Raw genomic sequence first — 71,094 nt, 5'->3', positions numbered from 1 at the left:
TTAGAGGCACGTGCCTTTGTTCCCACACTGTTTAGAAGCACCTGCTTTTGTTGCAACACTGTTTAGAGGCACTTGCCGTTGTTGCCACACTGTTAAGAGGCACCTGCTTTTGTTGCCACACTGTTTAGAGGCACCTGCTTTTGTTGCCACACTCTTTAGAAGCAATGCTTTTGTTGCCACACAGGTAAGAGGCACCTCCTTTTGTTGCCTCACTTTTTTAGAGGCAGCTGCTTTTGTTGCCACACTGTTTAGAGGAAACAGCTGTTTTGTTGCCACACAGTTTAGAGGCAGCTGCTTTTGTTGCGACACTGTTTAGAGGCACCTGCCTTTGTTCCCACACTGTTTCGAGGCACCTGCTTTTGTTGCCACACTGTTTAGAGGCACCTGTCTTTGTTCCAACACTATTTAGAGGCAGCTGCTTTTGTTGCGACACTATTTAGAGGCACCTGCCTTTGTTCCCACACTGTGTAGAGGCACGTGCCTTTGTTCCCACACTGTTTAGAGGCAGCTGCTTTTGTTGCCACACTGTTTAGAGGCACTTGCTTTTGTTCCTAAACTATTTAGAGGCAGCTGCTTTTGTTGCCACACTGTTTAGAGGAGGCAGCTGTTTTGTTGCCACACTGTTTAGAGGCAGCTGCTTTTGTTGCCACACTTTTTAGGGGCACCTGCCTTTGTTCCCACTCTGTTTCGAGGCACCTGCTTTTGTTGCCACACTGTTTAGAGGCACCTGCCTTTGTTCCCACACTGTTTAGAGGCACGTGCCTTTGTTCCCACACTGTTTAGAGGCAGCTGCTTATGTTGCCACACTGTTTAGAGGCACCTGCTTTTGTTGCCACACTGTTTAGAAGCACCTGCTTTTGTTGCCACACAGTTTAGAGGCAGCTGCTTTAGTTGCCTCACTTTTTTAGAGGCAGCTGCTTTTGTTGCCACACTGTTTAGAGGAGGCAGCTGTTTTGTTGCAACACTGTTTAGAGGCAGCTGCTTTTGTTGTCACTCTTTTTAGGGGCACCTGCCTTTGTTCCAACTCTGTTTCGAGGCACCTGCCTTTGTTCCCACACTGTTTAGAGGCAGGTGCCTTTGTTCCCACACTGTTAAGAGGCAGCTGCTTATGTTGCCACACTGTTTAAAGGCACCTGCTTTTGTTGCCACACTGTTTAGAAGCACCTGCTTTTGTTGCAACACTGTTTAGAGGCACCTGCCCTTGTTGCCACACTGTTTAGAGGCACCTGCTTTTGTTGCCACACTGTTTCGAGGCACCTGCTTTTGTTGCCACACTCTTTAGAAGCAATGCTTTTGTTGCCACACAGTTAAGAGGCACCTCCTTTTGTTCCCTTACTTTTTTAGAGGCAGCTGTTTTGTTGCCACACAGTTTAGAGGCAGCTGCTTTTGTTGCGACACTGTTTAGAGGCATCTGCCTTTGTTCCCACACTGTTTAGAGGCACGTTTCTACATTTCAGTTTTTTTTCTGTCAAGATGGGGTGCTGAAATTGCTGCAATGAAACAAAGAGTGAAATAATTAAAGGGGTCTGAATACTTTCCATACCCACTGTACATCTTGCATACAACACTGAGCTATTAAAGTAATTCACAGATTCATGTTTTTATTTTGAACATACATGTAGAAGAGACAGTGAATCCTCAAGCTATCTGTGGATGGCACACATACTCCCACATTAGTGAGATGTCGGACCCTGATGGGTAGCACACAACTTATCTAATCTTGGATGGATGGAGGTTGTCAGGCAGAGGGTCACATCAGCCTCACAATATGTTGGATGCATGTTAATGTGTATTGAAAGACATTTAAATTTGTGTAAAAAAAAAAAAAAAGAAATTATAAAAAATTAAAAAAATTGTCTAATCAACCAAAGATTTCGCGACCCCCCTGCAGTACCTCCGCGGACCCCCTGTTGAAGACCTCTGGTTTAGAGGCACCTGCTTTTGTTCCCACACTATTAAGAGGCAGCTGCTTTTGTTGCCTCACTTTTTTAGAGGCAGCTGCTTTTGTTGCCACACTGTTTAGAGGAGGCAGCTGTTTTGTTGCCACACTGTTTAGAGGCAGCTGCTTTTGTTTCCACACTTTTTAGGGGCACCTGCCTTTGTTCCCATTCTGTTTCGAGGCACCTGCTTTTGTTGCCACACTGTTTAGAGGAGGCAGCTGTTTTGTTGCCACACAGTTTAGAGGCAGCTGCTTTTGTTGCGATACTGTTTAGAGGCACCTGCCTTTGTTCCCACACTGTTTCGAGGCAACTGTCTTTGTTCCAACACTATTGAGAGGCAGCTGCTTTTGTTGCCACACTGTTTAGAGGCACCTGCCTTTGTTCCCACACTGTTTAGAGGCACGTGCCTTTGTTCCCACACTGTTTAGAGGCAGCTGCTTATGTTGCCACACTGTTTAGAGGCACTTGCTTTTGTTCCCACACTATTTAGAGGCAGCTGCTTTTGTTGCCACACTGTTTAGAGGAGGCAGCTGTTTTGTTGCCACACTGTTTAGAGGCTGCTGCTTTTGTTGCCACACTTTTTAGGGGCACCTGCCTTTGTTCCCACTCTGTTTCGAGGCACCTGCTTTTGTTGCCACACTGTTTAGAGGCACCTGCCTTTGTTCCCACACTGTTTCGAGGCACCTGCTTTTGTTGCCACACTGTTTTGAGGCAGCTGCCTTTGTTCCCACACTGTTTAGAGGCACGTGCCTTTGTTCCCACACTGTTTAGAAGCACCTGCTTTTGTTGCAACACTGTTTAGAGGCACTTGCCGTTGTAGCCACACTGTTTAGAGGCACCTGCTTTTGTTGCCACACTGTTTAGAGGCACCTGCTTTTGTTGCCACACTGTAAAGAGGCACGTGCCTTTGTTCCAACATTGTTTTGAGGCACGTGCCTTTGTTCCAACACTGTTTCGAGGCAGCTGCTTTTGTTGTCACACTGTTTAGAGGCACGTGCTTTTGTTCCCACACTGTTTCGAGGCACCTGCTTTTGTTGCCACACTGTTTTGAGGCAGCTGCCTTTGTTCCCACACTGTTTAGAGGCACGTGCTTTTGTTCCCACACTGTTTAGAAGCACCTGCTTTTGTTGCAACACTGTTTAGAGGCACCTGCCGTTGTTGCCACACTGTTTAGAGGCACCTGCTTTTGTTGCCACACTGTTTCGAGGCACCTGCTTTTGTTGCCACACTCTTTAGAAGCAATGCTTTTGTTGCCACACAGTTAAGAGGCACCTCCTTTTGTTCCCTTACTTTTTTAGAGGCAGCTGTTTTGTTGCCACACAGTTTAGAGGCAGCTGCTTTTGTTGCGACACTGTTTAGAGGCATCTGCCTTTGTTCCCACACTGTTTAGAGGCACGTTTCTACATTTCTGTTTTTTTTCTGTCAAGATGGGGTGCTGAAATTGTTGCAATGAAACAAAGAGTGAAATAATTAAAGGGGTCTGAATACTTTCCATACCCACTGTACATCTTGCATACAACACTGAGCTATTAAAGTAATTCACAGATTCATGTTTTTATTTTGAACATACATGTAGAAGAGACAGTGAATCCTCAAGCTATCTGTGGATGGCACACATACTCCCACATTAGTGAGATGTCGGACCCTGATGGGTAGCACACAACTTATCTAATCTTGGATGGATGGAGGTTGTCAGGCAGAGGGTCACATCAGCCTCACAATATGTTGGATGCATGTTAATATGTATTGAAAGACATTTAAATTTGTGTAAAAAAAAAAAAAAAAGAAATTATAAAAAATTAAAAAAATTGTCTAATCAACCAAAGATTTCGCGACCCCCCTGCAGTACCTCCGCGGACCCCCTGTTGAAGACCTCTGGTTTAGAGGCACCTGCTTTTGTTCCCACACTATTAAGAGGCAGCTGCTTTTGTTGCCACACTGTTTAGAGGCAGCTGCCTTTGTTCCCACACTGTTTCGAGGCACCTGCTTTTGTTGCCACACTGTTTAGGACTAATAGTTTTGTTGCCACACAGTTTAGAGGCAGCTGCTTTTGTTGCCTCACTTTTTTAGAGGCAGCTGCTTTTGTTGCCACACTGTTTAGAGGAGGCAGCTGTTTTGTTGCCACACTGTTTAGAGGCACCTGCCTTTGTTCCCACACTGTTTCGAGGCAACTGTCTTTGTTCCAACACTATTGAGAGGCAGCTGCTTTTGTTGCCACACTGTTTAGAGGCACCTGCCTTTGTTCCCACACTGTTTAGAGGCACGTGCCTTTGTTCCCACACTGTTTAGAGGCAGCTGCTTATGTTGCCACACTGTTTAGAGGCACTTGCTTTTGTTCCCACACTATTTAGAGGCAGCTGCTTTTGTTGCCACACTGTTTAGAGGAGGCAGCTGTTTTGTTGCCACACTGTTTAGAGGCTGCTGTTTTTGTTGCCACACTTTTTAGGGGCACCTGCCTTTGTTCCAACTCTGTTTCGAGGCACCTGCTTTTGTTGCCACACTGTTTAGAGGCACCTGCCTTTGTTCCCACACTGTTTCGAGGCACCTGCTTTTGTTGCCACACTGTTTTGAGGCAGCTGCCTTTGTTCCCACACTGTTTAGAGGCACGTGCCTTTGTTCCCACACTGTTTAGAAGCACCTGCTTTTGTTGCAACACTGTTTAGAGGCACTTGCCGTTGTAGCCACACTGTTTAGAGGCACCTGCTTTTGTTGCCACACTGTTTAGAGGCACCTGCTTTTGTTGCCACACTGTAAAGAGGCACGTGCCTTTGTTCCAACACTGTTTTGAGGCACGTGCCTTTGTTCCAACACTGTTTCGAGGCAGCTGCTTTTGTTGTCACACTGTTTAGAGGCACCTACTTTTGTTCCCACACTGTTTCGAGGCACCTGCTTTTGTTGCCACACTGTTTTGAGGCAGCTGCCTTTGTTCCCACACTGTTTAGAGGCACGTGCTTTTGTTCCCACACTGTTTAGAAGCACCTGCTTTTGTTGCAACACTGTTTAGAGGCACCTGCCGTTGTTGCCACACTGTTTAGAGGCACCTGCTTTTGTTGCCACACTGTTTAGAGGCACCTGCTTTTGTTGCCACACTCTTTAGAAGCAATGCTTTTGTTGCCACACAGTTAAGAGGCACCTCCTTTTGTTGCCTCACTTTTTTAGAGGCAGCTGCTTTTGTTGCCACACTGTTTAGAGGCACCTGTCTTTGTTCCAACACTATTTAGAGGAAGCTGCCTTTGTTCCCACACTGTTTAGAGGCACGTGCCTTTGTTCCCACACTGTTTAGAGGCAGCTGCTTATGTGACCACACTGTTTAGAGGCACCTGCCTTTGTTCCCACACTGTTAAGAGGCACGTGCCTTTGTTCTCACACAGGCAGCTGCTTTTGTTGCCACACTGTTTAGAGGCAGCTGCCTTTGTTGCCACACTGTTTAGAGGCACCTGCCTTTGTTCCCACACTGTTAAAGAGGCAACCGCCTTTGTTCCAACACTGTTTAGAGGCAGCTGCTTTTGTTGCCACACAGTTTAGAGGCAGCTGCTTTTGTTGCCTCACTTTTTTAGAGGCAGCTGCTTTTGTTGCCACACTGTTTAGAGGAGGCAGCTGCTTTTGTTGCCACACAGTTTAGAGGCAACTGCCTTTGTTCCCACACTGTTTAGAGGCAGCTGCCTTTGTTCCCTAACTGTTTAGAGGCAGCTGCTTTTGTTACCACACTGTTTAGAGGCAGCTGCCTTTGTTCCAACACTGTTTCGAGGCACCTGCCTTTGTTCCCACACTTTTAGAGGCAGCTGCTTTTGTTGCCACACTGTTTAGAGTCGGCTGCCTTTGTTCCCACACTGTTTAGAGGCAGCTGCCTTTGTTGCCACACTGTTTAGAGGGAGCTGCTTTTGTTGCCACACTGTTTAACGGCAGCTGCCTTTGTTCCAACACTGTTTCGAGGCAACTGCCTTTGTTCCCACACTGTTTAGAGGCAGCTGCCTTTGTTCCCTAACTGTTTAGAGGGAGCTGCTTTTGTTACCACACTGTTTAGAGGCAGCTGCCTTTGTTCCAACACTGTTTCGAGGCACCTGCCTTTGTTCCCACACTTTTAGAGGCAGCTGCTTTTGTTGCCACACTGTTTAGAGTCGGCTGCCTTTGTTCCCACACTGTTTAGAGGCAGCTGCCTTTGTTGCCACACTGTTTAGAGGGAGCTGCTTTTGTTGCCACACTGTTTAACGGCAGCTGCCTTTGTTCCAACACTGTTTCGAGGCACCTGCCTTTGTTCCCACACTGTTTAGAGGCAGCTGCTTTTGTTGCCACACTGTTTAGAGTCGGCTGCCTTTGTTCCAACACTGTTTCGAGCCACCTGCCTTTGTTCCCAAACTGTTTCGAGGCACCTGCTTTTGTTGCCACACTGTTAAGAAGCAATGCTTTTGTTGCCACACTGTTTAGAGGAGGCAGCTGTTTTGTTGCCACACTGTGTAGAGGCAGCTGCCTTTTTGCAGAGGCAGAAGTCTGTGACGGACTGCCTAAACACGTGTAGCAGCTGTGACAACTGCCCCCCAAACACGTGGGGCAACTCCAAGCAGTGTGGCCCTACTTTTAACCAAGTTCAATAGCATGTCTTCAATATTTATATGACTTCAGTTAACTGACGGCAATATTGATACAGGCTAGCTTATCCTGTTACAATAGAGTGAAATGTACTGATATTGAAGCAAACTGTTATTTATACTTTCCTGGCTAAACAGTCATTTCAAGAACATCTCCCCCAAGAACAAGAACAACTTGAAAAATGAAAAATAATTTATAAAAGAATTAGCTTTTTATGACAGATAGACATTCATAATGTGTAAATAATCTCCTTTAAATTTTTTTATTTTTGAATAATTTGTGCAAATGCAGATCAAAGTGACTAAATTAAAGCATTAAATTATAGCATTGTCTATTGTAATGACAGTGATGGTAAATGTTAATAATGGACCCTTAAAAAGGGCTACAGGGCTGCAATAACAGACACAGCAGGTTTTACTTGAGTCACTGATAGCAAAGGTACAACAGCACTTTAATATAAAAAAATCTTTAAAGTTCACAAGGCACTAACATTAATTGGCTAATGATACATTAATAACAGCTTCTCACCATTATCATTTAGACTAAAGGACTAAAGTCATAGAAAATTTGATTCCTTTTATCTAACTCTTTGAAAAGAAAGCAGTGTTCCAGTTTCAGTCGTTAAGCATCATGTTCCATTGACATCACTGTCCTACCTCATTGGTGTATACCAGATTGTTTCACATCGTTTTATCAACAGCATGAAGCAGGAATGTACAGATGGTAATGCAGTGACGTGTCCACGTGTCACTTGTTGCACATTGTTACAGTGCAAAGTAATAATATAGATTGCAGAGGGGACATGAAAACACTTATATAAAAACTCAGGAGAAAATGGTTTATATTCCCAAATAAACTCTCACCAAAACTGTCCAACAAACAAACAAGCCTTTATGATTCTTACTAACTACACTATTTCACGAAATGTATGGTCAAACCATTATCGTTTTGTATTTTGTTTGATCATTTCAAACATTTCTACCTATTTTATTGGTATGATTTTACCCTTTCAACTTGTTTTCCTAATTTTAACACAGATTTGGACCTTTTAAGGGTTTTTACTTCTTCTATTATAGTCTTTTTAATCTCTTTTAATTTTCTTACTTTTTTTAACGGTTGCTTGTCCCCATACAGCCACTTGAATCTACCTCTGTGTATGAAATGTGGCTATTAATACAACTGCCATGACTTTAATGAATTATAATAGAATAAAACCTTAATTTGATTGCATGGGATATAATAGTCATATAGGAATATATTTGTATGTGTATTTAAACTCATATGTTTTCTGGAACATGCCTGTGACTGACATCCTGCACATTCCTGCACAACAAACTCACCGAAGTCTGAAATTACCCTGAGCATGTTTTCTGCGCACGGTCTCATCCCTGCGCCTCTATACAGTATATTGACCTCTGTACATTTGAGCGGAGCGCACTCTGGGGTTTGGAGGCTTCAGGCCCAAATGACCTTTAGGATTTCACCAAACGCAGCCGCCGACACTCCCCTCGCAATTTACTGAGAGTCATCAATTATGCAGGCAAACTGAAGGGGGGAGATAGCGGCAACAATATGGCGACAACCGCAGTTTCTCCCCAATCGCTCCCACATCTGCAGTCCTGCCACAGCTCTCCGGATTCATTGTAACGCTGGCAAAGTGAGTATCCATCTTTTGTAACCGTTTGACAAAGGGCTGCATGTGATGTTGGGCGAGGATGGATTTTCTCTTCGTCGGTAGCCGTGCGTAAATGTCGCAGAGCTGCACACTTCTCTTTTTTGGGGGGGGCACCGGGATGGAAGGAGAGGAGGTGTCTTCGTGTGCCGAGCATCCATCCTGCCGGACTGTAACGCAGGAGGGGGAAACCAATCTATCTGTGTTTTGATATCGATGATAAGGATTTTTTTTTAATCGGAATAACGGTGTCGTCGAGCAGCCGATGCATTAATTAGAGCTTCAGGGGGGAACATGCCTCGCAGGTTCTAGGCTTCAGGTAGAGCGCATTCTGACAGCTCCGGCGCAAAAAACAGCCCTAAAACCCCCAACTTGCTCTTTCTCTTGCAGCTTCATCCGCACATTTGGTTTCTTTTAAACCACCGGATGACATGATGCTGCACCTGATTCACCACCAGGCTTCACAAAAGGGGCTGATGCTATGTGAGTACCTCCTTCCATCATGTGTGGCTGTGGAAATCTTTCCTGTCCAGGTGATATTTTTTTTTTGGTGGTCATGGTGGTCGTGTTTGTCCTGAGGACCGTGTCATGTTGGAGACGTGTGTGTAAGCTGCCGTGTAGCTTCGTCCATCGAGGCTCGATCGGTGCACGGATGGAGCTCTTATTGATTTGGCAGCTCACGGCTTCACGGGTGTGGTGCGGATCCTTCAAGGCGACGCGCAAAAAACTCACAGGGGAAAAAAAACGGGTTTTCCTCCACGTTTCGTGTTGAATAAAAATAGAGGGCGATCACACATGTTTATTATGACACTCGTGACTCTGACTAAGCACACGGTCGCATTTCTAGTCCAGTGTGACATTTTCCAACATACAAACCACCATCTGCAGCAATGTTGCTTCTACCGATTTGTGTAGCGGGCTCAGCGCAGTGTAGCCTCCAGCTTCTCTCTCTATCTGTGTGTGTGTGGGGCTGAGCAGGACTTGTCTATGCAATGATAGATATATTCGCAAAGCACATAATGGCGTCCACGGGGCCCTCCCTTCTTTAATTAACAGCTTTTAGCAAACAAGTCTCCATTTGTGCCTCTCAGGGGAAAAAAAACAAAACCGAGAAGGTGTCAGAAGGTTCTGGAGGCTTCTTTTCTGTAGGGAAAAAAAAAATAGACTGCATGGCCAAACCTGGATGTAGAAAGGAATGTGTGGCCCCATGATACACAACAGGATGCTTGTTGTCACTAGATATCATTGGAGAGGGATGAAGGATAAACGGCTGCAGGCCTGAAGGCGTCGAGAGCCGAGCTCCAGCACGAAGGGGCCTGCTGCTGCTTCATCCACTCACATCGGGCAGGATTTTCTTCTCTGTATGAACCCTGCATGTATTCAATCGAGCGTGTCCGAGCGTGTGCATGTGTGCATGACTGTCTATATGTATGTGTGTGTGTGTGTCGGTGTTTGTGTGTGTGCGCGCTCCGTGTGGTGCTGAAGCGGACAGCGCCAGCAGAGCAGCAGAAGGCTCAGTGACTGTGAGGTTCCGGGGTCCATTTTAAATCAGACGTCTTGGTTCACAGGCTGCATGTTGCACACACACTCACTCACTCACACTCATACGCTCTCTCTCTCTCTCTCTCTCAAACACACAGATAGATTGGAGTCTTATCCTGTGTGATATCAGCTTCTGCACGTTGGGCATGTTTAATTAGATTGTGTTATGCAAGAAGGGAGCAGGCAAGTGACAGGCCTTGTGATTATGGCTGATTGTGCTGTTAAAGGCTGGATCCACCTTCCTCTCTTCCCCCGGGAAAAACAAAGGCTTGTGTACAATGGGGGCAATATAATGCAAAGGAAGGGGATAGGGTCTTGTGTGGAGAATGTGCCAAAAGATCTGATTATCCGAGTAGATTTATCATCCTTCAAAATAGCCAGTGTGTGTGGGTTTCAGGTGGGGCTTGGTTTCCCCGGAACACCCCCTCTCCTCTCACCCTCAGCTCTGCCTCACATTAGTACATTGACCCTGAAATGTCCTGCAGCTTGAACAGTTGTCATGTAACCATCATACCCCTTTTACATCTGAGTGTGTTGGAGAGCGGCTTCACTGAGTCATGCAGGCATTAAGCGTGCTGTGCTCTCCGTCAGCCTTTCTGCAGCTATTTAAAAAATCATAAGCAGTCAAAAAAAACCTCAAACGCTCTGTTGTCTTCATCATCATGTGACTCAGAATTTGCTTCCAGCACTGGGTAAAAAAAGTTGGACCATAATTAAACATATCACTAAACTGTTGGTGCCTAAACCCAACCCGAGGCATGAGTGGTGGGAAATGTCTCATATACATAATGTTATTTTTAAGTTTTTCATACTATTCTATTTGAATTACACGTATGAAAGTTAATGTGACTTGTCAGTCTCTGTTCACAAAAAAATAGCATAGATAAAATAAAGCTGTTTCATGAACCATAAAATGTATCAAATGAGATATTCCTTTCTAAATATATCAAGGGAAACCAACAAATTGTAAAATGTACATTTTGTAAATATATGATGTGGCCGGGATGCAACCTTCAGGCTATGTTGTCCTATGTTGTCTACTTTATATTTGTTATGTTTAGTCAAATTGATATACTGTATTTATATATGAAGAAGAGGACTTCATATCTTAATATGTTTCTAGATGTCTGTGTTCTTTCACTCTCTCTTTTGTCACATTTCCAAACTTCTTCTTCATGGAGAAATATTTTGTAGGATTATTGATGAAAAAGTAATATAGCTAATTTAAAGAAACATTGACTAAGATGCTTAGCATATCAGATGTGAGCTCCTTTTTATTCAGAGAATGATTTGGGCAGTCCATGCAGATCGGCCTGTTGTTTGACTTTTCTTCTCTGTCTTCACTTCCTGCAGAGCTGTTACTGTGGATGGTACAAACCTAAAGACCTAGTAGCTGCAGGATGAAAACATGGCTTTACCCCTTATTGCACCGCCAGGACCTAATAGCTACAAGAAGTTTACTGTGGAATCTTTGGCAATCATTGAGCAGCGCATCGCTGAGGAGAAAAACAAGAAGCCACCCAAGCAGGACAGCAGCTACCGTGACGACGATGACGAGAACAAGCCAAGGCCCAACACCGACCTGGAGGCTGGGAGGAGCCTGCCCTACATCTACGGGGACATCCCTAAAGGAATGGTGGCTATACCATTGGAGGACCTGGACCCATTCTACCTGACCTCTCAAAAAGTGAGTTTGCAGAGACCTGAAACACATACACATGACGAGGTCATAAAAAAAAAAGAATGTTTATGAGTGGGGCTGGGTATTAAACCTCAGCCCTGACCTAAATGAAGGAGGTGATTTCATTGATATGATATAATATTCATTGAATATTGAAATATTAAAAAGAATCCCCAGTACAGTATATGATCGGTATTTGTCCCTGTCCCTCAGGCTTCCAAGACCTCAAATTACAAATATACACTGTGGAAAAAAGCAATCATATATCCTGTAATATTGCCATTGGTTGTTGTGTTGTTTTACCTTAAATAAATAAAGGAAGCAATGATTGATAGGTACAAAGCACATTATCTAAAGCATTTTAGGCCCATGTGATTGTAATTTAAATCCAATACCAACAGAAAAAAATCTACATATATTGAACTATGAATGAGCAAGTGTCTCAGGTGATACTTAAATGGATCAGCATTCATTAAGACTTATGACGTCCCGGTGAGTCATACATGATGGCAGGAGGTCACGCAGACAGATTAGAAGTGCTGTGTGTCATGTGATGGTCGGCCTCCAGGTGGATTGTGGATTATTTTACTTTGTGATTAGGTTGCAGATCGTAATTACGTTTTGCTCCTTGAAGACCTTTGGGGAGTGTGAGAGTTGAGCACTCGAGCTGTCGAGAGTGGGACGTTGGCGTATATCTCTCGTGTGCTCGCAGGGCTTTGGGGAAAAGGTCAAATGCGGTAACTGTTGAGAGGCTTGTTCCACATGACTGTCTTTTCTAATTGTTCAAAAATGAATCTATGGCAGCGTGGAAAAGCAGCAGCAGCAGCTGTGTGAGGAGTCTGTTTTTTCTTAGAGTAGACTAGTGTCTCTCTGGGGTTTCTGTCATGTCTGACGCCCAGTGGGAGGGCGACTGGGTGACCTTGAGAGTCTCTGAATCATTATCATCATCATATGTACCTGTCGATCACAACTATTTACTTCATCTTACCCTCGTTGGACAAACGTGTCTCTGGATAAAATATTTAGAAATATATACCCACAGTTATTAAGAGAGTGAATTGAAGGATCAGGAAAGTACTTTTTTGTTTTTTATTGCAGCCATTTAATAGACATTCATGCTCTTGGATGCCCCTGTGTTCTCAAAGTGAGAACCTGTTTGTTACTTTAAGAAGAGGCAAGAATAGTTTATCATAAATCTATGTTTTACTGTAAAGTAAAGTGAGGTCCGTTTAATGCTGGTGTGTTTCCAACGGGACTGAGCAGAATCTTCCACCATGGCAACAATTGTTTGTGGTCTATTTTTATCAAAGAATTATGTAACAAAATTGACATTTTTATTCAAAATGGTTTCCTCCAATAACATTTGCTTTTAAATATGGCTGCACTTTTGACAACGGTGTTGTATAACTCCACACAGTGTACCTTAAAATATATAAAGAGAAAAACAAGCTCGGAATCCGTTTAGTCATCATCATTAGAACAGGTTGTTTTAGGGAATGTGTGTGTGTGTGTGTGTGTGTGTGTGAGATCTACGTTCTCTCTCTGTGTGTCTCATACATGACACTGGGCATACTGAGTGTTATGGAACAAACGGTCCAGTACATAACGAGGAGACACGACTCAAATGATTCGAACATGTCCAGCGTTACGTGAGACTGTTGATGAACTCACTCACCAACACACAGTTCTGTCTCTCATTCCACACATGTCCGTACGTTACTGACACCGATGCGTGCGAGTCATGCAGGCTCATGTTTAGCTTCACGTCTCTGCCTCCTGCCTCCTGCCTCCTGGCTCCTGCCTCCTGCCTCCTGCCTCCTGCCTCCTGCCTCCTGCCTCCTGCCTCCTGCCTCCTGCCTCCTGCCTCCTGCCTCCTGCCTCCTGCCTCCTGCCTCCTGCCTCCTGCCTCCTGCCTCCTGCCTCCTGCCTCCTGCCTCCTGCCTCCTGCCTCCTGCCTCCTGCCTCCTGCCTCCTGCCTCCTGCCTCCTGCCTCCTGCCTCCTGCCTCCTGCCTCCTGCCTCCTGCCTCCTTCCAGCAGCCCTGTCGGCTCTCAGCTTCAGGCAAATCTAATTACGGCCCTCGATCTTGTCTCGTCCTAATGCCAAAGGGGGCTGACGCTGCTTTGGATCTGGCAGCTGTGACGTCAGATCAGGTGGTGACCTTGATGGAAGAACGCTGCTCTGTCTGTCTTTGTCACTGAGCGGTCGTCTGGTTATGCCTTTGCTGGGAGGAGGAGGGGGTGGGGGTTACAGGTACAGATATAAAAGGAATGCTGTTCATCTTCCTTATCTCAAATCTTCAGTTGGGTCACCGACTGCGTGTTGACGCGGCGTTAGGCACCCCCTGCCTCGATGTGGCCTCAGCAGGTGCCAAGCTGAACCAGGCCAGGTCAGCCTTGGCGAGGCCAATGGACCCGATCATTTTTGAGTCGAGAGGAAAGAGGGAACGACCGAGGAAGGGAGGGTCGGGAAGATGAAGTGAGGACAGGGATGAAAAAGTGACATGTGCCAGGATGCATGAGCACCCTTGCTCTCCTTCTGCTGCAGTCAGGTTCACTGAAATGTGTTTTAAGATGGGCGGGTGCGTAAGAGGAGCCTCCTTAATTAGAAGGCCCTAATATTTTTTTTTTTTTAAATTTGAAATATAATCTGAGAAATTTCATGATGAGTTCCTCCACCACACATGTGCATGTGCATGATGAGGAGAGGGGACATCTGCTCTTTTGTCACCTGAATTAAAGATAATGATTTGCAGTGATGTCCCCCCGGAGATTGTTTGAGACAGAGCATGTCCTATGTTACGTTCAGTCTTAAAGAACACGTCAGCAAATCACATGTAGTGGAAATGATATATTCTTCAATGAAAATCTAGACAAATGCAAACATAATTTTACTGTTTGCACCTAGCATGGCAGCTTAACCCTACGCCATTGCTGCATTTATGTGTGTGTGTGCATGTGTGTGTGTGTGTGTGTGTGTGTGTGTGTGTGTAAATGAAAGGCCATTAAACCAAGTGCATTTGCCATTTACCACAAGGGTTGAAAGAAGGGGCTCTTTGAATGGCTGCTGTGGCCCTCATGGATGCAGATGCTGCAGCCCTGCCTGATGGCTGGAGCCTCTGTGTCGAAGCCGCTCTCTCTCCCCGTCTCCCGCCCGCCCATCCCCCCCTCCCCTCATCTTCTCCGTCTTCTGCCCAGCTCCCTCGCTCGGGCTCCCACTGTCCTGCTTCTCCTCAGCCTGCTGGTGATACAGTTGCTGCCGCTCGCTCTCCGTCTCCCCCCAGTTGTTTTTTTTTCTGCCTTCCTTCTCTTCCCTGCTCTTCGCTCAGCTCTGGATTATGAAATTTTCAGTAGCTTTGCAGCACTTTAGTCATGCGTTACAAAAAAAGACTCCCCACATATAGAGCAGTTGTGTGTGTGTGCATGTGTGTGTGGATGACAACATTGGTTTGCTCATTTTTCAGCTTTGTGCACGCTGGTGTGTGTGTGTGTGTGTGTGTGTGTGTGTGTGTGTGTGTGTGTGTGTGTGTGTGTGTGTGTGTGTGTGTGTGTGTGTGTGTGTGTGTGTGTGTGTGTGTGTGTGTGTGTGTGTGTGTGTGTGTGTGTGTGTGTGTGTGTGTGTGTGTGTGTGTGTGTGTGCGCATGTGTGTGTTCATGGTTAATGGTCATTCACATGCACACGATATACAGTATGTGTTGTATTTCATGGAAATATCATGCTACCAGCAACTGGGACATTTCCAAGTGTGTCATTGTAGCTGACAACAGTGCTGACTGGGAATGTTTACAATCTATATGAGAGTATTAACACTGGAGGGGGAGGCTGCTGCTCTGAGCCATAATATAAACTGGAGAGTAACATTCTCTGAAGATGTTTCACTGGGTTGATCTGAGCTGACTGTAGATTTTAATCAAATTAATATCAGAGGGTCATGTGACAGATCTTCCTCATCGTCCTACAGGCAGAAATATTCTCTGTTTTCATGTTCGTCCGTGAGATGTTTATGTTTCTAGTCAACAACATCCCACACGTGCACCTTGGAAATGCACAGAATACATGTCCGAGTCATGTGACACCACCATGAGGTCTCTTACTGTACGCCTCCTCTCCAGCTCTACCTCCTCGTTCCTCCTCCTCCCTCCTGACTCTGCTGTCTCCAGCCTTCAGCACTGAACTGGCAACTCTGCAGGGCTTAATGTAGTGAGGGAGGCCTTGTTAAAAGCACCAGCGCCCGTATCACTTGTGCAAATGCACATAGTCTCATTAAAGTTTCAAGCAAATCGCCATGTTTTATTTAAGCAATTATGAGGTTATCCACAGAAAGAGGTTGCCAGCTCCTCTCGGTCTGTGCTCGTTTCCTTCTCTTCAAACCACGGAAGCCATGATGGGCAGGATAGCACTGAGTGACTGGGACAACAAGCCGACGTTAGAAACATCCTGGCAGCCATTTTCACTCTCTAACGCATTTCAGCTCATTGTACCTGACACAAAAATGCACAGCGTACCACTTTATAAGCAAATGCATACTTTATCTTTCATGAATAACCTCACATGTGTATGAGTTATGTATGCTGTGATAGAAATACAGTGAACACGCATGAAATAGGATGACAAATTCTGTTATTTTTAGTTAGTGTTTTAAATAAGTACTGTATGCATATTTTGATCTGATTATCATCTATTAATACTGTCTTTCTCTCCTCTCCTTCTCTCCACAGACATTTATAGTGCTAAATAGAGGGAAGACAATCTTCCGTTTTAGTGCCACACCTGCCTTGTACTTCATAAATCCTTTAAATCCGGTTAGGCGAGTAGCTATTAAAATTTTGATACATTCATATCCTTTTGAAAAATGGGTCTTAACAGCGGAGACAAGAGTTTCCTGTCCATGTGTATTATTCATGATGTTCTGTCTTTCTGCGTGTACCGCTATTGATGTTTCCTGTGACTGTTGCTACAGGAGAGGATACAGACGCTCGCTATGATACAGTCAGATTCAGGGCGCTACCTTACGTGGAAGAGCATACAGGAAGCCGTGCGATGGCCATTTTCTCATTTAATGGAAAGCCTCGCCAAAATGATGAGTCATCCTTAGCAGTAATCTAGACCTCCTCAATAAGTCAATTATGGTTTTACTCTGTGGCATCCATCACTGTACCAACCCGGAGCAGCTGATTTCTTTTAACCCCCGAGAGAGCGAGAGAGAGAGCAGTAAATAAAACCTCAAGAGGTGGAAGAGCCATTTCCATAAAGTAGGTCAGATCCGTCCAGCGATTTACCACAAGGTGAAAATGACACTGAAACCGATTCCCTGATTGATAACGGAACGGATCCAGCAGACGTCGGCTGGCCAGAGTTACAGCATCAAAATCAATGCAGCGCAGACAGAGATGTTGTCTCTTTTAATTCATTTACTTCGTCTTCATCGATAAAATCCGGGACCCACATTACGAATTAACAACCTATCCAATGACAGGTCAGTCAGGCATTTATCAGGTGTTCTAGTGTTTATTCCAACAGCAGTTGCTGTAGCCTTGAGCTGCATCCATATGTCATATCGCTCTGCTAGTTGCTACGACCCAGCCAACTGTCAAGGGCCATTTTATATAAGTGTGAGGAGCTATTAGCCCCTAATCATATTTAATTGGATAAATGTAGGTATACTTAAGTATAGGATGATCATCAAAAATACTTTAACAGTTTACAGCGAGAGAAAAGAGAGGATCTCTTGATATGGAAACAGCCTGGATAATATGTTTTTTATGTTATTTTGTAGATCGAGATATACAAATACACAGGATAACAACCTGGACTAGAATTGTTGTTTTTTTTGTTTTTAATTTAGTTGCAGCAAAACACTAAGAGAAGATTTGACTACGTAAGAATAAATGTGGATTTAACTTTCCTTAACAGTGTGATTTTGAATTCTTAGATTAATCACATATAGTACAATACAATTAATAAAAGTAATACAGTTGCATTAAATCTTAAAAAACATAAAACAGAGAATGAATTTACAAAAACATCTATCAAGAGATAAAATATAAGCCGGTTCCTACAGGGACAAAACATTAACATCACATCTTTCCAAGTAAAATAAACTATAAAGATATGATAATGTGACACATTTGTCCTGATAAAATGATATCAAGTTTGCAATGTGATTGTTCTCACGCACTGGAATGCTGGCAGTAACAACAAAACAAGTGAAACCCTTTGTAATTTCTATTCTGAGCAGTTTATATTTCTGTCTCTAGATTTACCTCATTTCTGCCCATCGTTAGCCACAAGCCACAGCTTTAACTACCATCTCTGATTACCCTTAAAGCAAGTTCCCAGGTTCTCCTTGTTTCTTTTTAGTGTAAAGTCTCTCTTCTCTGAAAGCCTCAGAGCTGTAAAACCTACTGTAGTTTTGGTCATGCCATTGTGTTTCCACTAAATATATACCATTTAAATATTTCATGGGGGAAATAATGGCTTTTGTGGTGCTGTGCACACATAACCACCTCCTGTAAAGTGCTATGAGTAGATTTTTATGACATTAACCCTTTCCATGTCGCAGACTGACTGGACCAGAGAAAACACATAACATGCAAACTGGAGAAACAGTAGAGATGTTGCATAGCTTTGATGATGCTTATTATGTTATTATTATTATTATTACTATTAATATTATTATGTTATGTTATGTTATGATGTTTGTGTTCCCCTCTTCTATCCATATTTTCCTTAACCTGCTCCTCACTCTTTTCAGCATGATCATAATGTGTACTATTTTGACCAACTGTATATTCATGACCTTTAGTGATCCTCCCGAGTGGTCAAAACAAGTAGAGTAAGTACACTTCTCTTTTTTCAATAAATTCATTCAATGCTAAATTCATACTAAGAAATAACCCCAATTTGTGCCTCACTAACGATTCTTGTAACAACCCGGGCAAAAATATAATTTATTTGTTGAAAGAACTGAAATTTTACCTCAAGTTGCAGCCTTATTTCATTTACCTGGAAATGAGAGACATTCCTGGCTTTTATAAATGGAAAATGAAAATAAACAAAGTCACTGAAAGCATGTTAGCATGCTGTTTATCTCAACTCCCTGCTGTGAGTATTTATATTTTGATATATTTGGTTTGACTATGATTCTATGTAGTTTGGCAATGTACCGTCTATGGGATGCACAAACTGGGGTTGAACCTCAGAGCTAACTCTATGTGAGAAACCGTCGTGCTAATTCATAGCTTTTTTTTAAACAATTTGCTTAATTAAAACCTATTTATTTTAGAGTTTATCTCTTGTCTCCATGTTTCTAAATGCATCCTCTGACCTATACTCTACTCTGTCATGTCCTGGGTGTTTCAACAGCTAATGAGGACACAGAAATTCACGAGTGAGCTTTGATCAAGCCCGGTGAACTGAATCTGTCAACACTTTTGTCTTTCAGGTACACATTCACAGGAATTTATACATTTGAGTCGCTTGTTAAAATCTGCGCACGAGGATTCTGTATAGACGGGTTTACATTCCTCAGAGATCCATGGAACTGGCTGGATTTCATGGTCATTTCGATGGCGTAAGTATTTCTCTTGTGATCAAACTTGTCCATGGATAATGAAATTATATCATGTGCACAAATATTGCCATTGTTTTATATAAAGTGGGTGGGTAAAGAAAGTGAGAATTAAGTTCTGCAGATGATTGTCCATCTCTCAGTCTTTCTTTTTTCTTCCTTTGTGTCTCCTGCGTTTCCTCCATCTGAGACTCTTCTCTTTGGGGTTTGAAGGTTTCCATCAACAGCCTCCCTGACAAGAGTCATCAAATCTCATCTGACTTGTCCTCTTCTCGTTTTCTAACTCTCCTTTTCATTCACCTATCCTCTCTTAATCTGCCGGAGTCTGCAGCATCCAATTTAAGGCCCAGTATTTCCTGCTGTCGACCACATGTCACATATATACCACAGATTTACCTGCCTCCGTTTGGGCAAATACATACCCAGAAACATCCGCACCTTGTAAAACACGACATCTTATCTGTTCGTAGAGCTGTCACGTAACCCGTCTGTGTGTAACTTTATCTTTTTCACCTCATATCTTCATGTAAATAACAAGCTGTTGTAACTGTGGTTTGATCCTGCAGGTATATAACAGAGTTTGTAAACCTAGGCAATGTCTCAGCTCTGCGCACGTTCAGGGTGTTGAGGGCATTGAAAACTATTTCTGTAATTCCAGGTAAGACAGGATGGGGCGGGGACGGTGGGGGCGGGGTTGGTGTTAGGTGTGTGTGTCTTTCTTTCCTTTTACCTTCCACCCTTCTCCTCAGTGGACAGACTCTGTGAGTGGCGTCGTTTCCCTCCTGGTTCGGTGGTGTTGTGCTCTTGGCGTGTGTGGTTTTTGTCATCGTGTTTGTTCTGTGTGTGATCCTTCCCCTATTTCAGATATATAACAGAGTTTGTGGACCTGGGCAATGTATCTGCGCTGAGAACATTCAGAGTTCTCCGAGCATTGAAAACTATCTCTGTCATTCCAGGTGAGACTCAGTTTAAACACTAAGGCTGATCCTCTCACCCTTTCTTTTCTACTCACTATTATTATGATTACGATTATGATTTAAGCAACAACTGAAGAATTGGAGACAACCATTTTTTGATTTATTTTTCCTCCAAAATTATCAAAAATGGTACTAATACATTTTTGATAGGCTTTGCAGTCTCCTCTAGGGCCATCCAAAGTGTCTGCACTCTCTTCTGCCCCACTAGCACTCTCATTGCAAGGCTCCTTTCCAAGGCAGCTGTGTTTCTCTGTACAAATAGCTTTAACCCACTAGCCAACCAAACCCACCAGCTTCCACATTGACAAAAGCACCTTTTCGTATTAAATAAAATTGTCGACAGAATCAGGTGTTACACATACGCATCAGCTAAGAATAGATTAACGCTTCTCAAATTTGCCTGCAATCCCTCTAGTTGTTCGATTACAAATTGAATGTGCAATTGAAATTAAAGGATCAATAATTTTGTTGCACATTTCCACCAGTGATTGAATTGGAGTTAGGAGATCCCATTTTTTTGGGGCTCAAAAACAAACCTGGTGTATGTTGATGACCCCATGAGAAATAGCATAGCTCTTAGAGAGAAGAATACACCCGTTATTTATGTATGAAGACTGCCAAGCCTAGTTTGTGAACATATCTCTTATGCTGCATGATGCTTTTCAGTCACTTGCTTTTTAGAATATAAGCCTAACAAGAGCTTGGCTGACAAATGGCATTGAAAGTTTGATTTGCCCTCTTGTGTTTTTAGTTTGGTTATTGATTTTCTTTCTCTCTTTTTTTATGACCTACTTGAATGGTATGCCACACGGAAAAAAGTGTGCTCTTATTCTAGAGGCTGGGGTCGCAGATGGGAAGGTTGAATGACCTATTGACCTTTGTGAGTGACACTGACCACACATCTATCTTTCTATCTATTGATAGAGGTCGTTGAACAGATGCCGTGCTCACTCACAGGAGCCACACATTTAGTGTGTGATGTGCAAGATAAGGGGATCGTTTTGGGAAATTGAAAAAAAAACAGAAGTGTAAAAAAGCAGTTTTATTGGGGTTACCACATGTGTCGGACAATTTCTTAGCTCTGCAAGCTGTGTTTCCAATTATTTCTGAAAGAAAGGAGCTGCATTTTGTGATGTCACAACGTAGCTATTTGCATATATATATATATATATATATATATATATATATATATATACAGGACCGCTGTTGTTTAGACTTCTAGACTAAAGAACCGTGAAATCAGACATTTGAATAAACGCAGTCTTACAAACTGTGTATTTTGAGAGTAAAGCTAGTTTTACTTAAATAGTTCAGTTAAATCCTTTAGAACTAAAACTAAGGATTACAATGATTTATTCTAACACATACTGTTGACCTGCAATTTGGTCAACTGCTATCTTCCGCTCGCCGAACACAGTCGGTCTGAAGAGCCACATGAGAGCACATCGATCAACATTAGTGACTGTCTTTAATGGAGAGGAGCAAAGGCCCAAAAGGATTTATTGGTAGGCTCTCTTGCCGTTGCTAACAGGGCCTTGAAAGTTGCTAAATCTCGAGGGAAAGTCACTTAATTGACAACACTTGTTGCCAGGCTCATATAGCGTATGGATGTGAGCCTCTTCAGGCAATGATGCAGCACTTCTGGCCTGTACAAAATGGACATGAGCCTAAAGCTGGGCTCTTTTGCATTGGCGAATGTGGCCCAAATATCCCAAAACAAACATGCAGTGCTCTAGGCGCTCTAGGCAAGGTGTTATCTGGATCTGGCCTTTGTGATAAATGGTGAATATGCCCTAAATAGCACAAAACAAATTCCGGGCCACCTTTGGTTGACATGTGGTATTGATATGGCTTACTTGTGGCCCATATCTGGCAAACAGGTGTGGACCACCGAGCTGCCATGATTGCACACAGCATGTGGGTTGGATGACAGTGTTCAGACTGGGCCAAATCTGGCCAGAAAATGTTTGGCTGTGTGGGGGTGGTCCGGCACAAAATACTCCGTAAACTGTTGTTTTACAGTCTTCTGTGTTTTATAAAGATTAGACAGAGCAATGGATGTAGTGAGCTGTAGAGCTGCTGGTCAGTGGATTTGTGTTAGGCTAAGCTTGACTGTGGGTTTATATTTAATGGACAGGCCTGATTGGCCTGATCCCAATCAAACTCTCTGCCAGAGAGGGAATTAGCATATTTCCCCAAAAGTCAAATATATTTATTTTCCAATAAATCATCAAGGCCTGTAGCGGTGGAGTGGAGAAATGTTTAGCTTTTATAGGGTAGTTTTAATGAAGCTAACATTATCTAATGTGCTGTGGAAGGCATACTTTCAGATCTGAACAAGTTATAGGTGTTTTAATATAATTACCTCACAAATTATGTTTTAACTTACTGTTTAAAGTTGTCTTACTCAATTTTTCCAAGCTAACAGAGCTTTTACTGAGATCATGTGAATGAGCAGTCTTATTTTTAGAGCATATTATTCAAGTCGATACAAGATGTACAGCTAGATAAAGCCCACTGTACCTGTAGAGGCCAAACACATAAAGTGGGTCATCCTGTTTCCATGTTTGAGTTCCTCGTGGAGCCAGGTGAACACAGCCAGAGGAGGCCAGTCTGCAAGGTACACGGGTTTTGTCTTAAGTGAAACGGTGGATGAGACAGACTGCAGGGTCGCGGAATGGGGAGTCAGTGCTTTTCCAATGACACCAGACAGTTCAAGAAAGTGCCCACACACTGGCACTGGCATTGAATTGCTCCTGTTCAGCCTTGGAGTTTAAATGACCTGCATGTGGTTTCCACTCCCCCCTCCCCCTGCCTGTGCCTCTGTCCCCCTCATGGCCCCTCGTTGTGCTGCTGTGCTCTCTTCTTTACAGATTTCCTTTCACTTTTCTACAGTCTTCCCCCTCTTTTCATTCTGGCAGTGAAAAGCCAGTAGTTTTAATTCGACCTTGTTGCAATCTTTTCCTCTCTGGATAAATCTGAAAAGAGTGGGAAGGCTGTTTGTTTTGTTCCTAGAGTTGTCATGTATGTAATCTGTCAGTTTTGTGCAAAATGTATTACTACCTATTCTTCAATTGACTTATCAATTTGATCCATACAAATGATCACCTGCAGAAGTATATCCCACAGTTAGATTTAGATGTAGATATATTATTACATAGATAATTAATTTAATGAGAATGTAAGATACTATATTTATGTATAGTTTATGTAAAAGAAAGATAGTATTGCCACTACATTAAAAATGTCATATTATCCAGTAATAGTTCCCGAAAAGGGATTAGCATGTTAGCATAGTAGCAGTATATTAAAGATAATTCCTAGTTGACACGTCAGAGATTAATTCATAACTAGGGCTTCAGCAGCTCCTGCATCACCTGCCTTGTGTGTGTACGTGTATGTGTGAACGCCTCCAGGACTGAAGACCATCGTCGGCGCCCTCATCCAGTCTGTGAAGAAGCTCTCGGATGTGATGATCCTGACCGTCTTCTGCCTGAGCGTCTTCGCCCTCATCGGCCTGCAGCTCTTCATGGGCAACTTGCGGCACAAGTGTGTGGTCTGGCCGATCAACATCACCGAGAACTACATGTACGGCAGCAGCAAGGGCTTTGACTGGAAAGAGTACATCATGAACGACAGTAAGTGGAGGCAGGGCTTTGCCAACGGGGAGCTGGCATCAGTCGAGGAGCACGAGTCAGCCCATATGCTGGAGGGAGAAAACAATATGTCGCTTTGGCCCCGGACAGACAAATAGAATGGTTTTGAAATGTGCTAAACTGAAGACGCTTTAGCAAAGTAGAATCGGAAAATTGGACTGAATGGATTTTCAGACCATTGCAGGATAACAAGTGTTGCTGCGACAGAATGTGATATGACTCATTATGGCTCTGTGTTATTTTTCTGCAGCCAACTTCTACTTCATCCCTGGCCAGTTAGACGCTCTTCTCTGTGGGAACAGCTCTGACTCGGGGTGAGTTGCCTCCTCTGAACGCTGCTGATCCAAGACCTGCTGGAGTTGTTCTATCTGCCTGTAGTCAGATTACATTAGAAGTAAATATCGCTTCTCTCTTCTCTCTCTCTCTCTCTCTATCTCTCTCCCTCCACCCCAACTCACAGCCGCTGCCCGGAGGGCTTCACATGCATGAAAGCTGGGAGGAATCCGAACTATGGCTACACCAGCTTTGACAGCTTCGGCTGGGCCTTCCTGGCTCTCTTCCGACTCATGACACAGGACTTCTGGGAAAACCTCTACATGCTGGTGAGGATGATCTGTCAACAAGTTAGCATTTTTTCACAGGATGCCTATCGCCTAACGTCACATATCAGTCCTCAATTATTACTGCATACAGATAGTTGATTAATCACAGCAGATAGTTTATTTCCCAAAGATGTTAAAGGGACAGTTCACCGAAAAATGAAACACCACTCATTATCTACTCACCACTATGCCAGTGGAGGGGTGGTCAAATGTTTGAGTCCACAAAACACCTTTGGAGTTTCAGGGGTAAACAGCGTTGCAGCCAAATCCAATACAATTGAAGTATATCGTGACCGCTTCTTCAGACGTAAAAAAAATACAGAATAAACATACCGTGCCTCCATACTGCTCCTGGGCGTCATCCAAGTGTCCACAAGCCCCACTAACCCAGTGAAAAATATCACTGGGTTATTTTTTATCTATAATGAGCAAACTCTAGTATTTTATGACTTTTTAAATACATTGTTTAGATTATTAAATTAAAAGTTTAATTGATTATGAAAATAATAATTTGCTGAAGCTACACTACATAGTGAAAAATTATGTGGACCTTAAATTGTTAAATTAAATGAATGTTTCATTGGTTTATTCCGACTGAGAGGTTGAGATAAAAAAAATACAAAATAAAGTAAAATCTTTGTCTGTAGATTTATGCTAGAATTCCTGTTTGTTCAGAATGACCTATCTCCTGCTCCTCCACTGATTGACACAGTTGATAAACATACTTTAACTCCACCTCTCACACAAACGGAGGTTAATTCTGCCTCTGTTCTCTAGCCCCCCTTGACTTTCATTATCCGCACATACTGTGGCCGCTGCCGTCCAGTGCGTGAGCCTGCTCCTACAGAAACTCCTCTGAAATGGTTGAGACACTCCTGCCTCCACATATGGAGGCCGAGTGGAAAGAAGAAAGTATGAAATATTAACAGCTCAGGATTACAGAACGGCCAATGAGGGAGATGAGACCTGATGGGACCACCTCGACTCATACTGCTATTTATGGTCCCATCTTAGAAATGCAGCTTCCAGCTACAGAACGACAGGCTCTCACTGTCTTTGTGTGTTAAATCATTAGAGACATGATTGTGAAGTTGTGTTTAGGTTTTCATGTTCAGAAATGTGTGTGGTATGGGCGTGTCTATAGGCTCCTGTTGTCCATACAGTGATTATTTTTACCAGCCTACAAACGTCATGCAAAATGTGTGAGGGAATTTATTTTCTTAATCCAAGGAAGTCTTTTCTTTTTTTGCTCTGCTCCCAGAAGCCACTGGTTTACCTTGCGAAGAGGGGAACTGATGATTTGGAAAAATTTTATTTAAATTTAGTGTGTATTTTGTGATGCTAAAAACCTCTTAGTTGCCTCAGTGAATCAAAACTGTAGTAAACCTGCATACCTGCTGTGTTTTTACATCAAGAGAGCGAGTTTTCTTCAAGTATGTTCTCATTTCTTCCGCTGGGCCTCTGAAATATCAGGTTCCTCCATTATTCTCTACACTGGGGAAAACACCCATTTTTTGGCTGTGCACTGGCTGGTATAGTGTGCATATGAAAGTAGGTCAAAATGCATAACTCCTGGCTCTCCCTGATGAACAGCTCAACCTTGGGCTCATGCTGAGAATGTTGATGAGCGCAGGGAAGGAAACAGGGAAATAAGCATTCCACTGTAGCGTTGCTTGTGTTCCCTCGCTGAATCTATTGTCTAGAGGAAGCAACATTTATGCTGAGTTCATTTCTGATGCCAAGACAAATGCCCCATCAGGCCATTTTGTCCTCCTATCCCCAGCCCAGTTAAACTGTTCTACATTTCTGCATATTTCTGATGAGTCATTGTGAGTGTGACACAGGCTTTTGGGTCACGTATCAGAAATCATTGGCGTCTCTGCTCTTCTCTTTCTCCTCCTTGGCTGCACTGCCTCTGAACAGACTCTGAGGGCGGCAGGGAAGACCTACATGATCTTCTTTGTCCTGGTGATCTTTGTGGGATCTTTCTACTTGGTGAATCTCATCCTGGCTGTGGTGGCCATGGCTTATGAGGAGCAGAACCAGGCCACCATGGAGGAGGCCATTCGTAAGGATGAGGAATTCAAGGCCATGCTGGAACAGCTCAAGAGACAGCAGGAGGACGCCCAGGTCAGTCCTCTGCAGGGTTGAGGCTGCAATGATGCCTGAGCCATGTGATATCATTGCTCTCAATCTATCCATGTGTTTTCTCTTTGCAGACTGCTGCCATGGCAACCTCTGCAGGCACAGTGTCAGAGGATGCGGTAGAGGATGACGGAGGGGGGCATCTCTCGTGCAGCTCCTCCGAGATGTCGAAACTCAGCTCCAAGAGCGCCAAAGAGCGTCGCAACCGTAAGAAGAAATGGCGGCAGAAAGAGCAGGACAAGGAGAAATGCGACAGCGAGAAGTTTGTCAAGTCCGAGTCAGATGACGGCAGCAAGAGGAGCCGCTTCCGTTTCCCTGATAACCGGCTGGGTCGAAAGTCTTCCATTATGAACCAGGTAAGGCAAACTTCTCTCTTTTTTTAAATTTTCATTACAAAATTGTCATCCAGATTTTTTGAATCTGCACCAAATCTCAGACACTCATAGATATCATTCTCCTAAACCTATCCCACCATATTAAAGAAAGTGAAAATGGATCCAACACCAGATCCGTATCTGCACCACATTTTATGGGGGTTCTCTTTTGGTCATATACCCCCCCCTCCACAAAATTCCAGGGAAATCAAATCTGTTGTTTTTGCGTAATCCTGCTCACAAACAAATAAACAAACCAAGCAACAAACAAATGGACTGCGGCAAAAAACAAAACCTCATTGGTTGAGGTTTTTGTATTTTCCTCCATAGTCGGGGGCAAAAATCTTGCATGCAAAAATATCAGAACCAGACCTGTGAGCTATATGCATGTCTAGACATCACTCAGTGATAATTATTTATGTAAAATAGAAACAAGAGCAAACCAATCTATAACTACAGAGCCTCAGAATTAGACATACAGTTCTTCTTATCTCTATGAATAGAATGTAGAAGTCAGTGAATGATGCGACTACACAGATATATCTCAGATAGAGAGTGCAGCTGCTGTACAATGTGGTGTTGCCTGAGCTCACGTACGAGGGAGCATATAGTGGCCAGAGATTTAGCAGCACATGTCCAGGTCCTGAATTATTCACACTGATTACATGAATGTTTCAGAGGAAGCAATGCTGCTGCTTTGTTTAGGCCTCACCAGCACCTACAGTACACTGGCTCTTCTATATTTGCGTGTATGTTTTGTATTCACCAAACAAGTTAACAAAGGCATCCGGGCCTCATGCAACACAAGTGGGAAAACCACAGTACATAAATCATCATCTGCACAGGCTGATGTCATAAAATGTGATTTCAGTTGCATGGGCCTGTGGGCGGATATAATAATAATATTCGGATCAATACGAGCGGCAGCACAGATTGATGTCATGACTCATGTTTGTGTCTATGTAGTTGCAGCTGCCTGTATCCCTGTTCTGTGTGTGTGTGTGTGTGTGTGTGTGTGTGTGTGTGTGTGTGTGTGTGTATGTGTGTGTGTGTGACCTTGAGAGTGCAGGATATCGCTGACCTAATTATGTATTTCTGTCATGTTTGTTAAGACACGTGATTGCTCCGGCAAATATTCCTCCCCGGGGGAAAATGTCCTGCTTGCATTAATTTTCCCACAGATGTTGCCTTTCATGGTGACCCCCAGAACTGATGACAAACAATATAAAAAGGATGGTGCAATCAAATGTAATTCACGTAACACATTGGGCTGCATAAATGTCTCTTCTCCTCCACTCCTCTTCCTCCTCATCTCCAGTCCCTACTCAGCATACCCGGCTCGCCTTTCCTGTCCCGCCACAACAGTAAGAGCAGCATCTTCAGTTTCAAGGGCCGCAACAAGGACGGGGGTTCAGAGAACGAGTTCGCCGACGATGAGCACAGCACGGTGGAGGAGTGCGAGGATCGCCGGGGCTCCCTGTTCAGCCCGTACCGGCGGAACAGCTACAGCGGCTTCCACGGCAAGAGGAACAGCACGGTGGATTGCAATGGCGTGGTGTCGCTCATCGGCCCTGGGCCCGGTGGACGCCTTCTGCCTGAGGTGAAAATAGATAAGGCAGCTACTGACGACAGTGTAAGGAAGTCTATGAGTAGACCTATCTAGGCATGGCCCCCCCTCTCGTCCGTTTCCTTTTCTTTCCGGCTCTCTCTCCTCTACTCTGTCATCTTTGCAAGTCCGTATGTATCTCTTGGCTAAGCGCTCGCGCCCTCCCCCTCCCCCAGTCCCTGCAGTGTATGCTGCCCTCCAACAGTAGACAAAGGATGGAGAAATAATTACATTTTGCAGTGATTATACTTTAGCCTACCCTTGCATTTCATAGGTTAGTGGAACTGGGTCTATCAGTGACTTCCAGGCAATTTTGTTGTTTGATTTCGAACAGTGAATGTCAATGTTTTGAATATGTTCACATCAAATTGCACATTCTTCAAAAACACACAATCCTATTAGGCTTCCCCGTTTGATTTGGACACCTACATCAAACCCCTGTTTAAGATTTAAATCACAACTTTATGCGTGGGATGACATCAAGTTCCTGTTTCACACAGTCAAGTAATGAAAGATCTTTTTTGTCAGCAAACAGCATATAATGATGAGTTAACGTGCTCCAGTGTGTTGATGTGTTCCTCCTCCAGGAATCCAGCTCCTCTGCTCGCCTGTGTGGGTAGATCTACAGTAGGAGGCGGATGAAGCAGAGGGGACCAGCACTGTAGAGCCACAGACATTTTATCTGCTTCCCTATTACACAGATAATATCCCAGAGCAGATACACAAGCAAAACACACCATCCTATCAGGCACTGATAATAATCATCATAATATAATTTAAGAAATAAAGGAGGGCTGCTGTCCTTGTCTGTCTTTTCCTCTTTTCCAAACTCTCCCTGGTCACCATTAGTGAATTAGTCGTGTCTCCTTCTAGTTAGCATGGTAGATTCTAACCCTAGTTTACAAAAAGCATGACATAGGCGAGTAGAACAATGGCTATGATGTTTGTTATTTCCTCTCCTTCTCTTTGACTTGGAGCATGCTCGTGCATGACAACTGGATGGCTCTGAACTATCTGCCTCCATTATGATCTCTTTACAATGCTCTTGACTTGATGGTTGCAATATAAGTTGTGTGGTTTCAAAGTAGGAAGATACAGTAGCATCACTTTGCAAGTGACAGATTCAGATGGCCAGATTGGGGAGACATTTTGTAAAATAACCTAATGATTATATTGCAATGGCAGCAAAGCCTCCATTATTGCATGACAGGTCTGAAAATGCATTCATGCAGAAGCAGTTCTCCTTGCACAGTTTCTCACAATCCATTTATTATTTAATCGGGATGAGCTAATTACGTTCTAACACAATTAGGTCAAGTTGCCCTAGACCACTGCTCCCACTTTGGCTGAGACCTGCATGCATTTACAGCATACACACACATCTCTCTTGAAACCAGCATTGAGATAGAAAAGGATAAAACATTTTTCCACGACCCCCCCCCCCCAAAAAATCTGACCACTTTTTCCTGCCAATGCTGTTGTGCACTTCCCTCCGCCGGCCACCGGTGGTGAATCGGGATGGTGTTCATGTCCTCTCCATGGGTGCTTGATTCTTCCTCTCCCCCTGACAGCCGACTACTGAGGTTGAGGTGAAGAAGAAGCTGTCGGGCTCCCTGATGGTGTCTGTGGACCAGCTCAATACCTCCTTTGGGCGGAAAGAGCGGGCCAACAGTGTCATGAGCGTCATTACCAACACACTAGTGGAGGGTACTGCCACTTTAACCCAGCTATTTAACCTGCTCTCTCATTATTCTTTAACTAGGGCTGCTCTCATTGAATGATTAGTTTTGACATGAATTTCCTGCTTATCTGCTTTGCATATCGAATAGTACCAGATACATACAATGCATACAATTTTTTTCTATCATTTGATACCATTGCATGCTGTATGCTTAAGCACGCCAGTATGTTTGGATTTGATGTGTGGTCCGCGCTATGTCTTCAGAACTGGAGGAGTCTCAGCGCAAGTGTCCGCCATGCTGGTATAAGTTTTCTAACACATTCCTGATCTGGGAGTGCTCCCCCAATTGGATTAAGATCAAGGAGATTGTGAACCTGATTGTCATGGACCCCTTCGTGGATTTAGCCATCACCATCTGCATCGTCCTGAACACCCTCTTCATGGCGATGGAGCACTACCCCATGACCCCCGACTTTGAGCACATGCTGTCCGTGGGCAATCTGGTGAGTGGCAATCTTTTTGTTCTTTTATTTTTAATCGGAATCAGTCGTAAAGTATTTCCTCTGCTTCTCCTCAGCAGCTCTTAGAGAGTCGTTATTTTTGGGTCCGTGATTGCCGTGTTTTTCATTGCCGATTAAGAGTTGAAAGGGAGAAAAAAAAAGCCCTCCCAAAGCCCCCCTGCTGCTTTCCTGAATCCATTTGTTTCTCGATTCTTCACATACACATGTTCCCTTTCTTCTCCTTAAATCTGTCTTTTTCCATCTCCACTCTGGCGAAGTGGAGCTGATGTTTGCTTCAGTGAAACCGGCCATTAATACTTCATGGAGGCTGATCGATGAGCTGCTTTAAAATGGTGCCTGAATCGTGGCTCGGATAACTCAACCTGCCTGTTTTCACTTAAAGCTTTTTAGGGAAACTGAGTAAATCCGAGTCCGGGCAAACGATGACTTTTGTTTTATTTTTCAGTGTCACAGATGTTGAAATATGTTGCGTCAGCGTCCCAAAACAAGATGCTACCGATGAAACAGCCACCCACTCTGTGTGTGTGTGTGTGTGTGCGTGTGTGTGTGTATCTGTGTGTGTGTGTGTGTGTGTGTGTGTGTTTGCATATTCTAGGTATTGCGATTGTTGTGGGGACCTACAACTGTTAACTTATTATAGCTACTTATATTTCTTTTAGGGAAAAAAGCAATGATGCAGATCATTACATTTTGAGGTGAAGACATGTTTTAAGGTTATGGTTAGAGTATGAGTAAGTCTTTACAAAATCAATGTAAGCTGATGCAATGTCTCCTGAAGACATGGAGTCACGTGTGAGTATGTGCAAGTGTCTATATTTACATTTAGAGGGACAGAAATGTGTTATTTACTAGTCCTGCTCTAGGATCACTTATCAGAAATTGCCAATGGGGGCTCGGGTGTATATTCTTCTATGTCACCTTGATGCAATATGAGTAATCATCTTCTTAGAGATGCACACACACACACACACACACACACACACACACACACACACACACACACACACACACACACACACACACACACACACACACACACAAAAACACACATAAAAACACACACAGGATGTTATACATTTATATTAATTAACATTTGGGATATTTTATACAGTGATGGATTTACATATTTAAATATGTAAATCTTCATCATTATTTTGTGGACATATATTATGTATAAATCAGTTAAAGATCAGAGAAAAAAAATCTCAAACGGGACCTTTTACTCACGTTCAAATCTGTTCTCTTTCCTCCTTGCCAGGTTTTCACAGGGATCTTTGCAGGAGAGATGCTTTTCAAGCTGGTTGCTATGGATCCATATTACTACTTCCAGGAAGCCTGGAACTGTTTTGACGGATTCATTGTGACGCTGAGTTTAGTGGAGCTGGCTCTGGCTGATGTCGAAGGCCTGTCTGTGCTGCGGTCATTCCGATTGGTACATTTTTTTCACTCTTGCACTTCCCTCAGATAGTTCTATAGTTGACATCTTAACTTATGAGGTTTGTATCTTAATCATATCCTTTTTATTCTTTCCACCCGCTCAACTTCAGCTGAGAGTGTTTAAGCTGGCCAAGTCATGGCCAACCCTCAACATGCTGATCAAGATCATTGGTAACTCGGTGGGAGCCCTGGGGAACTTGACTCTGGTGCTGGCCATTATCGTCTTCATCTTTGCTGTGGTGGGCATGCAGCTGTTTGGGAAGAGCTACAAAGACTGTGTGTGCAAGATAGCCAAGGAATGTGAGCTGCCCCGCTGGCACATGAACGACTTCTTCCACTCCTTCCTGATCGTCTTCCGGGTGCTGTGCGGAGAGTGGATAGAGACCATGTGGGACTGCATGGAAGTGGCGGGCCAGGGCATGTGCCTCCTCGTCTTCATGATGGTCATGGTGATCGGCAACCTGGTGGTAAGTGTCCACTTTGGGCTGACTGTTGGCTCCCCAGCTACCTTTAAATAATTCTATCGTGGTCAAAGACCTTCACAATATTAGGTTACCGATTTCTTATTCTTTGTCCGAAGGTGTTGAACTTGTTCCTTGCCTTGTTGCTGAGCTCGTTCAGCGCCGACAACTTGGCTGCGACAGATGATGATGGCGAGCCCAACAACCTGCAGATTTCAGTTAAGCGCATAAAGGTAGGGATCGCATGGATAAAAGTGAAGGTGCGGATACTGATGGCCACCCTGCTAAAGAAACCCCCGATGGAGGATGAGCAGAAGCCTTTGGACGACATGTACGACAAGAAGCTGAACTGCATCGCTAATCACACTGGGGTGGACATCAACCGCGACCTGGACTACGCCAAGAACGGCAACGGCACCACTAGCGGTATAGGCAGCAGCGTGGGGAAGTACATGATCGACGAGGACCACATGTCTTTCATCCACAACCCGAATCTGACCGTCTGCGTGCCCATAGCTGTGGGAGAGTCCGACTTTGAGAACCTCAACACGGAGGACTTCAGTAGCGAGTCGGAATGTGAGAACAGCAAAGAGGTCAGTCAGATGTGTATTATCCACTTCCAGCTTTTAACAGTAAATCAGTGCTTTCCAAGCACTTACAAAATAAGTTTTAACCTTTTCCTCCAAGATGACACGTGTTATTGTTATAAACTTCAACTATGTGCAATTTCCTCTCTCAGGACAATAAAACTATGGGCGTGGCTGCTACTCTGGACTGCTCAGGCCCCATTGTAACTCCATTACTTTATAGAGTCTTCTTTAGAGTGGCTGGAGCATGGATGAAATGGATATCAGCTGATGTATCTCTCTTGACAAATTGCATTTAGAAAACTTTCAGAGCAGACCATCTGCCATCTGATATTTCATTTCAATGTTAATGAGGATGATATGTGATGTTCAGGGTTGTTATGGTGCCCATTTCAAGAGATCAAATACTTCATGAAGTTTTTTTTAAGACTGAGGAAACGCAAATTGGAGATAATGTGATATTTACATTTCCTAAAAGGTCCAGAAGGCTCCATGAGTAATTCTTAGCTTTGCAATGAAACCAGAAATGTTTCTGAATCCCTAAAACTTTTCTCCATGTTTCTGTTTGTGTGTGTGTGTGTATGTGTATATATGTATATCTGCATCTCTGCAGCTGGATGAAACCAGCTCGTCAGAGGGCAGCACCATCGACATCAAGCCAGATGTGGTGGAGGAGGTGATAGTGGAGGCGGTGGAGGAATACTTGGAACCAGAGGCCTGCTGGACAGAGGGTGAGACCACTGCTCCTGTAACACCCATTTCCTCTACTCATAAATACAGAGATTCTCCACGGGAGTGACAGAGTGGCAGGGCAATGGACAGTGACAGAGAGGGAGAGAGCGATAAAGAGAAAGACCTTTGCCACAGATGCAGCTGAATGCTGCCAAATAAATGTCAGGGTTGCCAGTAGAGTCCGGTTTAGTCAAAAACTGGAGCTAAGGTCACATTGTTGTTGCTTATCTTCTCTAAATTAAACTCTTCTGCATAAACTCATCAGCTGATGCCTGAGTTCTCCTTTCACCAGCTTCCAGAAAACTTCCATCACACATTGTTAACCTATAAACCTACTTTTTGGTCGGTCCCAGATTTTTATATTCTTTAATCTGGGAAACTTTCGTCCTTGATGAGATCAGTGGCCAGTTTTTGAGTCCTATTATACCATCATACAGGGTGATTTCAATAATCAGGACAGCCTGAATTATTGCGTCAGTATGCCCCTGGATTATTTATTTTATAATAATGTGTTTTTAATTTAAAGAATTTGAAATTGTTCAGGGACGTTTTTCAGTTTGAAGCTGCTTTATGAACTAGAAAGCATTCAGTAGAGTGCCTACCTCCCTCATTGCCCACTATTTTTCCCTAATAAACCTAAATATACATTTACTGCCTCTTGATTTTAATTGGATCTGCACCTAATGGCAAACCCTCATAAATGTCAGTCCCCTAAACAAGTTTTTCATAAAGATGCATCAATTATTCTCAGAGAAATTGGAAATAATCATACCTCATCACATAATGTTAATTGAAGTGAGCATACACTTGAGCACAGGAATGGAATCTACATCTTAATATAACTCATCATAATGAATGTCGTCTCTTCTCCTGTGTGTCTGCAGGTTGCATCGCAAAGTATAAGTGCTGTGATGTTCCGATCAATGTGGGCTGGGGGAAGCCCTGGTGGTTCCTGAGAAAAACCTGCTTCCTGATTGTGGAACACAACTGGTTTGAGAGCCTCATCATCTTCATGATCCTCCTCAGCAGTGGCGCCCTGGTAAGCATCCTCTGAAGCATACGATTCATGGAGCCGATAGAATCCAAACTGGATAAAGACCGAACAAAGCCGATTGGTTGAAAAGAAACAGAGCCGAGTGAGTGGTTGAGGTAGTGGAGGAGCTGTTCAGTGGGTGGTGCAGTCAGTTTGGTTGTTCAGACTCCGAGCTGCTCTTTTGGGGGGAAGGCGTCAGTGATTAATGGACCGCGCCATTTATCTAACAAGGGATCTGTTTCACGAGATTGAGTGAGGCCTTGTTTTTTAGCCCTGTCAAATAGGAGCAGAGGCTGCTGCACATCCACATTCACTCTGGACTCATTTCACACAGAAAAGATATGTCTTTCTTGTAAGTCATCATTTGTGATCAGCCCTGAGTGAGCCGCGGCACCGTCCACAGTTTCATTAGCAGAATTATAAATCATCAGGTGTAATATTTCTTTTTGCTGCCGTCCCCGCGGCTGACAGCAGTTGTTCCTGTTCCTCCGCAGGCCTTTGAGGACGTGTACATCGAGCAGAGGAAGACCATTCGAGTCATTCTGGAGTACGCCGACAGGGTTTTCACCTACATCTTCATCCTGGAGATGTTGCTGAAGTGGGTCGCCTACGGTTTTGTCAAGTACTTCACCAACGCCTGGTGCTGGCTGGACTTCTTCATTGTGGATGTAAGTCAGGTTCCTGCTTCCTCAATGTATTAGAGTGGCGTAGACTGTAGAGCAGAAGAGCGGCCACTTGGTCCTATACCACACCCTGGTAAAAATATATTTATATATATTCATTCAGTCAATTTAACAGCGATGCTAATGCTAATTTCAAGATATGCAAATACAGGCTCTGATTTTGCTAAAAACTGCATGTATCTGTTGCCCTACTGTTGTGTGTAGGGTGTGGTTAGGGTATAAACTGAATACCTGCTTCATGGCGTGCGTTAGGTGAGAGGGCATGTTGTGCACATGTTGTTTACTCATGCTATAAGGACAGTGTCTTACATGACTGTACTACAGTCTGTCCATTTGAAATAAACACATGCCCGTGTCACCTTTTACGTCTCCATCAAGCAACAATCCCTCTTTTTACTTGGCTGATCCCCCTGAGATGCTTGAATATGTACAATAATTATTCGCTTGTGAATCCAAACACAACTATTGCTGTGTCACAAGCATGAAACCGCCTGGTCTGTTTCCATATAGGAAATTGAAATACACAATTATTTGAGTATGGACGCCACGTAAAATGAGAAATAGCCAATTAATAAGAGACAATAGTTATTTCAACCATATTCAAGTTTCTCTCAGAGCGGTGGGACCTGTCACAGATGTGTCTCTGTAAAGGTGACTTTTCCTGTGTCTCTGACCTGAACAATGTTTGACATGTACCTTTGTCCTCTCTGTCTATGTGTGGACTTCTCTGCTCCTTGTGTCAATCAAGTTTGAAAGAGCAGAACAGGGATAATTCTTCATTCTAATCTTTTTACATTGAAACATATACTGTGTTACCACCATTGAATCTAATTTTAATATTTTTTGGGGAGGGTTTCAGTGAGATTGTAATGTGGGAAAGGGAGGGGATCATTTCCATATACAGAATTTGAATATGACATGATCATGATGAGAGTAAGAATTTCCCTGACTTCTGACTTTCTTCTTGAGCTAACCACCTCTCCGCAGTGTCCACCACTTCCTCCAATAACCGTGAATGGACTCCGATCAATGGCCAGAGGTTGCCATGTTGATTCTTTATGAGCTCCTATGACCCAAACCTCCCCCCTGCAGCAACACACTTTTTACACAACACAGATTATGTGCACAAATGATTATTACTTTATAATTACATTATTATTACATGAATACAGTTTGTACGAGTTAAAATCACACATACTCTGAGTTCTGTTTCTTAAGGAACAGTACTTTTTTTATTTATGATTTTTTATGACACATATACACACACACACCCAGCTTGTGGCAATAACAATCATAGCACGCTGGTATGATTCTGGTTATGCCGTGGTAGACTCACTCTATATGTAGGTGTTGATCTCCAGCCTTTAGAAAGAGCAGGGCACTACATCTCCAAAAAAGAGCTACGTCCCTCCCTGTCCCTCCCTCCCTTCTCTCCTCGTCCTCCTCTCGTACCCTCTTGAAAGTGTAACCTCAGGAATGTGGTGATATTGTTCTTGCTGAGATGTAATGATGGTGGGTGACAGGCGGCCAGTGGTAAGTTTGGTCTTCACTTGCGCTCCCCCTCCGGAACTTGCGCTTGATGAGACTGGGTGGGTTGTGTTGTGCCTCTGCCGTCCTGTGTTGTGGGGTCAAACCATCGCCATGGACTCAGAAAAGGGGAGGGGGGACACCATCATTAACCCGGCCTGTATTTTTCTGAGTGTGGATGTGCCTGACTCTCTGTTTGAGTATGTTCCTCCTCATTTTTCCTTGTGTTATATCTTTGTGACATCCATTTGATTTGTGTCTTGCTGATTTTCATTATAATGATGTTTTTGTACTGTGTTATATTTTGCCTAAATGTCAGGGGCAAGAAATGTAAAGTTAGGTTAGAGAGTTAAGTGTTATAGTGTGCGACAATGTAGCAATAAGAATCACTATGTATCTTAAATGAGCTTTTAAAGTAATGACACCATAGTCAGGGTAGATGAGCATGAGGCTGATAGCTGTCATACTCCATTCATCTTTCTTTTTCACTCAGGTTATATCATTGTTTTGTTGTGTTTTTCCCTTTGTTTTTAGTTTGTTTTATTTCTGTGAGGCTCTGGTTTGTGCTGTCGTCATCATGGGATCACAGCCCCAGATGTCATTGGCCTTGCCTTGCAGAGCTCTGTGAGAAGGACGCTGAGGCGCTGAGGCCGCTACTGCACAGCTGGCCCAGCGGGGGGCTGGAGGCCAGGGACCCCAAAAAGGGGGGCTCTCCAAGGGGTCAGGCTGAAGGTGACAATAACCCCAAACACCGTAGTGTAGCTTAAGGCAAAATCTTTATTTGACTGTCTACCTGCCAGAACAGTTATTCAAGGGGCGAGGTTACTGATTTATTTGTGCCAAATCTAAATAAAATCCCCACAAGGACGTCCTGGACCTGATGTTTGAACAGTGTCCAACATTTATATTAAGAAATCTGAAACTAGGCTGCCACCTTTCCTGCTGCTCATTTTTATAGTTTTGATGGATTCCTGTGGCTGAAATGTCGATAATGGCATCAGTAAAATGAAGATTTTGCCTGTTACATTCCTCCCTCCGTGACTTTGGTAAGCTTTGGATGTTGTGTACTTCTTGCGGTGAGTTTGACCGGTTGGTGTCGGTGGCTGGTTGGAGGTGCCTTCACATGTGTTCACCATTGATATTTCTCCCTATTTGTAAGGAACTGGTATTCCTCCTGTTTCAGTCCCTCCAGCATCCAGACTGAGAAAATTACAGTCAGGAATTAAAAGGGGAAAAATCCCTGAGGATAAAATACTGGTGAATGTGCACTTTGAAAAATTCTTTATATTCACCTGAATTTATAAGATTTGGAGGATTATTCTAACACAAATGCATTTTTCATTTCAAACAACCTGCATTCAGCCAAAGCATACTTCTTTCCAAATCTTCTCTGTACTGCTGACGGCCTGTATTAGCCGCCTGCTTGGCACACTTGGGTTGACTTAACCAAGGCCAAGTCATTCCTTCACCACATACCACACGTCAAAGAACATAAGTGCAGCTTACTGACCAAGATCTAATGTTAATGATGCAATACATATGTGTTCAGCTCCATGGACCAAACATATGGGGGAATAACTCGGGCCACTATACCGAATTTGACTTTGAGTCATTATGGTGATAAAAGCCCTGTACGTTTACAGTGGCACTGAGAATGGGTGTGTGTCCAGTTTTGTGACATAATAACTCCACTGTGACTCAGTGACTGTTTTTAACTTATGATATCACACCATGAAGTGTTCTTTGGCTGCAGAAATATCCTCGGTGGTTGCTGCGGGACGTGAGAGGAGCTGCACCAGTTTCTTGGAGGTTGTGTTATTGTTAACTGTGTGTAACTCGACAGTCCTCTTGCGTATTTTTGTCCTTTCAGTGCTATCCAGTGCTAATAACTATATCCGGTCTCCCCTTTAACCTCCATCCCTGTCTCTTGTGCGTGGTTCATGTGACTGTGGCTCTCCTTATCGATTTTTAATGCTGTGTGACAAGTTTGATTTGATGTCTGATGAGACCGAAAAATGGCAAAATGACATACCTGTAAATGTTTACTTGTATTCTTTCTCTTAGGTTCCGTTAGTTTGTCTGTCTTAGATTATATGGGATTTTATGCCTCAGCCCGAGAGCGACATGGAGAGACAATGTTAGAGGGGCAAGGGTAAGGCTCTCAAGTCTGTTGGGTTTTTATCAGGGTAACCTCTCTCCTTCCCTTCCCCCCAACTCCTCTTCCTCTCCCGGTCCCTGCGCTTGTATCTCTACTAAATCATGTAGCACTCTTCTCTGCCTAATTTACCCTCTATTTGAGTCTTATGTCTCTATCTCCTCTCTTTCTCTCTCAACCACAAATTCTTTTGCAGGTACAAAGGACTTTTCACATCTCGTCAGCTGCCCCAAAATAACAGACAAACAATCCCTATGGCCTACTGCTACTAAAAAATACTACACACATAAAACCTATACTAAACATTGACCTTCTCTCTCAGTGTATATACATGTATACATGCAATATTATACATGTATATACATGGATAGATTTATGTGTGTATGTCAAGCAACTCTCCACGTATGCCAGGGCCGTCTCTCTTCCCTAGTGAATATTCTCACTTCTAACAGTTTGGAACCTCTTTTGCTTCTCTGTTTTTGTGTAGGTGTCTATAGTCAGCCTTGTAGCTAATGCGCTGGGCTACTCCGATCTAGGGCCCATTAAATCACTCAGGACACTAAGGGCCTTGAGACCCCTCAGAGCCTTGTCACGTTTTGAAGGGATGAGGGTAAGATCCAAAGCTAAGCAGCTGATCCTTCCGCATGCCCATTCAACAGTTTAAAGCATGCTAGAACTGATCTGAAAACTAAGAGGATTTTTAAAAAAAGAAAAAAACTCCATAATATTGGGGGATTGTTTTTAAAACAAGGAAATGAAAAGCCAAGAAGTCACCTTTCCATGCGCAATCCTGTACCATGCCTTTTTGTTAGAGCCAGAGAACAAGTCATGATGCAGCTGGGAGACTGAGTAAAGTAACAGTGAAGTAATATTGCCAGCAGAATAACATGCATTTCAATTGAATTTCTTAAACAAACCCAAATTTTAAAAAATTATTTGTTTCATTATAATAAAAAAAAAAACATGACGCAAACAGAAATATCTTTCACGAAGCTGCCTCATCACACAAGTGACAAACCAGAAGTTACCTCATCTTACTTTGTTTCCTCCTGATTGGACAAAGTGAATGTGATATTGGTAAACGCTGACCAGACTTACATGCCATCTCATGTAGAGCATCCGAACCAACAACTAGTTCTTCATTTGGCCTGATTTTCAACCACTGCTTTCAATTGAGACCCCCCTCCCCTCCTGCTCCCATAACACCCCCAACCCCCACCCCCTCTGCTCCCATAACAACCTTAACCTCCCCCCTTCCCAGCTCACATCATCTCTCCATACATTTGGGCATCCGGCATCGAGAACAACCAGCAGGAACCATGACCATGTCACACCAAAAGCTGTGCATGCAAGGCAGCTGCCAAACAACGGCTCGGAGGAACCTGTCTTATTATCACAGTAACCTCTGGTTGCTTCAGCCGTCTGCTCTTAAAAGACATAGATCTGATTGGCTGTCCCTGTGAATGGTGGTAACGATAGTTTGCGCCTGGTTGTTGTCATCCGTAGTCTCTTCTCCTCCTCTCTCTCCTCTTCTCTCTGTCTCATTCTCTTTAACCTCTCACTGCTCTTGGACTGGTTGACTTGTCTTCTAGTTTGAGCCTCCTTCTCCTCCTCCTCCTTCTCTTCATCTCATAATGTCCCCACCTCCCCTCAGCTCCACATGTGCAGCACTGTGCGGCACCCACCCCTCATCCTCTTCATCCCCCCTCCTCTTCCCCCGCAACCCCCTTATCCCTTCACCACTCACTCCACCTCGACCCGGTACGGCTGGGCCGGACCGCTGGAGGGTCACCACACCCTCTCCTGCTTGTTCAGGATCTTTCTGCATCAGGGACTGAGACAGAAACCACACACACTCTGTGCTGTGGCTTTGGGAGGAAAGTATTTGTTAAGTTTCTGCCAGTGTCAGCGCCATCCTGATCTGCTAACAGTCCCAACTCTGGGGGCAGATTATTACTGCAAATTTATTTTTGAACATTGTCCATATGAAACAGTTCATTGTTATTGCCTCCCGTTGGTAACGCAGGCAGAAGCTTAGCAAATACACCAGGCTGCCATTTCACACAAGGCATTACTGCTGTCATGTCATGGCACCACATACTGTAGCGCATAAAGCAGACCCTGGCTTCCTGTTGCCTTCCACTCCCACTAGAAGTGAAACTGGGAGGCAACAATAGGCCCCAGTTAAGCTCTGACTTTGAGTGCTGGGTCTGGGTGGGCAGTGGCCCATAGGTTGACTGGCACTACTGCGTTAGGACAACACTCTCAACAGAAAATATGTCACCTCACTTTAGCATGTCCCAAAAATGACAGACCAGCAGAGGAAGGAGAATATGTGTAATCAATTAGTGGGTGGACTGATTGCAAACAAATCAAATTTTTTAATGGGACTCACAGTGAAGACTTATTCATACCAGATATCCAGTGACTAAAAGGTGATGCCGTTGCGTATGAGCAGACATCAATTCTTTTAGGCCCTGGATAGGCTTTATGGATGTTGTCATGAACGTTTCAATTGAAACTTGCAGGGTTGATCGTTAATTTTGGAAAGGGAAATAGACCTGTCAGTGAGATGATGTCATTTTGTGGGTTGGAAGTTATGACACATTTGCTTCAAGAGAGTGTAAATATATAAGATACCTATTTCCCTTATGAATGACCTCATTCACTGGGTGTACGAGGTGAGGGTGGCCAAGCAATGCAAAGGAAAAAAAAATGAGTAATTTCAATCCTGCTGTTTCACTAATCTTTAGTATAATGTCTGTGTTCCTCAATTGAGTTACCGTTTTGTTTTGAACTGAAAACGGGTAAAAAGAATTTGAGGTCAATCAATAAATAACTGAACAGGGAAGAACATGAATGGAGAGATGACACTGTGTGAAAGAGATTCTGGAGAGTTAGAATGATGAGAAGTTAAAACCCCCCCGCTGGTTGAGTTTTTCGCATCGCTGAGGTCAACGCAGCTCAGCAGTGCAGAGCGGGCGGCGCGGCTTCAGTGGGAACATTGCACTGCTTAACATGCAATGAATATGGGCTGTTCTTATACTTTGCTCTCTTTCTCTTAACGCTGCTTTGTAATCTCGGTCCTATACTTTTTTGCAAGCAATGCATTGTACAGGAATGACACCATGTCTAGCCATCGTAGCTCCAGAAAACCTCCAGAGGACTTTAGATTCAAACTTCACCCAATCACTTCAATGTCCACAATATATAATAGACAAAATGTTTTAGGCGACAAATCTCACATTGTGCTGTAGACGTTTGTCAGACTCCCATTTAACCCACGTAAATATCAGAATGTACAAATAAAGCTTCAGTCATTATCTCTTTAGCCGCTATCTCTCTATCCACACATTTCTCTATTCATTTATTTATTGATTTGAGCGGATTTTGAGATCGTACAATGCCATGTAACACGCATGTAATACGACTGCCGATGCACATTATGCATTCTTGAAAGCCATTTTCCCTCTTTCTGAGAATGCATTCCACTCAGCATGGCCTAATTCCTTTTTTTAAAACACTGAATTTTTTAAAAAGCGGTTCAATTGTACCTCAGGTCGAGCAAAGAGCTGTTCTCTAAGCGAGTGCGATGGCAACACGACGTGGGAAGGATGTAAATCATATTTGGATCCCTAAATTATTTCCTCTTAGCATTTTACGTGTTTTCAAAGAGACATTGGAACAGTGGCCCTCCTTGTGCTCGACATGAGAAATTTATGATTGAACGTTCAACACCAGTCAGTTTGTGCACACGCTGAGAGAATCCTGCTCTGGAGCTCCTCCCTGTCTGCGTGTAATGAGGAGGGAATATGGCTCCACAAAACGAGTCTGCTAAAGACATGCATGCTCAGCTGTCTGCCTGAGAGCTGCTGGTCGGCCTGCCTAACACTGGTTCACCGGTTCACTATGTGCTGAGCTTATTACTGGCAATGATTAAGCTATGGGAAACAAGTTGGATCGATAGACAGGAAAAGATTTTGGGGTGGTTGTGGGAATTATAGCTTTAATTTATTTGTAGTGTGATTTTGTTTCATGTGGGATGGTTATGGAAAAGGATCAGTAAGATTAAGAATATCTGCTGTCTAAGGTTGGGGTGGACACTTCATACTGGTATGGCAAACACTGGTGATCAACGTTTTACTTTTTAATGCTGTAAGCTTTTATAAAGTAAACACATAGAAATCCGTTTTAAACAAACATTAAAAATTACATTTCTTAATGGGAGGTGAGTGTGTGTGTGTGTGTGTGTGTGTGTGTGTGTGTGTGTGTGTGTTTGTGAATATGTGTGTGTCTGTGTGTGTGAATATGTGCAGGTGTCTGTACATGCGCACATTTGAACCAATATCATGAAAAAAATACTAACAATGGAATATGCTATAAGGTGTACAATTTTAGGCTACAGTAACTCACAACTCACAAAGTAGCTTTTCTAATTCTTTATAACGAGTCTCATGAATTATCTTGAATACTTGAATACCTCATACTACATGAGAATGACATTTATATTTAGTATCTATAAACTGGTTATAACACGACCTTTAACACCAGCTTTTTCTCCCTGGTGTCTAAAGTTGTTGACAAATACTCTCGGCCGCATGTGGTTAAAACAGCATAAGAGCATTTTGGTAATTGTCTAAGTCATGTTTAAATACTGCTTATAACAGAGAGTACAGCGTTAAAGTGGTCATCATAAACATCATAAACGTATGATTCTTTTAAAAATGGCTATTTGTGTGTGTGTATGTGTGTGTGTATGTGTGTGTGTGTGTGTGTGTGTGTGTGTGTATGTGTGTGTCCCTTAAGCATCTCCAGCCACATGCTTCTACAGATGAAAGAGCATATCAGCGCTGCTCTAATTAGACTTACACAACTCTCCCTCCCATTAATGCCCCACACTTTCACTATGTACATCACAGTGGTGTGCAGGGCTTATTTTTGGCAACACAAAACTATAATAGAGCTGCTGCTCTTAATGCCACATGAAACAAATGGCTCAATAGTTCATCTAAGTACAGAGTGTAACGCCATAACAATATGTAGTGTCTTTTATTGGAGGGGTTGAATGAGAGGCTGTTGTTTCCTGGTTCTCACACTGTCATATCCTGTCTCCCCTGGTCTGGTCTAGGTGGTAGTCAACGCCTTGGTGGGTGCCATCCCTTCCATTATGAATGTGTTGCTGGTTTGCCTCATCTTTTGGCTGATTTTCAGTATCATGGGGGTCAACCTGTTTGCGGGCAAGTACTACTACTGTTTCAATCAGACGTCAGAGGAATACTTCTCAGTTGACGTGGTCAACAACAAGACCCAGTGTGTGGCCCTCATGCACCAAAACTTTACTGAGGTCAGGTGGAAGAACGTCAAGATCAACTTTGACAATGTGGGCGCCGGCTACCTCGCCCTGCTGCAAGTGGTGAGAGTGTCACTCCTCCTCTCCTCTATTACGCCATTTCTTTGTTTCACTTGCTTCTTTCTCTCATTACCAAAGCACTTTAATGTTTTCTTTTGTTGCTTCAAATTCCATTTACTTTCACAGTACACCGAGGCTTTCTATCGTCCATAGTTATTGTTTATAGATGTATGTTTCTCCACGCCCTTTTCCCCATCCACTTATGTCTTTTCATGAACAAGCTCTGCCACAGGACATGCATCAGCTTCGGTTTGAGTTTCATATTCTTTGATTTCTATTGAGAATTTTCCTCGTTTTATTATTTGTTATTCTGTTTCTACAAATGTATTCAGTTATGTTTCTCTTTTAAAAGGCCACGTTCAAAGGCTGGATGGACATTATGTACGCGGCTGTGGATTCCAGAGAGGTATCGTCATTGCTTCCTCAATAAATATTGTAATGCTCAATGGCTACATCTGAATATGTCAGATTGTTAGTGAGAAGGTCTTAAAGGAACAGCTCAGCATTTAGGGGAAATATGCTTATCCTGCAAATTCGAGAGACTTATTTTGACGATTTCAGCTCACAACCAGCTTTTAAAAAATAAAATAAATATGTGCATGTCTCAAAACAAGAGACTATGTCTTTGTATTAATAAAATAAAACAGTAACTTTAACATGGACTCTTCCTCTCAGGTGGAAGACCAACCAGACTACGAAGTCAACATCTACATGTACATCTACTTTGTGGTTTTTATCATATTCGGCTCCTTCTTCACCCTCAACCTCTTTATTGGTGTGATCATTGACAACTTCAACCAGCAAAAGAAAAAGATAAGAACCCTTCTGTCTCCTACATTTTGCTCCCAGGGTTTCTAATTGAAAGTGCTGAATGTGATTATAACCAAATCTCTGTTTATCCCTTTACTTTGGAGGTCAGGACATCTTCATGACAGAGGAACAGAAGAAGTACTACAACGCCATGAAAAAACTGGGGTCCAAAAAGCCGCAAAAGCCTATTCCTCGACCACAGGTACAGTATGTTGTTTCCTTGGGGTGCCCACTTTTGACCAATTGTTCAGATTATTCAACATATTCGTTAAAACCTCCATAAACCTTGAGTTCATCCCTCTTCGTCTCCTTTCACCTCACAGAACATGATCCAGGGAATGGTGTTTGACTTCGTGCAGCAGCAGGTTTTCGACATCTCCATCATGATACTGATCTGCCTCAACATGGTCACCATGATGGTGGAAACAGACGATCAGTCGGACGACACGGAGAACGTCCTCTACTGGGTCAACTTCATCTTCATTGTAGTCTTCACCACAGAGTTCCTGCTTAAGCTCTTTGCCCTTCGCCACTATTACTTCACCAACGGCTGGAATATTTTCGACGTGGTGGTGGTCATCCTGTCTATTGTTGGTGAGTGACAGAGGTGGAAGACGTGAAGCAGATCCCACATTGCAAAAATAGTTTTTGACCAGATTTGGCCCACATACAGTGTGGAATGATGGCACTTGTGCAGTCTGCTCCTGTTATCAGTTCTGGGCCACAAAAAGCCATAGCAATACCTTATGTCAACCAAAGTTGCCAAAGGTGGCCTGAATTTGTGCCAAATACATCATTTACCACAAGGGTCACTTTTCGTTCACAGCCAGATTACAGCTTGCAGAGAGCACCGCATGTTTCCTAAAATAGGTCCACAGTTGTTTTGTGATATTTGGGCCACATTTGCTATTTTTCAAATGGGCAATGTTTAGCCTGGGTGCCAGACGATATTTGAGTTTGGGAAGTTTGGTCTGGCATTGCTCCGTTGGGGAGAAACTATGATCGAACCGAAGCTGATTGGACCAATCAAATTGTCAGGGCGGGCTTTATATGATGATGGACAGATGATCTACAGTGACGTAATCAAACACATCACCAAGAGCGCTGCCTGCCGCTGGAGAGCTGAGATGTGTCGATGCTGCCATTGAGTCTGTTTCAGAGACATCGACAGCGCATTCATTTTGAAAGAGGAACAGAGGAACGCGATCAAGGCATTTGTAGATCGAAAAGATGTTTTTGCCGTCCTCCTACGGGATTCCTAAAAAGTTTAATTCATCAGCTGGCCCCGATGCTGCAGCCACACAAGCAGTCATATAAATAAAAAGAGAGTGTGGGGGGGGGGGGCGCTACGCTCCTCAGCACATATGAGACAAAAAAAGACACATTTTGGGACGCTGTTGCAGTTAATGTTGGAGCCACAAGTAAGTGTATGCTTGAAAAAAACGATTAACTGCCGTTTTGACTCCTCGCTAGCCTCCTGCAGAGCCATGACAGCGGAGCTCTGGAAGCGCAGCTTGCGGATCAGCAGCTCCGTACATTTCTGGTAGCGACGGATCTTTCTCAGAGCCTCGCTACCGGTCCCGGCCCGGTAACGGTAGCGGTAGCGGGCCGGTAACGGTCACGAGCAGCCCTGGTCTCCAGCTGCTTCCTGGGGGCTTTGCCTCCGGTGGATATACGAGCGGCATTAGCAGCATTTCCATTGATTCATTTAGAGAGTGAATAAACTCGTGAAACAGACAACTGACAACAACTATGCGTCGCTTGACATTCGTCACATATTATGTTGCTCTGATTGGTTGTAGGCCTATCCAATTGAGCGAAGAGAAATTTATTTTCCTGGTTAGGTTGAAACACGCCCCATAATCACAGCCCAATGGAGCAGTATCAGACTCATATTCTGACTAGAATTATGAGTCTGACAACGTCAGGCTACGCAATGTTAGGCTCGAATCCATTTTGTCTCGGCCACAAGAAGTGCCGTCCACATCATTGCCTGAAGTGGAAGCCACTTGAATATGTCGCTTGTAAAAGTCTGTTGTGTTCTGATTGTTTTCTCCTCCTTTCTTTCCCGCAGGTATGTTCTTGGCTGACATCATTGAGAAGTACTTTGTGTCACCAACCCTGTTCAGGGTGATCAGGCTGGCTCGTATCGGTCGTATCCTCCGTCTGATTAAAGGAGCGAAGGGCATCCGGACTTTGCTCTTCGCTTTGATGATGTCACTGCCAGCCCTGTTCAACATTGGCTTACTGCTCTTCCTGGTCATGTTCATCTTCTCCATCTTCGGCATGTCTAACTTTGGCTACGTGAAGCACGCAGCGGGCATTGACGACCTGTACAACTTTGAAACCTTTGGCAACAGCATGATTATTCTGTTTATGATCACTACGTCGGCTGGATGGGACGGCCTGCTGCTGCCAATCCTCAACTACGAACCAGACTGCGACTCTCGCTACGAGAACCCTGGAACAAATGTGAAGGGGGACTGTGGTAATCCCTCAGTGGGAATCTTCTTTTTTGTCATGTACATCATCATTTCTTTCCTGATTGTGGTCAACATGTACATTGCCATCATCTTGGAGAACTTCAGTGTGGCTACAGAAGAAAGTGCTGATCCACTCAGTGAGGACGACTTTGAGACCTTCTACGAGATCTGGGAGAGGTTTGACCCAACTGCCTCTCAGTTCATCACGTTCATAAAGCTGTCTGACTTTGCAGACGCATTGGAGCATCCACTTCGCGTGCCAAAGCCCAACACTATAGAACTAATTGCCATGGACATGCCCATGGTGAGTGGCGACCGCATTCACTGCCTGGACATCCTGTTTGCCTTCACAAAGCGTGTGCTGGGTGACAGTGGTGAGTTGGACATGCTGAGGCAGCAGATGGAAGAGCGTTTTGTGCAAGCCAACCCCTCCAAGGTGTCGTATGAACCCATCACCACCACACTGCGCCGCAAACAGGAAGATGTCTCTGCCAGAACTATCCAGAACGCCTACCGCTGTCACCTCATCAGGCGTGGCATCATCTTCAAGCGCCGCACTTTTACTAATAGGCTTGAAAATGGTGGGAACAACCAGGAGAAGAAAGAGAGCACGCCATCCACAGCCTCTCTTCCCTCTTACGACAGCGTGACCAAACCTGACAAGGAGAAGCAGGATGACAACAAGGAGGAGTGGGCCAGGAAAGATAAGGACAAAAACCAAAAAGATGAGTGGGAATCCAAGTGTTAGGGTTCAGTGACTCTTAAAATCCAATAAAACACAGCGAGATGAGACTCTGAGCCCAAACCCAACAAATGTAGAAAAAGTGATCATTTGCAAGTAAGAAAAAAACAAAACAACAAAACCATACAAAAAAATGTTTACAGACTCAAACACTACTGAGACAATGGGGTTTCTATGTCTTCAAAGACAGATGAAACAAACACAATCAGTTTACCGTGGAACTTTTCCTGCCTAGTGACCAAGTTCATAGAAATGAGGGACAAAAACACAAAAATAAAAAACTGACTGAGAAAGTGTGCTGGCCAATGACACACATTTCTTTGGGGACCAACTGCCAAGGCACAGAAATCTCTGCTATGATTGGAGAATTGCATATCCCTGCCACCACCATGTGTGGAAATCCTAGCTCTTTAATGCTATGGGACTGGATCACACCGATGCCACTAGAACTGTGCTAGCAGTCTACAGAAGGGTTTACCATCTTTATAAAAGGAGAGGACAATAATCAACCGAGCAAGTTTAGCTAGGAAGGAAACGCTTGCAAGGGAAGGGGGAAACCCAGAACTGCACACAATATTTTTTGTTTGTTTGTTTGTGCTGAGTATACTTGCATCTTTACATTATTTGAGCAGCAAAAAAAGAGATAACATTTAGCCCATGTCACTAGTCTTTTCATCTCCCCTTTGTTATACTGACACTGAAAAAGACATTCTTTACACGGGCTTTCACACTGACCGGGTTGGGTTCATTAGTCATTGTTTTGACTTGGGCTGAAGGAGACTTGTTCAGACCGAGTTCCAGATAAATAATAATTATTGTGCTCGTTTGATGCATAGAAGTGACTTGCATGAAGGCATGCTTTGATCAGGAATCATGCATGAGTAATCATAGTCCACAAGACACAAATTCTCAGACCACTGCTGTGGCTTGACTATAAGTTTGAGGCTGTCCACTGGGAATACTGCAAGAACTATAAATGGAAAAAGGAAGATTATGATGATGATATATAGAGAATATATGGGGGAATGATATTCGTATGATCCCGCCCTTCACTAGTTTTGTTTTTCAACTGACTTAGTCTTTTATAATTCAGCCCTTCATGAAAATTTCAGGTGAATGACGGACGTAAGATCTCAGAGGCAACGTTGCTATCGGATAAGCCAACAACACGAAATAGAAACATTTTTTTACTGAATGTGAATAGTTTAGAAAGCGTGTGGAGTGTATGAGTGTTAGGAGGCAGAGTATCTTCATATGGAATATATATGCACAGATTTGGAGGTCCTGAACCAAATCAGGGGCTTGCATCTTTTCTTATTTTTTTACATCCATCCTATACAGTCACTCTCCTTACTTTCCTCTGGTCCCTGTTGCGGCAACGAGAGCTGGAGAAGTTTCACGCCAAGGAATCTGTATCTGGCACTAGTAAAGTCTGGTGCGCTCATTAGATCTTATCTACTGCTGTAGTTCCTGGTGAAGGGACAGAAATATTTTACTTCATTAATTTTTTTTCTTTGTTTTGATATTTATTTAGTTTTGAGCTAGTGGAAGAACAGAAAACCACATCAAGATCCGTTAGGCTGTACTTTAGCAGATTCATTTTCCTTACAGTTCCTCTTTTCTACTATCAGATCTACATGAGAATTTCCCAGGAAGTGACTTCTTTTAAGGTAGTGCATTTCGGACAATTTGAGTTGCCAGCTTTAGAGTAAAAATAAGCCTTGAAGTCCTTCTCTGATGTCCTTGTGGTACAATCATTCTCAGAAAAGGCTTTTGATCAGTGAGAGTGACACTGACCATCTGAAACAGCTAAGAATTATCACAAGGACATGCCTCGTCGTGCCTAGCATGTATGAAAGGTGGATCGCCATGAAGGGCTTGTGGTTTTGTCCGCAGAATCAAATGGATTTTGTCTGATGTAACAGGGAGGTGAGCAGGTGAGAAATAACACAGTATGAACGTGGACTAATAAAGAGGCGGAGCCCCTCCCTTCAGGGTTTTAGACTGACTGCCATGAGAACAAGAAAGAAGCGCAAGAGCAGAAGAAGAAGAAATTAGTGCTTTGGTCTGAGTCGGAGTGCTGAAAGTCCCATGTTTGTCAGTGTATCATTGTGCTTTTGTGGGACCTCTTAAACACTGTGTGGTGTTGGACCCAGGCTCGCACCGTCTTCTCACGTACGTGCAGGCTTTTCAAGACACTATCACCCGCTTCAAAAAATAATTAGCCAGAGATGGAGGTAGAAACCCTAGCACTCGCCGAGATTATACATCAGCAGGCCTCACATCGACACAGCTATGTTGTATAATAAGCTTTGTGGGTGTTTTTCATTAAAAAAACAAAACACAAAAAACTGAGGCTTCGGCAAGAGGTTGACAAGACACAACTGCCTCCAATGCGTGTTCCTGCCATTTCTTTTTCTACACAGGAGTGATGGTCCTATTTACAAATGGATGACCGGACAAAAATCTGGCATCCGTCCTTGCACCACTGATGCTATTTGGTGCGTTTAACACTGCCTGTACCAGAACCCCCTGTCTGTAACAATAACTGTGGTCTGTTTACAATATGAGGTCTCCGAATCAGTTTGGCTGCTGCACACTGAAACCAAATACATTCCCAATGAGAACCACACGAGGCGTGAGTAATATCATCCAATTTACCCATGTTCATCTTGGATGTAATCTTTTAGAATGATACATTCACACTTGAAAAAAAAATACGAAAAAAAAAAGGACAAAAAAAGAAAACACAAAAAACATATATATGTACAGTGCAGGCTATGATGTAAATGGCACAATCGCTGAAAAAGAACGAACTTTTTGAGAGAAACTATAAATATTGTATTATATTCTTTTATTTTATCGGCATGCTTTGTTGTGTTTTTTGTAAATACGGAAATTTTAAAAATGTTACTACTAATAATCAAAAAATGAATAATAACAATAATATAGAATGGCTTCCAGCTATGCCCTTTGTCACATTTGTTACCTTTTGGATTTTTTGAGACACTTTTCACTTTGTTGACGGAAATTGAATGATATATAGATATTATATAATACAAAAGATATATACATGTATACATATATGTCTATATGTATATACATAAAACAGAAGAACACTGTTTGTCACATTTGATTTATGTGCAACACGTTCAGTGGATGTCTAAAACTGGTTGTTTCCAGCACCCTTCTATGTTGGGAAAATAGCTCATGTGCTATGTGACTGGAGCTGCTTGCCATGGATTGTAGCCTGATCATGATGAAAGGATAATGTTACCAGCACATTTCTCACTTACTGTCATATTTCTCACCTTCACTGAATATAACGGACACGCCCACAGTCATGGACACAAACACACACTTATGACTATCCAACTTTGCCAGTGATTTCTTCCCAGACAATGTCAGCTGGTGTGACTGACTGCCTCCGCCACCCTGAGAAGGAACCCTCCCCCTGGGCCCCCCCTCCCCCCCCACACACACATCAGTGCCATTACAACCCAACAAGCATACAATTGTGTACTAGCTTCTCATTTCTTTTAATGAATGGTTTGTTTCCAGTGTCCCACTCAATGGCATGTGCCTTTTTTCTGCTTTTTCTGCGAATTTGGATGTCGATGCCACACTGGGAAAAACAACAACAACAAAAAACTGCAAAAAAAATAGAACAAATAGAAACAAACAAACAAGAAAGAAACACAAACACAAACACATGTTTCCAAACTGTGGAGGGTGGGGGTTTGAGGGTGAGCACAACGTTAATCAGGGACGTCGAGTCAGAAATACTGCCAGAGGATCATCCAGACACCCCACGTCATCTCAATATTCAACAGTGTGTGATGTTACCAGAAAACCTGCTAACTCAAAAATGTCCTGTACTTAGTGCTATGTGTGTCACCCACTTGGCTTGTGAAAAAGCAGCTTGCCTTCTATATTTCAGTTTGATTTCTTCAATGTTTCTGTCTAACTTTCTGTCTGAAATTTATTTTTGTATCCATGTTTGTTTATAGGACTCATTCTTTTTTGCTTTTTTTAGCATGGTTTACTATGGGCGTTTTTTCTTTTTCGCTGAAAAATTAAAAAGTGCTTTTCAAACTGTTGTTATCATTTGACACCGTGATAGAGGATATACAGTACAATATGATGGTGTGTTGCACAACCACTTTGGACTCTTGGTAAGAATATATGAAAGATTGTCTTCATTTGAGCACGAACCTTTTTATTACCAATAAAGCAGCCTTCCAGTTACAACCTGTGTTTGTTTCTTGCTGAAATGTTCTGGATGTCATTGTGCAGCAAAGTGCAAAAACATCCTGTGAAATGGAGCTGAGTGCTGCTGTGGTAACAGGGTTGTGAAAGGCAGCATTTAAAATGTAATGGACTTATTGGATTTGTTAAGAGCCCTGTGTTAACACCCCCCCTCACAGGCAGAGGATGGACTATATCCACATTATTATGCAGTCCATTTGTACTGCACTGCTCCTGTTTGTGGTCTGCCATTAAATAAACAGCTCTGAGGTATATGTTACAGTCGTCACACCCACAGCCTTGTGTGAACAGGGTCGAGAGAGCCATGCTGGGACGTATTGATTTGTTTGTGCTCTGTTGCTCTGTTGCACTTTTGCATATGGTTTCTCTAAGTGGGAGGAGGGTATGAGACCTTTTGTGGGGGTGTAGGTGGAATTGTATGTAAATTATGCCATGGAGTCCTGAGGCAGTGCAGACACTCAATGGATGGCCGTTTTCCAATCTTGTTCTCCCCTCCCTTTCCTTTAAAAAAAATGCAATACAATTTGTTGTGTGTCCCTGGATCATCTCTCTCTTTCTAATCATCCAACTGTTTTCAACTCCCAGAATCCCCCTCCCTCTCTCTCCACCCTTCCTTCATCTTCCTGGGTTTTTCTGTGATTTTGTGTTTCTCCCCAATATCTACTGTACATGTCTCTCTATTATCATCATCTACACTTTATGCAGGCAAAGGGAACCTTCTTCTTATTGACTATTGACTCTCCCTATCCTCACTGGCTGCTCTGCCATGCTCCAGGATGGCTCTATGGAGGTGGAAAGGAGTAAGGGAGGGAGGGAGGGAGGGAGAGAGTGAGAGAGAGAGAGACAGACAGAGAGAGAGAGAGGGAGAGAGAGAGGGAGGGGAGAGGGGTAAGGAAAAGAGAAGGGGAAGGGAGGTGGTGGAGCACTGCAGTGCAGATAAATGAATGCAGCAGTCGAGGCTGAGTCAGCAGCACACTCCCAGTTTGGCCCAGAGATTACACCAGTTAGTGACCATGCACGGCTGCCTGCAGGAGAACCTCTAATAAGGATTTTTCGACCTAAAATTACAGACTCGTTCACGACACTGGGAGCGTGCGAGGCAGCCAGTGCTCGCTACGTGCGCGCTCCGGTGTTGAGGAGGAGAGGAGCTGTCCTTGGTGCTGAAGACGGTGCCGGGAGGACCAACCAATCTCTGGCTGGGGGTCTGGGTCTCTCCGGGTCTCTCCGGGTCACTCTGGGTCTCTCTGGGTCTCGGTCTCTCTGGGTCTCGGTCTCGCGGGGTCTCTCTGGGTGGGGCTGCGTCTGGAGGAAGGCAGCGTGGAACTACACCCATGAATGAAAATGTGTTCGGTGCGCGGAGGAGCTCGACCTAATTCGCAGACAGCCACACCTATACTCTTCTCTCCCTCCTCCCCCCTCTTCCTCTTCCTAATCCCCATTGCCCCCCCCCCCCTCCTCCCCTACTCTGAAGGGAGCTGCCACATAGCATGGGGTTTCTCTGTGGGCAGATCCGAACGTGGTTAAATATAACGATTAAACGTGTCGCTTTATTTACTTGGCAATGATGGGTATTTTTTTTTAAGGAGAAGCTTCGGTTTTAATACACATGATGGTAACATTGAATAATATAATGGTCCGTACACAGTGCCTGGTTTGGGTTTCTGTCCCCTGCTGGTCGCCTACATGTCAGACAGTAAGAGGGAACAGCCAGCAGTAAAAGGGGGGGTTTCCTATACTATCTGATCCCATTTCAACCCTTGACTCAGATCAGATGTTTGTGTTTGGGCTCTTCTCCCTCCCTCCCTCCTTCTCCCCTCCTCCCCTGGTCTCTCTTTCTCCCCAGAGTCCGACTGAGGAGGGAGGACGGAGCCCAGAGAGGGAGTTCTCCATCATGGCTTATGTATGGCCAGAAGCCAGGAGCTCCCACCACAGCTGCACCCTCATAACACATCTCTCAATAAGAGAAAAGGCAGACATATAACTAACCCCACCCCCAGCCCCACCATCCCCAACAACACACACACACACACACACACACACACACACACACACACACACACACACACACATCCACCACCAGTTATAGCCTGCAGTCTCTCTCCACCTACGCAAAATCCACCAGCCCCTCCTTCTCCACTAAACATGAACTCCATTACTTACTGTATATTTTCCGCTTGCCTCATGCATAACCTTATTGTGCAACATTTAAAATGTGTGTGAACAAAGTTTGTGCTATAAACAGTCTGCACCACAAAAGAAAACATAACAGATACCTTCACACCCACACACAGCCATTTTTAAAGAAAGATTTCCCAAACCAGCTGGAGCTGTTATGTTGCCTGACTTCTCCTATTTGCTAAACAACAGCACCCACCTCTGGTCGGCCACATGTAAGCATGAAGCATGTCTTTTTTGGGGGGATAACATTGTCAGTTTCAATACAAAACAAAACAACTTTGAATGGTTTTATTTAAAAACTTAAATAATTTGAAAAAACATTTGTGCATTACAACTTCTAATGCACACAGGTAAATTCAAATCACGTTCATCTTTATTTTTGTTCATGTTGCATCTTTGTTTATACACAATGAAGAAAATCTAAACAAGATGCAGTGTTTGCAACAAATAGTATCTGCACATTTTTTAAAGTTGAAATAAAAATCTTAACATCTTAACTCTCTTTCTTCATATGGAAACAACCAAATAAGTTTTGTAGAGAGTACCTCAGAACAACAAACTGGCAAATATTTTCTATGTTGCTGGGGAGGACTTATCTTCTTTTATGCTGCTGGATGATATAAGTGCACATGTTATCTGGAGCGTCTTATACTTCTGCACTGTGGGGTAGGTCTTCACGACACCTGTAAAACATGATATATTCAAAAACACAATCTCCATCACTAATCTATACTGATTATACTGCCCCGGTTGCCAAATCAATTTTCATGGAGAACATGTAAACTTCACATATGGGAAAGCTGGGATCTGGACCAGGAACCCTCTTGTTGTTAGGTGACAGAGCTAACCACTGCCCCCCCCCCCCCCCCGACCCAATTGGTGACTCAATTTCACTTTGAGATTTACAGGACAGTGACACGCGGTGCTGAGTCACTATACATTTTAGGTAAAAATGGAACAGTTTTGGCTAATATGAAAAATATTAGGTGCAGCACTTTTTACAACTATTTTACAGAGCTTCCTCCTTATACACGCTGTCATGTCATCATCATCCTCTTCCTCCTCTCTCACACCATTACAAACGCTTTGGTATAATCTTTTCAACTCACCCTTGTTTGATTCTGGCCAGCCAATCCACAAAATCCTTGGCCTTAAACTTGTCGAGAAAGAAGGCGAAGTCGTTGGTGAACATCCCCTCTGAATGCCTTTTGAGGTTTCGGAGACTTTTCTGTCCCTTTTCCATTTTATATGAACGCCCACCTTCCCTTGCATGACAGCACCTAAGGACACAGTATAAGTGAAATAATTACACATAAGAATAACAGAAATATAAACAACTGTGTTCATATTCAAACACATACATTAGCGACACTGATGTGTATCTGTAAACAGAATAACAAAAGTAATTTTTTAAATATATTATTAGTATTAGTCTATCATAGAATAAAATAGAGACCATATCTTCTGAAACTTGGAGACTTTGGGTGCACTTTGTTTTCTAGTTTGATGTGAAGCATCACCTCTATTAGCCATTTTATTTGTGTAGTGAGGGAAGAAGCATCAGCCGGCCTCCCAATAGTGTATTGAATGCAACAACACAGTTGCCACTCAGGGAAAAGACATCTGATCACACATCAAATATGGTTATAAGTGGGTTCGGGTCGATATTAAGACCAGAGATTTCATTAAAGAATTTAAAGATCCAGATTGCATCTTTCTATTTGTCGCAGCAGTGTTCTGTGAAGGATTTTCTGCAATAATTGCCTCGAAATTGCAGAGAAATGCTTGTTTTCATGTTATACATTAAATACTGAATCTCTATTTTGTTCAATCAAATGCTAGTTTCCAATATGCACATATTCAGTCTAGCAGGACAACACTGAAAACGTACCTTATTGCTCTTGTCTTATCGACAACCATCTCTTTACTGCTCGAACAGAGGAATAGGATCAACATATACCGTACAAGCAGGCTCATCCTCAGGTCACCTGTTCAACACATAACCAAGAACACGCACCCATTATTCCGGCTGAGTTAGATGAGAAAGATTGCATTTCTTTGGATAAGGTGAAGGCGTGAATGAAGAAACTCACCTTGGGAATTAAGAAACTCACCTTGGGAAACTCTGACGGTGAACCAGTGAAGGAGGGTATTTGCTTGCAGTGTTGTATTGATGGAGCAACACCTTGAAGATGCACTGTGAGGGGACCAGGCTGCAAGTATATCCCCGTCACTTTCTAAGGACATCAGGTGTCCCTCTGTGACATGTAGGACCCTCCTCCTCATTATGGTGGTGGGGATCATAGAGGATGTGAAGTTGAATGGCATCCACTCTCCACAAAGATCAGAGGTCAGAGCCCATTCTGACAAACTCAGACTGCAGCAGGTGTGAAGAAACGTTGTTCCGGTGTCTGACGCAAAGAGACTGACTCCTGACCTGAAAAGTTCACTTCTTTAATGTAGGAAATTTAGGCCATTGAGTGTGTTCATCTGCAGTGTTCCAGTTTGGACCTAATACTCGTAAAATCTGGATTAAAATGTGAGCATACAGAGACAAATCTTTTATTGTATCTTCTCAATGTAAAAATAATTTATAAACTAAAGCGGAAAATAGAAAATAACACATCAAATATTTCAATGTCTCAAATTTAAGACAAAGTGAGCCCTCTTTCCACACAACCAAACTGCTTTCTCATAATAATTCAAAAAAGCAGTTCAGTTTAGCTTCGTCTTTGCTCTTTCATTTGTTCCTATGAAAACAGGTGTATAGTGTTTTCTCTGGTCCTCGTCACATTATAGTAAATGACTGATAATGCTTCGTTCTTGCTTTTCTTGCTTCAAGGCAGCAGGATTTCTGCATTTTATTTTTGTATTTATTTTTTTATCATTTCTTTCATCTTCATTAACACATAATTCTCCCGTAATCTGTTTTGGATTTCATCATAGTTGACTTTATGACCATATATGATTATATTTTCATTTATTTATTTAACAAACACAAATACAAACAGGATGAAACATCTATTGAATTGTGACAAAATTCAATTAATATTTTCAGTTTATGATGTTAACGTTACTTCAGGCCAATCTGGTTACAATTGCATAATGTAACTAATTATGAATTATTCATCTGCACTTGAGTTCTATACATTTTCTTCTCGCCATTGTTGGAATCTGTTGCTGCATGTCGATCGTCACCTGGAGGCTTGCTGCAGTACAGGTCAACAATCCTACCTCCCACATGTTAGTGGATGGGACATGGTGCCACTGCCAACATACGTTGTTCCTCAAAGATGATTTCTGTCATTTTAGGTAGTCCTGATCGCAAGGAAGTTTGTTCAAGTGTTATTTGTTTGTAAAAACGGAGTGAAACGTCATGATTGACAGCTGAGAGCTCGACGGGACATCCCTACTGCGCAGACTCCAAATGCGCAAGATGGCTACGTTCACATACCTGGATATTTCAGCTCATCTCTGGACAGTGGGGCCGGGTCGTCCATCTTTATTCATGGTCTGTGGTTCCTCCGCTGAAATTACGATGCAAGGTTGGTCTCGTACACCAGAGCATGAGTTTGTATTTCATTTTCTGTTTTAATTTTTTTATCTCATTGTACAGTTTTGTATATTAGCAACTAGTATGAAAGAAAACTACCTATTGCGATCATGTTATATTGTTTCACACAGCAGGTAAAAAACTATTAAACGTTTTTATTATTTAGATACTTTTTACTTAAACTTTGTATTAGTTCTGGCATGGATGATGGGGAGGTGGCGCCATCTGGTGGCCATGCAAAGTGTTTGTCATATCCTGATGTTGAGGAATACATATTGTTCTTTTACACCCGTCACTTTTGGGATGACGTGTCAATCGTCTTTTAACTCTTAGACCCTTTTCTGTAACTGTAACTGGTCTTACTGAAAGGGTTTGTAATCGGAGAGGTAACAACTAAGCTTTTCCCTTTTCAAAAGCTAGGTAAAATTGCCTTTGTTTTGAGGTATGTTATTTTGATCTGTAGGCTTGTATACCTTCCTCTTTTCAAAACTGACAAACAATTAAACAGTAACTTAGTAACTTTAAAAACTATTTGATGTATAACGTTATATCTGCATCACTGTTCACAGCAGTTTATCCTGTAAGGAGAGTATTTTTTTATATTCCGGTGCAATCTAAACCTTCATCTTGTTCTTGTTCAATTTAAAGGGTAGTTTTTCTGATCTTGTAACGATACTTATGTCTGGTGGCAAATGTACGACACTAGGAGATGGTAGAAATAGGATGCAAGCAATTTTTTAAGTCTTCATCATGACTTTATGGACATTTTCAACTCTTACATTTAGTGTACTGCTAGATCTTGACCACTGGGTGTCAGGCTTGACCACAGGACTATATGTATGCTCTTATGTTTAGGATCATATCACTGAAACCACCAGGGACGAGTTTCTCAACCTTTTCTGGACCAGTATTTTATATTTTAGATATATATAACCTCAACAATTTTGACAACATGTCAAATCTTTGTCAATTATATCACTGTCAATGTAAAATGCACTTTTATTTGAAAAAAGGAAATGAGCAAATATCATGTGAGGAAACTTCTGCTTCTGCTATTTTTCAAGAAACCCAATGCACAAGCAACTGTATCTGCAGTTTGCTAGGTCCAAAGACTTGCCGAGTACACAGATCACGATTGTAGATTGGGCTTAGAGCATAATTGGAGAAAGTCACACGTGGAAAAAGCAAACATTTGACCAGTATTTTATATTAAGAAGCTCTGGTAGCTCCTATAGTTAGGATGGGGCAGTAATATACTATTCATAAGTAATGTCCTGGATCCTTGGAGAAATATACACACAGACCCACCTTACAAGTCATACTCACTCCTCTCCAGCATTACCCCTGGGAGGGAGGGTATAAATGTTTGAGTCTATATTTGATATATATTATCACTAAGAGAAGATGGGGAGTTCAGTGCAGGAATCCCATCGCCGAGGGTCATGCTTACAGGGGCTGCAGGGCTGTTCTCTCTGCTGCTGCCTGATAACTTGGTGCTGATTGATACATTAATATTGCATTGATCGGCTCCTTCTTGTGCACACAGGGGCACTCCTTTACAAAGCAGCACATAAAGGCTATACACGGGAGGAGGTCTATGGAGCAGCACTGACTTTCCCAGGGAGTTTATTGTTATTTTGTGCTCGGCCTTGTACATTTATGTTTATTACATGTTGTTTTTTGTTTCAGATGCTATCTATAGTTATGAGACAGCAACAGCGATGAACTGTGGCGACACATCTACATGTGAATGAAAAGAAAAAGGAGGCACCTAGCTTGAGGGTGGGTGTTAGATAAGGCGTTAGAATGGTTTTACATTCAGGAGAATCTCCCACACAGCGCTCTCTATATGGATCGTGTCTCACTTCTGGTTTGAGGGCAAAGTCTGTGATTCACAGTGGATGCTACACATTTGACAGTTTATCTGCAACAATAAACACCTTCTCTCGTGAAGCGCAGCGGGTCTTTGAAACGCCACAAGAGACAAAACAATAAGGCTATCACCTACAAACAGCCCGACTAAGGGCAGTGGTTGAGCCTGAGATTTTTTCCTTCAATTTATTTGGGCTGTTAATGATAGGCTATCAGATTCCTATCTCCCTTTCCTGCTCTTTCCCCTCTCGTGCTCCCTGCCGTAGCCTGGAGGACTGTTTTGGCGAGCATCTGGAGGAAGGCTGTTGAATAGACTCCATTCTTGCAGGGCCCTGTGCTCCAGTGAGCGCACTCGGGGCATGGACGCCCGGCCACGCTCCACGGAGGACGCAGAGCTGGTAGTGGGGGTAGGGAAGGTGGGGTGGGGGGGAATAAAAGGAGGCCCTCAAAATCACAGCCGCTTACATTGGTTGTGAATTGTCTCTCCGAGCTTTGTTTACTTCTGTGCACTGCAGCTACACCAAGTCACTTTCTCCTCGTCTTTGGCTCCATCGCATTCATTTCCACTTATTCAGATACAGCTGACGAGAGGCCTGGTGGTCCTGAGCCTTTTCAGAGCAGAACAGGAGCAGTTTGATTTCTTTCTGCCTTAAAACATAAATTCTGCACAGGTCAAGAGGAATAGGTGGAGAGGGTGGTGGACGTAGTTGTGGAGCAGCTGCGTAACTCTATTTTTGAAGATGCTCGTGGACAACTGTGGTCTCAAAGCTCAGCCACCAAGTTACTGTGACGTCATGTCTTTGGGGTATAGGAGAAAAAGAGGTATTTCAGTTTAATGTTTATAAAGTTCACAGTGAATTAAAAACATGATTTGTTCACTAATGAGGCGTCTTTGGCTCAGGGGGTAGAGCAGGACTTTCTTTAACCTGAATGTCATTGGTTCGATACCCAATTCCTCTAAAGTGTCCCTGATATTGAAGCGACTGAAGATACTCAACCCCAAATTCCCCCCTGACGGCTGTGCTGAGGGTGTGTGATAGAAACGCAGTAGATACAGCTCTGTGTGAATGAGTGAATGAGACTTGTAATGTAAAGTGCTTTGAGTGGTTGATATGACTCGAAAAGCGCTAAATAAACACAGTCCATTTATCATTTTAAAACATCTGTGTGCCATGAAAGAAGCAGCAGAGAAGTAAAAGCTCTTTCTTGTATATTCATCGTCACAAACTCATAAACTCTTTCTGAAAAACAGTCAGAAATCCTCTTGTAACCTGTGATGACACAATTTGACTGATAAAACTCTGAAGACTTTCACACGTCCTCCCCTATTGATCGTGTGGCTGTGAGTCTGGCACTACTCGTCTCTGTCTTCGCTGTTTGCTGGTTCACATTTTGGATCAATGTGTTTGTGTCTGTGCAGGGAAGCGCCGGCTCGGGCCGGAGTGGATCTGCAGAAGCTAATGGGATTGTAAGTGTCTGGCAGAGGGGAGGGGTGGTAATGAAATGACGGGGCCACGACTGTCAGAGGGAGATATTCTAACTGACAGCCACCGGGCATCAGAAGACACACACAGCACCTAGCGTGTTGTTTGTGTGTTTTTCTTCACGAGTGCGGGAATGTGTCTGTGCGATTGCGTGTGTTTATGCCCATGCAGACACAGTGGTTTCACAGACTCGTGTCTCCTGCTGGCAGCAAGACAGGATCACATGGGTTAGTGATGGCTAACTGTCATTAGTTCTGTGGGTGCGTAGCTCTGCCAGTATATTCGACATAAACCTCAGGATGACAACATCACTACACTATGTTACAGCAGAGAAGGCGTGACCAGCTCCAACATTTCCTACCCTGCTGATAGTTCTTATCTTAGAAGGCAGAGAAATACTGCAGGGTAATGCTGTCTACACACTCATTCTCAGTCTGTTTACTTGATGCATGTTCCTGGGAGATACAGCTCAGCTAAGCTGTGAGCAAGAGGTTATCGATTGCCATCGTACAATTTTATACTGGACTCTTTGTAGGAGGGGGTGACCATTTGAGCTATCCAAACTAAATCAAAAATAGCATTTCATCTTGCTGTTGTTATATTATATTCTGTGAAATCCTTGCAAATACTCCCCGGGCCTTTCTGTGAATCGCCACCCTTCTGTTCATTCTTTGAAATCATCAGATCGTTGCATAAGCCCTATATGTATCCTATTGTGATTTGATTTGGAGAGCAGAAATGGCAGATTAGTCCTAAATCCGCCCAAGTAGATTATCCACTCATCTCTAAAGCTGATGCATTGAGGGTTCCTCATAATTGCCGCTCGTGGTGGAAGGGGCAGGAGTGCCCAGCTTACCCATGGTCAGGAGGACAGGGCCGATCTGCTCCCACTCGCCATCCGTGTCGACTTATTAAAAGTGTGGTTGACCCCGGTTTTCCCCCCGTGTGCTTCTTCCTATTGTGTTCTATCTGATTGATGTAGACTGGGGTCTCCTAAGCCTTTGTGGGGGATCATGGCACAGTGCGCAGGGGGCTAAATGTTTACATGCATTCATTTGACTTTACCCAGGGGTCTGCCGGTCCAATCCAGGGTCAGCACATGGATGGGCAGATGAGGCCATATGTCATGCTGTTCTTCACCACTGAACCTGAAGGTCACACCCACCAGGTTATGGAGGCTAGTTAGAAAGAATAAATACTCTTTGTGGGCGGATACTTACCTCGTGTTTGGGCTGTGAGCTTTCAGCTTGGATACCAGAGGGGGTTCCTAAAATTAGTGGGTTGAGAAACATGCATGACACTAATGTTGCTTCACTGTTGACATTAACCTGCCACAAATGACAGAAAAATAAGCCAGAATGCTGTGCTGAGTGTCTCAGTCCTGCACTTACGTGGAGCTGAATGTGACAGTAAAGAATTAATGGTAAATAGTGGAAGAGAAACATGGGGACTGACAAATAGATTGGTTTTCAGCAGAGAGGGTAGAGGTGAAACGTCAGCAGATAATCCTGCTGAAATCACTGTAAGCAACACAGAAATATTACAAATTTTATAAACTCAACCATTAAACAAAGTGTTTCTTTTAAAGTAAGCTCTGACTAAAGTTTGGATTGTACTTGGCCAGATGTAGTTTGTTCCTGTGTGTTGCGCGACCATATCAAAAACTAGAAGAGTTTATACTTTAAGTGCAAAGCTGCCACCACAGTTATTGTTGTTTAAATTGGGAATCAATGGCTCAGATGCTCAGAATGTCTATGAGTTCTTAGAAGAATACATGCACATTTACAAAACACAATATAATAAATGCAACGCACATGTTGTCAAAGCTATGAAGATGTTTTTTCTTCATTTATTGCTTGTGTTTTGTGTCGTGTTTTCAGAAGTTAGAGTGTGTTCTTATCTAGGCCGACAACTTTCTTTTAACAAAAACACGCACATTGAAGATTTGCTTGTGAATGAAAAGAGGTTTAAAGAAAAAATTTGACATTAGTTCCTGCTTTTCTAAAAGTGTTTCTAGTAGGGTGATACAATGCTGCAATTAAAATGATATTGTGAGGCATCTTGTGTCCTGTGTTCTGGCAGTTTAAGCTACTGATGATGTGCAAAATGAATGAATGAACTAGAATGGCCCTCAGCAGAGCCTAAACATCCACCAAGGCCCAACACTCCCCCTAAATACAGTCAAGCTGCACCATATAGCACACACTCATATATATCAGTCCACTGAATGTGCCTGATTTCATTTCACCAATATCCATGAATAATTTCCTGTGAGATCCGTGTAAATGTCAAACATTTTACTTTTTATGTCTGACCGTTAACACAACTCATCTGTCATTAAGTGAATCAGGCTCAATAAGCATCTTCAAAGTTAATCTTATGTGTAACAGTTCGGACTACTGCATTGGACTTGTTTCCTGCAAAAATTTCATCCAAATACTTGAACATTTTAGCTTGGGTCCAGCTTTTGAGCATCTATATCAGAAGAATAATTTGCTTATATACATTCATGTTGTAAGTAATGTCCTGCGTGTGTCTCCCACTAGTGGCCTAGCTGCTGGTTTTGTGCTGATGCAGTGTTTAGTTGGGGGTCAGGGCAGCAGGACTTAAGACAGTAACGCCAGAGAGTTTATAGCAGCTTCACTTCAGCACTGGTACAATTCACCCAATGATTCAACAGCCGGCCAATGATCCACCTGGTAAACATTCATAGCACTCAAACAGATTTTCCACTCAGTTCAGACATCTTTCTTTCTCTGTGTGTGTCCCTCTCTCCTGCTTATGCATTGGAATGCGAGTGTGTGTTGTGTGTGTTTGAAATGAATGCTAACAGGCAGGAGGGGGTGGGGTAACTGATTGGAGTCCGAGCGAGCGAGTGTTGATAGAATGTGGTTAAGACTAAGAGAAGAATGGGACAGAGAACAGACACTGTGGTGGTAAGGCATAGAAATGAAGGATTGTCTACTATTTCTCTCACACATTAACCAGACAGGGCTATTGTTGCACTCATTCCCACTGGCGCACTGTTGCTGTGACTGACAGGCCGACGAGTCGCCTCTGCAGGTCTGCCACATGGTGGGCCGCTGAATGGAGAAGGCAAAACGTCACTGCTTTGTAAAAACAGCTTACCTCAACTCTTTATTTTTTTCGAAAAACATTCACCTGTGCTTCACTTAACAATGATTGCTGCTGCTTCACAACCCGAGGCTAAGATAAAATGTGAGTGACGTTTTTTTTTTAGCCATTCAGCTAATTACAACTGGAATTTATCTTATTTTTATTGATTTCTAAGTTGATGAATGTCAGATTTCATGTAGTGGTCCTGGTGACTGACATACAACCAGTGTTTCTCTCTACTGTGCACTCATTCAGCTGCTAATGAAAATATGTTTAGGCACTCACATGCACGGTGCAAACAGATGTGACTATAAGTACCAAGCTCCACCTTGAGAGTCTCCGTACACACACCCACTGGCCCGGCACAGCCAGGGTGGTGGCGGAGAGCGTTCGGCGAGAGACGAGACACGTTGAACGACTCTCACAGGCGGAGGCCGTCTCATGGAATTCCAGAGCTGGAGCAGGAGGCAGAGAGGAGGCTGCTGGGGAAACAATGGCCAGGGACATCTGTCATGCGTGGCTGCCCTCCCCATCGCTTACAATGGGTCCGGGGGACCAGCCAGTGGTGGCTTTCTTTTCTCTCCCCTCCTTTCCGGGGACACTTCTGGCCCTTACAATAGGCCTTTTGTCCCCTCCCCGCTTTTTGCCAACGTTTAACCCTTCGAGCCTGCTCCTTTTTCGGCCTCCTCTTTCTGTCTCCACTAGAAAACAAAACATAGTTGAAACCGCGACTATTCATTCACCTCCCTCTGCTTCTGTTTTTCATTATGACTTTTGGCTCTGTCTCTGGCTGTGCACTGCTCTCTTTGCATGAACGTGTCAAGACCCTCTTTATTTGCTGCGTGTGTTGCTGAGAGCTAGTGAGAGACGATAGAGAGGATGGAAACGACTCCTGCGAGTCAACTCATCCCGTTCTGCAAACAGAAATAAAATAAAAGCCTCACAGTCCATCACCACAGATCTGATTTCGCCACGAGTCCATTGACTTCAATAAAACGTGGCAGTAGCCCCTGGCACCTGAGACACAGCACTGGCTCAATATGCTCCTTAACCCCAATGGTGTCCTCTTCCAACCAGCCCCATTGTGTTGTATCCAGGTTTCTGTGTTTCCAGGAAGCTAGGCCTCTAAGGAGGTTGTCATCACACACACTCACTGACCGTTGATGCGACACAAATCACTTCCCCTGCACGATACCCGGCAGTTTGTCTGTACACATGAATGACAGCAGTTTAGCTACTGTGAGTCCTGCTCAGTACCATTGATTGTCAAACTCTTGATGATGTTAGAGCCACAGCGCTGCACTGGCTGGGATGTAATTATACTTGGATCCTTGGAGCTGTCTCTTGCTTAGTGTTTTCAACACTCATCAGCCTGATGTAAATTGCAAATTGATTTTTTCCCTAGCCTCTCATTCTTAAGGACTTAAGGGGTTCAAGCTGGTCTACAATTGATTAGTCTGATTGCATTTTATTATTGCTGTCAGCAACAAGACTTTTCAAGGGGACACTTGGCAGTTCGCTGGGCAAACTGAACTCATCACCTCGGTTGTGCCAACCTGGCAAAGCAAGAGCCAGCTGAATGAAGACTGATGTCTCAACTGTTGTATACCCACCGTCCCCTGTAGCATAATGCGGTTGGACTTAACCTGCGTGTTGCACTGCTTTGGAAATGAGCAGCTGGGGAAAGTTGCAAAGTTTGGTTTATGTGATGAGAAGAGATTCGGCGTCTCTGACAGATTTAATTCACAGCCCCCAGCGCTTGTGATTCCTCTGCCGCGTTTCAGACGTTGCTTCACAGTAATGGACTAACTGGCGAGCTGGACTGCTGTGTCCTGTCCTGGCAGCTAATTGTTGCCAGCTGCCTGAGGTCGGGTGGAACAAAGGGCTGTTTGAAAAGGTGATCTGTTGATTGGAGAAGCTGTCCACCCTCCTTCAGTGGGATGTGCATCACGTGAGATGTAGCATCTGTGTACAGCGCTGCCTGAGTCGCACACACACATGTCCCCGGGGCCCAGCACACTGTAACAACACCAGCCCATCTGTGTTTTGTAAGGGGAGAACCAAATGAACTCACAGAGTGAACAACAGGGCAGCCTGTGCACAAAGAAGGGGAAAATTGTGCAGCCTCATGACATATTTATTGTTATCATTATTTTATTAGTACTGTTAATCCTGTCATGGCCTTTTCGCCGTCGTTTTATCTGTGGTCATTAATCACTTATTTATCTACTTACTAATTCCACAAATGTCTGTCTATCTGTATGTGGAATGTATATCTTGCGAACCGTTCTTTTCGGCTTCACTCTTGCTATGTGTGGTCTTAATGGCCCAGCGCAGTACAATTTAAAATTCAGTACGACAGCGTGGTCAAATCAAGTCAAAATCTCCGGCAGATCATTTTGTTTATTTGATTATTTTTTCTGGAGCCATAATGGACTTACACAAACATTCAAGAGTGGGAGATGATCTCATGGCAGCAAAATTCACACAATCACTTCCTGTTTAGCAATTTGTCTTCAAAGCAAAAAGCGCAATGTTCGTATTGTTGCGCTAATGCTTTATATTTATCTGATGATACAGAGATTTTATTTTGAAAGGGGTGAACTTGAGTTTGAAGATTGTGTCGCCTGCTTAACAGCCCCCCATAATGTGTGTATACATGTATTGCATGAAAAAAATAGCAGCTGTAAATCATTCAACTTATATAAGCCACAGATGTGAACAAGGATGAAGTCATGTTAGTTTATTATAAATATAATATATTTAAAATAAATAACCATAAAATCTTCATTCAAGATAAACCAGCTAGGAAGAACCTAAAGTTTTCTCACTTAACTCTGCACCATAGACTGTTAAATCTCTGTGCTTAATTTCAAGAAGCACACAAACAATAAAAAAGAGGGTTAGGGTGATAATATATTGAAGGCTAGTTTTAAGGAGGTTTCACTAATGATTTATATTAAGATTCATGTTTTTAATGTAATATCCTATTTGGAGCCAGTTAATCTTGGTTTTCAATCTTCTTTACTGTTTTAACAGTTTCTAAGAGTAGGTGGACACTTTTTAGAAAGGATATATGTGAGTCAGAGGACGTGATGATATGGGAGCACATTTTGTTGGAGATAACACACATTTTCCCTGTCAAGCATAAATATTTTAGTAAACCTGTCAGTGGCGTTCCCTCCCTCCTGGTGCTTTCCTCAGAGGACGGAGAAAACAACAGTTGGAATGAGAGGAGAAGAGACGCACCGAGAGAAAGATAAAGACCCCTGAATGATGGCTGTCTGTCAGCAGGGCTGTACTTTGTGGCTCTAACCAGGACCACGCACATGCAGACAGGTCCTGCATGTGTGTGCCTAACACCTCTCAGAGCTGTCGGTCTGATCGACTGGCCCTCCAGGCGTCTGTTATGACAGCTCTCTCTTCGCCTTGAGAGACCTCATCTGGGGCATGTTCCGACAGGGCGGCCGCTTGGAATAGCTCTGATGAGAGGCGAGCGCAGACCTCTATCATACTGCCTCTGCTCCCTGTCACTCTTGCTTTCTCTCTTTGTTTCTCTGTGTCTGCTGTTGCTCGGCGGGAGTGAGTAATATCAGCCATTTAGCTAGAATGACACTGGAGCACATACCTCAGCCAAGACCCAATAGCCCCCCTGGATCTGCACCAAATTGCAAACGCACTCATAAATAGCAATTACTTTAAAAATACCTGATGTTTTTATTTTTTTATCAAGATCCAGGAATTATTATCTGTGCAACCAACAAAAAATGTTGCAAAATGCCCTATCTCACAATGTAAGGGAGAAAATTCCCGGATCTCCCCTTCTGATCTGGATCCGCACCAAAATTTGATCGGCTCTTCTCTTACTTATGAAGCATCCTTTCACCAAGTTTTGTGATCATGCCTCCTGTATATTTTGTGTAATGGTGCAAACTATCAGACAAGCAAACAAACCCAGATGAAGACATAACCCCCTTGGCCGAGGTAAAAATGCCCTTGACAGAGCTCTGGCCTGGCTGCAGTTAACACATCAACCTGCACCATCTGTGACAAGCCCAGAAGCAATTATCCAATACCACATCCTCACTGACCATCTGTATTAAAACCTGCTCCCAACACCTGAGATTAACCCACACTCAAACCTCTACTGCAATAATCTAGCTTGTCCGCCAGCGCTTGTTGAGAGCCAATAGTGTGGGGGTGGGTTCAGGGTCAGCATGTGCCTTGTTCAACGTATTCAGCTGCTGCTGCCACTGGCCTGGTCCACAATCATAGCTATGGCTGTCATAAAATGTCCTACAGCTGAAAATGACTATAAGCCATGCTATTACAAGCGCAGATAGAGAGGAAGGGGGGGCTTTGGCTGTAAAAGCAGCATCATGGACTTGCCCCTCAAACGGCACCTGAAGGTGAATGGCCAGCTACGATTCTCCAGCTGTGCACCAACATCTCTAAAAACACGTCTGACAATAGTCTTTATTTTGCTTTTCCCATTTATGCCAAATGAATCCCCTTGTTTACATGCTATGCAATGCCAAGTAATTGTATTTAGCTCAAACGCACCACTTCATTCAACCTAATGCTGTACTATTTTTGCACTATGAAGGCCTTTCTTATATATTATTCACATATTTTCTCGTGGTTGGCCTTTTATTTAATATGACCATAAACGAGTGGGAAGGTTCTGTACAATTGTAGCAGGTGAATAGTTTCCCCCGGGGGTTCAGCCCGTTTGTAGGTTGTTTGTTAATCAACCAATTTCCATGAAATTTTGTGAAGGTGTGCAGAGTAACCCAACGAATAGCCTTTTCATTTTTGGTGCGGATCCTGTTCAAGCGGTGGATCCAGGGATTTTTTTTTTGTCATTTTCATTAACATCGGGGTTCAAGGCATAACTGTCCTTGGACAAGCTGGGGGGGGGGGAGTACATTTCCCATTCGGCCAAATACAAAATAAAACAACATTGCTACAGAATATTGCAAAAGAACAGACAGCCGAGCTCCTCTGCCTGGTTCGTTATCATTGTATTTGAGGTCAACGATTGCGAAGCGTTAGTCTATGGATGTGTGCTTGGGCAGTATATCATTACTTTATCTTCATCTCAAAGGCATGTCTTCATGTCTTTCAGCACTCTGCAACATCTCACAGCCAGAGAGGTTTTTCATTCCTCTTCAAGCAAAACAACATACTCACAGCGAGATGGAAAGATCAGTGTGTGCACGGCCGCTTTACGTGCGCTGTGCCTTCAGCTTAGAAAATGAACAGACCTTCAAAGTGCAGAGGGCCAGAGAGACAACTAGCACACTTGTGATGTAGTCAAAAGTGAGAGGTACTGAAATGGCTCTGATAAAGAGCAGAGCTGCCATGGCTCAATGTGAGTCAGAGGTGAATAGGGAGATGGAATTGAGTCCAGCCTCGTGCACATGGCTTGATTGTGTGAAATGTTTGCCGCTCGCCGCTGCACAATGCTCAAGGCCGGCCCTCTCCTTGTGCTCTGTCCTTGTGTCGCCCGCTGTAGCCTGTTAAAGGTGCATTGAGCCCGAGCCTACTCAATAATATGGACATGGATGGAAAGGGAGTAGACATGCTTGTTCCACAAAATAGAACACGCTGCATCGGATTGTTGCACTGCGACAAACAGGCCCACACATGAGTCTTGTAGCTTGAGCCTTGAATATGAGTGATGGGACTTAAAAGCTGCCTGTCTCTCAATGCATGTTCTCTCTTTTTCGCAGAGGCCATTAAGCTATCAAAGATGTGGCCTGTGAAGAAATGAAACATTGTCCAGAGCTGAGAATTCCTCTGAGCTGGGGGAGGATAGGGAGAGAGCAGTGTGTGTGTGTGTGTGTGGGGGGTGATGGTGGTGGTGGTGGGGGATTAGAAAAGGTTCTGAGGTGGAGGAGAGGGGAGACGATGATGATGGACAGACACGGGGGAGCCCCCCTCTGGTATCAAAGCAGCAGGAATGTCGAGCGGGCTGGTAGGACCTGGAACGCTCTTCTAACCCT

General features: G+C 43.4%; 1 protein-coding gene across 12 annotated transcripts; it reads left to right on the top strand.

The window, feature by feature from the left end:
- Positions 1–11,149: 11,149 nt before the first annotated feature.
- Positions 11,150–48,619, top strand: scn8aa (sodium channel, voltage gated, type VIII, alpha subunit a). Of its 12 annotated transcripts, XM_061074204.1 has the most exons (27): positions 11,150–11,428; positions 16,140–16,258; positions 18,167–18,256; positions 18,866–18,994; positions 19,856–19,947; positions 23,385–23,606; positions 23,875–23,938; positions 24,085–24,226; positions 26,150–26,356; positions 26,446–26,578; positions 26,614–26,633; positions 28,064–28,378; positions 29,923–30,058; positions 30,297–30,535; positions 31,812–31,985; positions 32,101–32,457; positions 32,571–33,044; positions 33,652–33,769; positions 34,655–34,809; positions 35,298–35,471; positions 39,656–39,778; positions 44,297–44,581; positions 44,931–44,984; positions 45,254–45,391; positions 45,486–45,590; positions 45,712–45,982; positions 47,463–48,619. In XM_061074204.1, the coding sequence occupies exons 1-27, from the start codon at positions 11,150–11,152 to the stop codon at positions 48,617–48,619; spliced, it is 5,772 nt and encodes a 1,923-aa protein (XP_060930187.1). The 12 variants fall into 12 exon arrangements, with proteins under 12 accessions (XP_060930187.1, XP_060930185.1, XP_060930183.1 ...); XM_061074202.1 differs by having other exon boundaries at positions 26,446–26,727; positions 28,064–28,297; XM_061074200.1 differs by having other exon boundaries at positions 26,446–26,727; positions 28,064–28,308; positions 29,919–30,058.
- Positions 48,620–71,094: the final 22,475 nt, after the last annotated feature.

Source organism: Limanda limanda, chromosome 7 (assembly GCF_963576545.1).
Source record: "Limanda limanda chromosome 7, fLimLim1.1, whole genome shotgun sequence".
NCBI classification, from domain to species: Eukaryota; Metazoa; Chordata; class Actinopteri; order Pleuronectiformes; family Pleuronectidae; genus Limanda; species Limanda limanda.
This window is presented reverse-complemented; position numbering and strand designations above follow the sequence as displayed.

Excerpts from the sequence above, each read along its gene's own strand:
- scn8aa (XM_061074193.1), top strand. The coding sequence starts at position 11,150 with ATGGCTTTACCCCTTATTGCACCGCCAGGACCTAATAGCTACAAGAAG. Across the intron at positions 18,995-19,855 it reads TTCATGGTCATTTCGATGGC|ATATATAACAGAGTTTGTGG; the intron begins GTAAGTATTTCT and ends CCCCTATTTCAG. Across the intron at positions 19,948-23,384 it reads AACTATCTCTGTCATTCCAG|GACTGAAGACCATCGTCGGC; the intron begins GTGAGACTCAGT and ends GAACGCCTCCAG.